Below are 72,089 nucleotides of genomic sequence, written 5' to 3'. Positions count from 1 at the left end.
GCCGTGAATCCTAGTTTGCGGCCGTGAACTCCTTGTGAAGGTGTTTCCGGCTCAATTGCATCTCAATGATCTCAATTTAATACTTCCTAACACGCAATCCTTAAGTGTATTGGGCTTAGAACTCTCAAACAGACCCTTAACAAAGCTAAAAGTTAACAGAAACAAGTCTAACTTTTGATTGATTTGATTGGCTCTACAAGATAGAAATTTCGGGTTGTCACAGATCAATGATAATTTACGAGACACCCATTACCAACAATATTAGTCTCATACTAGTGTACCGGTTAACCACACACGCTCCATTAACGACCAATAAGATGCAGTGTGCAATTTCATGGGTTAGCATCAAATTCACATTTTCCTAAAGTAACTAAGAATGGTATTTTAGAAAAGGTTTAGTTACTTTATGTCATTATACTTTTAGTGAGATTTTAGTGTCCTATCCTACCCGTTCAGCTAAAGACCCTCCGCTAGTCAAGGGTGTTGTGGGTAAGAATGGATACCCAATGGCGGTCAATTTACAGGACGCTTACTTAAACACCCCTTATAGACCAGCTTTGTGAATTAGGCCTACTAACAGTAAGACTGACTTTTCATATATATATATATATATATATATATATATATATATATATATATATATATATATATATATATATATATACATACATATATATATACATATATATATATATATATATATGTGTGTGTGTGTGTGTGTGTGTTAAAATTATACAATTTAATTAAATTTTAAATTATAAAACCAAAGGGTGTATTTTTAAAACTTTTCAAAATACTTGGTTAAATTGTAAATTAACAAAATAATTTTTATATTTATCCAAAATTTAACCAAATCATTTATTTTGATAAGGATATACCATTACCTTTTTAGAAAATTCAATTTTAAGCACTAAAAGCGAATTAAGGTAATTATCCTAATCAAATCAAGATATCAAAATCGAAAAATCAGGGATCTGGCAAGTCAACTCATCGAGTTCAGGGCAGTGAACTCGTCGAGTTGGACCAACTCGTCGAGTCCCATGAGTAACTAGTCGAGTTCAATGAACAGATTGAAGAATCTGTTCCCTCCTCCTTTGTACAATTCACATATGCATCAAATTCAACTGAAAAACATCCTAGGCTCTGATATCACTGATGGGTTTTGAGCATAACTACAACCTATGTGTTCATGCAACCCTAATTGCTTTGGATCTAAGTTTTTTACTAGTTGAACATGCAAGTTGAATACCAAAGCAAAACCCTAGATCTAGCATATAAAAGTCGAAATCTACATATAATTAGTGTTTAGAAGTTTACCTCACTTGTTATGTAGTAATAACAAGAACACCTTGAAGATCCTTGACTCTTGAAAGCTTAGTGCCTCAAATTTGACACCTCTAATGGCTTACAAACACCACTAGCAAAAGGATGAGAGGAGAGAGAAGGGAATAGCACCAAATTTCAGTTAGGGTTTTCCAAAAGCAAGCATTGTCCGGAAATTATAGGTAGTGGGGTTCTTTATATAGTTGTGGGCTGCTAGGGTTTACTGGATGAAACCCTAATTTCCTGTTTAAGGCTTAAGCACCCCATGGACTCCTCATCTAGAGGCCCTCGACAAAACCTATAGGGCCTCCCTACAGTTTTCGTCCACTCCCATCTAAGGAGTCCAATGGCCTAGTTTCACAACTATCAATGATTTGCAAAACAACACATGTTCCTTTAATCAGTTCCTTTAATCCCAAAATTAATTCCAAATTAATTTCTGATTAAATACTAATTAAATAACATGATTTCTAATTAATATATTATTTTCATAATACATTAATAAATCAATTTATAATTCCAAATAATAAATTAAACCTCTCTCTCTCTAAAAGTCATCCTATCAAGTTGTTAGAGTGAAGGCAACCCAAAAGGACCATGCTACTATCAAATCAAGTACATACCAATTATAGTTATGGGCTTAGACACCTAATCCAACAAAATCTTGATAAGGTGCCATCTTAATGCTCGAATGGTAACTATTGTTGTAGGAAAACTCTACCAGGGGTAAATGCTCATCCCAATTACCTTGAAATTCTAGGTTACATGCTCTTAACATAGCTTTAAATGTCTGAATTGTTCTTTCGCTCTGACCATCAGTCTGCGGATGGTAGGATGTACTTGAACACAACTTCGTACGCATTTCCTCTTGTAGACTCTTCCAAAATCTCGATGTAAAACGACTGTCACGATCTGATACAATCGTTAATGGTACGCCGTGAAGTCTTAATATCTCCTTCACATAAGCATTTACACGCTTATCCATAGACCACCTCTCATTGGAGGCTATGAAGTGTGCACTCTTTGTGAACCAATCCTCGACAACCCAAATCATGTCATGACCGTTCTTTGTCTTGGGTTGTTTAGTCACAAAATCCATGGTGATGTCTTCCCATTTACCCATGGGTACAGGTAAAGGTTCTAAACTCCCATACAGTTTCTGATGTTGTGCTTTAACTCTCGCATATGTTACATAATTGGCCACATACTTTGCAACATCGAGCTTCATCGTTGGCCACCAGTAGTAAGGTTTCAGATCCCTATACATTTTAGTGATGCCGAGATGAATCGAGTACATGGTCTTGTGAGCTTCTTCCATTAGAAGATTTCTCATTCCTCACATCTTAGGTACCCAAATCCTATCTTGGAATACCTTCAATCCTTGATTATTTGTACCAAATACCAACGTTTTGCCTAAACGTTCTTCCTTTCGGTCGTTTTTCTACAACCCTCTTCTTGTGCTTTCTTAATGCTTTCCATAATTGTTGAGACAACTTCTATTCTTAACGCCCTTGGCCTTTTTCTTTCCAAGTTTACTTTTTTACTTAGAGCATCAACTACGACATTGTCTTTACCAGGGTGGTAAAGTATCTCATAGTCATAATCCTTGAGTAACTCTAGCTAGCATCATTGCCTCATATTCAATTCTTTTTTATCAAAGAGATACTGGAGACTTTTATGATCAGTGAAGAGCTTCCACTTTGTGCCATAAAGATAATGCCTCCATATCTTTAATGTGAATACTACCGCTGCCAACTCCAGATCATGAGTGGGTTAGTTCTTCTCGTGCTCTTTCAACTGTCGAGATGCATATGCTATCACTTTATATTTATGGGTCAGAACACAACCTAACCCAACTCACATGCATCGTTATAGACTGCGACGTCTTCAACTCCATCAGGTAAAGAAAGAATCGGTGCTTCACACAACTTCTTTAATTTCTCAAATGCTTCTTTATGTTTCTCACTCCATGTGTGCATAGCTCCTTTATGGGTCAAAGCTGTCAATGGAGTAGCTATCGAAGAAAAGCCTTGGATAAACCATCTGTAATATCCAACTAATCTAAAAAAGCTTCAAATGTCATTGGGACTTTTTGGTTGTTCCCATTTCATCACAGCTTCAATCTTTGCTGGGTCAACCATTATTCCTTCCTGGTTAACCACATGACCCAAGAATTGGACTTCTCGAATCCAGAAATCACATTTGGAGAACTTTGCATACAGCTTCTCTTTCTTGAAAACTTCCAATACTTCTCACAAGTTCTTGCCATGATCCTGCTGACTCCTTGAGTAAATCAGAATGTCATCAATGAATACTATCACAGATTTATCGAGGAATGGTTTACAAACCCTGTTCATCAAATCCTTAAATGCTGTTGGAGCATTGGTTAGTCCAAATGACATAACCAAGAACTCATAGTGTCGGTATCTTGTATTGAATGTGGTCTTCTCAATATCTTGCTCTCTCACCTTCAGCTGATGATATCCCGACCTAAGATCAATCTTTGTGAAATAGCTCGAACGTTGCAGTTGACCGAACATGTTGTCAATCCTTGGCAATGGATACTTGTTCTTTATCGTTGCCTTGTTCAACTCTCTGTAGTCTATGCACACCCTCATGCTCCCATCCTTCTTCTTCACGAATAACACCAGAGCTCCCCAGGGTGATGACTTGGTCTAATGAAACCGTTGTCCAACAACTCCTAAAGTTGCATCATAAGCTCCTTCATCTACGTCGGTGCTAATTGGTATGGTGCTTTTGCTATTGGTGTCGATCCTGGCAACAAGTCTATTTGAAACTCCACTTGTCTATCAGGGGTTAATCCAGGAAGATCTTTGGGAAATATTTCCGGATAGTCACACACCACTGGTATTCTTTGTATCTCTTTCTTCTCCTTCTTTGCATCGATTACAATTGCCAAGTATGATTTGCATCCTTTAGACAAACATTTTCTGGCTTTCATCAGGGAAATGATTCAAGAATTCACTCTACGTTTGTCCTTGTACACCATAAATGACTCTCTTCCGGGTGGGTTTACTCTCACCATTTTCTTCTTGAATAGTATCCCGACATCGTTTGCACTAAGCCAATCCATTCCCAGTATGATGTCGAAACCATTTAACTCAATGGGCAACAATTCCTTATGGAATTTATTCTTGTTCAAGTCGATGACGATGTTTTTAATGCAATCGCTAACAGGTATGAATTTGCCACTGGAAACTTCTACAAATAGAGCATTATCAAGTTTATTTACAGGCAATGCTAGTCTTCCACCAAATTTATGCGATATAAAAGAGTAATTTGCTCCAGATTCAAACAATATATTAGTAGGCAATCCATTTACAAGAAAGGTACATGAAGCGACATCTGCAAACTTCTTAGAACCAGACTTTGAGAATTTGCTTTTCTTTTTGGACCTTGAAGATCCATAAAACTTCCTTTTCTCGCCAACCTCGGCTCTCTCCAGACCCTTTTCCCTTATCTGCGTCTCAACATTCTTAGCTGCCCAAACGGCGGCTTTCAAAGCGTTTGCTTGCTTGAGCATCATACTAAAGTCTGTTGGTAATCCATTGGCAAACTTGTTGACCTTGGAGAGTTCATTCGGAACTAAGTAAGGAACAAACTTCATCTTCTCCGTAAAACTTGCAGCATACTCGGTGACGCTTATTCTTCCCTTCTTTAGGTTCTGAAACTCATTGTTGATCTCCAGTACATCCTACTCAGAGCAGTACTGCATTTTCAGTTTCTCCAAAAACTGTTCCCAAGATTGATGGGTTTTGAGCACTATAACAACCTTAAGGTGCACATACTACCCTAAATGCTTTGGATCTATGTTTTCTCTAATTATACATGCAATTTGATTTTCCAAAGCATTATCCTAACTAGCATGCAAAACATGGGTACTTGTATAACAAAACTAGTTAGATGACATACCTTTTCTTGTAGCTTGTTTCCTTGGACCTTTAAGAGCCTAGCACCCCAAATTTGATGCCTTAAATGCTTCACATAACACCACCAACAATGGAGTACTTGAGAGAGGATTACTTGCACAAAAAATCGGCTATGCTCTTGCAAAGATCACTAGTGGCCGATTTCATGTGCTAAGGGGCTTCTTATATAGTGTGTCAAGGATTAGGGTTACATCCATGTAAACCCTAATGTGCATGACCTTTCATCTTACTTAGGCTCCATGGGTTAAACCTCCATGGACTATCCATGGACTACCATGTTGGTTTAGCCCAACCCAAATAACCATTGGCCCACACTATAAGAATCATTGATTTACCAAATCCACCCCTTACATTGAATTAGTCTCTTTTGATCACTAAATTAATTCCAAATTAATTCTTGACCAATACTAATTAAATAATATGATTTCATATTAATATATTAGAACTTATAATATATTAATAAATCATAAATAACCTCTTCTCAAAAGTCCATCCTTACAAATTGTTCTGGTGAAATGAAACCTAAATGGACCATGCTACATTCGGGTCAAGTACATACCAAATATAGTTATGGACTTAGACACCTTATCCAACAGTATCCTACTTGGATAAGTCTAATAACTATAGCTGCAAGTACGACCTTAGGAACCGACTAGCAATCGTAGCTCTTAAAAGCCTTTGTCGAACTGTGACACGCCATTTTAGACAAGGGATCATATAATCCTTTGTTCTCAAGATATCAGTCGGAAAAATACATGGAACATAGTCATACTTATTGTCCAGTGGTTTGTTTCCCGATTTCGGATTTGTTTGACATAGAACTTAATCTAACACATCAATTGAGTTCTGACCGGGCCCGACACATAAGTCAAAGCAAAATCATTGAGGGGCCCAAGATATCGCTTTTAGTCCTCCAAGCACTAAACGGAACAGATAAAATTAGACTCATATGTTTGTACTAACTACTCGTTAAATTGTACACAACAACACGTTTTATAGCATCAAGTTACTATTGTGGTTTCGTACTATCCATGTACAACCAACTCATAGTCAACAACTCATATCTCTTGGTTTAAAGACTTATATGATATTATCATCTCATGATCACTCGAGATAAATTCCATGAAGTGATACAAGTGAGCATGGGTTTAATCCAATACTCAGACCTTATGAGCACTCATGAATGTTGTAGCAATTCTTTGCTATGTTTAATACACTTCGGACAATCCACAAGCCAAATTCATGACAGTCTTGCCTCAATACCTACTTCCAAAGTATGATCGACTGTGGACAGTTTGAATAATATAACTATTCTGGAAGTCAAAACATGCAAAGTGAAATAATAGTAAATGATTGACACAATATAGTAACATTACTTATAAATAAAAAAAACACCTTTTATTTAATCATCAAATGTCAATTACATTTCAAATATTACAAGTTTCAAAACAACTATCTAATCATTAAAACTAATATCGTCCTTCAGCCAGATGTTCCTCGCATGATGTAAGTGCTTAACCCTACTCAGTCCCTTCGTGAGGGGGTCTGCTGGGTTATCCTCTGACGATACCCTCTTTGCTACGAGGAGTCCTTCTTCTATCCGATGTCTTATGAAGTGATATTTTCTGTCGATGTGCCTGGATCTGCCATGATCCCTTGGTTCCTTGGCTAAGGCAACTGCACTCTCACTGTCACAGAAAATCTCCATAGGCTCCTTTATAGCTGGTACAACTCCAAGGTCTCCGATGAAGTTCTTCAGCCATATTGCCTCCTTCTCCACCTCGCTTGCTGCTATGTACTCTGATTCGCACGTTGAATCAGCTACTGTCTCCTGCTTGGAATTTTTCCAAGTTATTGCTCCTCCATTAAGGGTAAATACCCAGCCCCACTGAGAGGGGAAATTATCTTTGTCAGTCTGAAAGTTGGCGTCACTATACCCCACCACTCTCAAGTCATCACTCCAACCGAGGGTAAGGACCCATTCCTTAGTCCTTCGCAGGTACTTGAGAATGTTCTTTACCGAAGTCCAGTGAGCCTTGCCAGGATTCCCTTGATATCTGCTAACCATGCTCAAAGCAAAGGCCACATCAGGGCGAGTACAAGTCATAGCATACATGATTGAGCCAACAGCGGGAGCATATGGTACTCGACTCATCCAACTATCTCAGCCTCTGTACTCGGACTCTGAGTTTTACTCAGTGTGGCATTGCTCTGGATCGGTATGTCACCTTTCTTGGAATCCATCATGTTGAATCTTTTCAACACCTTTTGTAAATAGGTACTTTGACTAAGTCCAATTAGACTCTTACTCCTCTCTCTCAATATCCTTATGTAACATCCCGTTATTTTCTGTTTCTAAAGTCAACTCTAGTCAACCAAAGTCAACTAAAGTCCTTTTTATTGTTTGGGTTTTTATTTAGGTTATGATAATAACCTTCATTTGCTAAAATCCTTATAATATGCATAGTTGAATTTAGAAGTAAAATGTTTGAAAACCGAGAAACTTCGCATATTATTCATTGCCTCGGACCGCAAACACTTCGGGCCGCAAAGAGTTTACGGCCGTACACTCTTCAGACCGTAAACTCCTCGCAGCCGTAAACGAGGCTTCGGTCGTAAACGACTCGCCGACTTCAGACCGTAAACACCTCGGCCGTAAACCCTCACACATATATATAGAATTCCTTCATTTTTCACCATTTCTCACACTTTCAACCCAAGAAACTCGATTTTTCTCTCAACTATCATCAAGATTTATACCTTGATCTTCAAATAAGTAAGTGTTTCTTCCATTCATTTGTTGATACCTTGCTTAATCTAGTAAAACCCTATCATTTCATCCATGAAATTATCTCTTTTGGCTAGATTTTCAAGAACACCAAGAACACACACTAGTTCTTTAGACCGTGAATATCCAATTCAAGCCTAAAAACGTAAGTAACTTTTCGTATACTAGTTATTCTATAGAAATTCATAACTTACAACCTTAAAAACAATCAATTTCAAGAACAATGAGAGTTTATGGCCATGAGCATCTCCCTTGGCCGTAAACTCCTATGAAGAACACCATTGGCCGTAAACTCCCCTTGGCCGTAAACATCAAAGGTGTGGCCGTAAACTCCAATGAGTGGTCGTAAACTCCATTTGAATCAATCACATGTGATTGTAACATTTCAATCTAAGTGATTCCTAGTCCCTAAGAGGGTTTCTTAGCATAATTAGTTGTTTAAACACTAATTATATTCATATATGTGTGTCATTATATGCTATTAGGATCTGTTTGTGCTCAAGACTTCACTTTACACTTAGCATCCTACACCGATCTCACACTTGAATAACTTACTACAGGTGAGTTCATACCCCCGTATTTTAATAGTTTTAACTGTTTTAGGGGGGGGGGGGGGAATACAAGTCTAACACAAAGTTTTTGTGTTATAAACAAGTGATTTCAAATATCTTATCAAAATGAATTTCAGTTATCATCAAATCAAATGGTTTTCAATGTTTGTTTCAAAACGACATCAAGTCACCAAAATGGATTTCAAAATATCAAACTTCTTTTAAATGTTTTTATAAACTTTTATTTCTTCCAAAAATCATACTAGTATATATATATATATATATATATATATATATATATATATATATATATATATATATATATATATATATATATATATATATATATATATATATAAGATTTAAAAGGCTTAGGACTGATAACCCACTTTGGTTCCTTTTCCTTGTTTGGATGTGGGATTATAAGTATCAGTTATTTGTCCGAGTGTCATTTAAATTTTACTTATATATAATTGTATATGTATACAAGTATAAAAGTTAGTTCATTAAGTTCAATTACCCTTTGTAACATGTTGAGCAAGGGGTTACATTCATGAATACTCGTTATCAAATCAGAAAGTACATATAAATTATAATAGGTATAATTTATGACTCCCAGAACATTAAATCACGATCCAAGTATACTAAAGTACATTGTTTTACAAGAACAAAGGTTTGATTCAAAACTATTCAAGGGTATACATCTTTCAGATACATGTTAAGCATACTAATTCAAGAACATACAGTCAGTCATTTATTTCAGAATGATTGGGTTTTTCATAACTATTATACATGTAACGTTTATATGCTTTTATGAGTTAAGTAGTACAGGTTGTTTAATTTATTTAAACAATATAGTTAAAGTCCTAACATTAAAACCAGAATCTCCAGTCGGGGATCGAAACAATGTGTGTATAGATCTATATTGGGATTGACAACCCCACACTCGGACTGCTAGCTACAGTCAAGCATACACGCCTGTGAGTGACAAATTGTTATCAACATGTTTACAGCGCATTCATAGCGTTGGTTCAGGCCATCTAGTCAGTATGGTTATAATAACTCATATAAAGATATTAACAATACGTTAGTGTATTATTAACTAAACTTAAGTACATTTTCAAAGTACTAGCTTACAAGATACAGTTTACAGTATTACATTGGTTTATAAATAGAACAGTTTTATGTATCAAAAACTATTTTTCATATACAGCAGAAAATATAGGATTTTCTGGAACAGTTTACATATTCAAGAAACAGAAAACATTCTTTCAAACATAAATACTTATGCACTCACTCAACTTTATGTTGATACTCTCTTTTCAAATTACTTGTATTCCCAGAGAACCAGTAGACAGGTACTCCCCGAGATTTTGAGAAGATGGAGCTATTTATGTCTTGCCCTTTTCTTTTGTATAACTATTTGGTTTCAGTATACTATAATGACACACATGTATATACTTATACTTTTTAAATACAGTGGTTGTTTGTACTCTGATTACTTCAATGCATGTGTTGTGATACTACAAATTAAGTCCTCCACCCCCGGACGTTTCCGCCGTCTGGTTTGAGGGTGTGACAGATTGGTATCAGAGAATTGTTTATAGTGAACTCAGTATATCAATCCATAAAAGATATACAAACTATAAATACATTTGGGGCTAAGATCTCTGACTACAAGTATGCTTTTTAAAAATTTAAGTATTTTTACAAGAAGTATACTAACACTCATACCTACAAGTATAGTATCACAGTCATAAAAACTTACAAGTATTTGGATGTTGGACATTACAGTCAAACCTGGGCAGTTATGTAATCATATTCGGGATTAATATAGCCTGATCAACTATATTGATTTGAGATATGACCAACATGTGTTTGGGAGTGATAGTGGTGTTGCGATATGTCTAAAACTTACCAATTATACATATTCAGAAGAACTCTAGAACAGAACATAAAGATTAAAATACTATAGGGGTATTTTAGGCACTATATACTAATAACAAACATATGAAAACAATAGAACAATTAAGGGTAGAACTATAAATATTAAGGGTATATTACAATTATATATAATTAAAGTTATATAGACTTAGAATATGTGATTTAGCTTCATTTCATGTTCCTTGTTTGGTTGTGGATTTAGAGCCGCGTCATTTAATCAAAGGTCGAATATACCCAAGTTATATATAATTAGTGTACACTTTATAGTTATAGTAATATCTAGAACAAGTCATAATTACTTGTTAACTGTAGGTCTCTCTCGTAGAAACTTGTATCCTTCGTTACTAACAAAATTCTATATCTCTTATCCCTATTCTTGCTTAGATAACAATGGATGGATTTCACTTACCCGGAGACCCGTACTTCCCCGATCAAGAACAAGATGTAGAGCCAGAAGAAAATTACAAAATTCCCTTAAATGATGATTTTGTAGAAAACTTTCCTGAAGACAATGATTCCGAATCAGAAGCCTATAATCCACCACCAGTTGCCCAAAATCCTAACCCTCGTCCGACTTTTCAAGGCCCGACGCCTCTGTGGGTGGAAAGCTTGGAAACATGGAGTCAAGAGCAGGGTCAACCCATTCCATACAACGGAGACCGAAGCTTCTACAACTTTAGCGAAGGAGGCTCAGCAGACAGAATTCTATCAATTCTGGTCCGCAGGGTTGCTCGAAATGAAATACAGGGTAGGACAGCCATCAACTGAATTATGGAAGTTGATGCCAATGCAGGAGTTAATACAGTCTGCATTCGTCATCTTGAAGATGCTCGCGACAGAGCTGTGAGAGAGAATGAGTCTCTGCTGCAAGATTTAGCCGTAACTCGAGCTGAAGTCATAGAGCTTCGAACACGTCTGACAGTATGTGAAAGACATCTTCTTGCTGTGGAGCGTCAACTGGCTGAGTTGAGGTTTCGTCCAAGTGGTACCCATCTCCATTAAAAGATGCTCTACTCATTTCATGTTCACTCTTTTGGTTATAGTTTAAGTCTGCGGATAGGTTCTAGCGTTATTTTTCATGTTTTTCAGTAAGACCACGACAATTTTATTTCGGTAGGTCTGTATGATGTCGATGTTTTTCCCGGAATTTGGTATATTGTAGACCTGTTTAGGGTCAAATTTTCCATACTCTATGTATTCAATATACCAATTTAATCGACATGCATTTGCTTGCTCTTTGAAAAATAATCATTCAATTTCATATCATTATGTTACAAGTTGTACTTGTCATAGACTTCTATTTCCAATTCTTTACAAGATTCATGTTGAACTATATATTTTTTTGTTCAGAGATATCAAAATTCATATTCACTCTTGATATCTTACCATCCTTGTATCTTTTGACTTTTATAGAAAAAGATGCCTCCTCGTAGAAATCCAAAACATAACACTGTTAATGAAGTGCCGGTGCCACCTCCGCCACCACCTCCTCAGTTTGACGCCGCTATGTTCCAAGCGGCAGTCACGGCGGCTGTAGCTGCTGCCATGTCACATATCAATACTCCTTGTGCTAGTGGGTTGGGAGTTGGTGCACATCCTTCAAACCATGGCGAGAGTCATGGGCATTCGCGAGAGTGCACTTACAAAGATTTTTCCAATGCCAAACCCAGTACCTTTAACGGTACTGGGGGAGTTACGGTATTAAAACAGTGGATAGAGAAGACAGAAGCAATTTTTGAAATCTGCTCCTGTCCAGAGAGCAGCAAAGTCAAATTCGCTGCTTGTACCTTTTCAGATAGAGCTTTAACGTGGTGGAATGGCCACGTTAAGTCACTTACTCTGGTAGTGGCTAACTCGATCAGCTGGGAGAACTTAAAAGCCATGCTTATGCGGGAATACTGTCCGCGAGGGGAAATTCAGAAGCTCGAGCAGGAGCTCTGGGGTCTTACGATGGTTGGTTCTGACATATCAACCTATACTAGTAGATTCTGTGATCTGGAAATTCTTTGTCCGGATATGGTTCCTCTTGAGAGCAAAAAGATTGTGAGATATATTTGGGGTATGTCGCCCCAAATTCAGTCAAGTATTTTAGCTTTGAAGTCTGTTACTTTTGACAGTGCAAAGAGCTGGCACAATCTCGTATCAACCAAGGAGCCCGTCAAAACTCAATGGTTACTGTACCAGAACAATCGAAGGGAAACAACAACAACAACACATGACCTTGAACTAGGAGCAGTAATATTTGCTCTGAAGATCTGGAGACATTACTTATATGGCACGAAATGCACAGTATTTACGGACTATAAAAGTCTCCAGCATATCTTCAATCAGAAAGAGTTGAACATGAGACAACAACGATAGGTGGAGCTACTGAATGACTACGACTGTGAGATTCTTTATCACCCGGGTAAAGCTAAGGTAGTAGTTGATGCCCTTAGTAGAAAAGAATACTCGGGATGCCGAGTAAAGTCGTTAACCATGACAATCCATTCACATCTTTCCATACAGATCAGAGAGGCTCAACTCGAGGCCTTAAAACCTGAAAACGTGGCGGGTGAAACCTTGAGAGGAATGGATAAAAACTTTAAAGTCGGGGATGATGGAGTCTATTGTTTCATGAACCGGATCTGGACACCAAAGTTTGCTGGTTACAGAGACGTGGTTATGAATGAAGCACACAAAACCCGATACTCCATTCATCTGGGTTCAGACAAGATGTACCTGGACCTCAAGAAACTATACTGGTGGCCTAACATGAAGGCTGAAATTGCTACCTTTATGGGCAAGTGCCTTACGTGTGCCAAGGTCAAGGTAGAATACCAGAAACCTTCAGGTTTATTACAACAACCTGAAATCCCTGAATGGAAGTGGGAACGGATTACAATGGATTTCATAACCAAGCTACCCAAAACATCGGGTGGTTATGATACTATTTGGGTAATCGTCGATAGATTAACCAAATACGCGAACTTCTTACCAATCAAAGAGACCGACAAGATGGAGAAGCTAACAAGAACTTACCTCAAAGAAATCGTTAGACTGCATGGTGTGCCAATATCTATTATTTCTGACCGAGATAGTAGATTCACTTCTCGTTTCTGGTAGTCGTTACAAAAATCTTTGGGAACTAGGCTGGACATGAGTACAACCTACCATCCACAAACTGACGGACAAAGTGAGAGGACTATTCAAACTTTAGAAGATATGTTGCGAGCTTGCGTGATAGACTTTGGAAAGGCATGGGATACTCATTTACTCCTTGTTGATCTCCTATAATAACAGTTATCACACTAGCATAAAGGCTGGTCCTTTCGAAGCTCTCTATGGCTGCAAGTGCAGATCCCCTCTGTGCTGGGCCGAAGTGGGTGACACGCAGCTGGCTAGAAGTCAAGTTCCTGACAGTACTCTCACTGGTATGGAAATCATTCGCAAAACCACGCAGAAAATCGTACAAATCCGAGAGCGACTTAAAGCTTCCAGAGATAGACAGAAAAGCTACGCTGACAAAAGAAGAAAACCTTTGGAATTTCAGGTTGGAGATCGCGTCATGTTGAAAGTCTCACCCTGGAAAGGCATGATACGCTTTGGAAAGCGTGACAAGCTGAATCCAAGATACATAGGACCATTCGAGATTTTTTCTAGAATCGGTCCAGTAGCTTACAAACTCCGACTACCTCAAGAACTAAGTAACATACATCCTGTTTTCCACGTATCGAACTTGAAAAAGTGTCTGTCCGACGAGACTCTTGTTATCCCACACGACGAAATCGAGATTGATGAGAGCCTCAACTTCGTGGAAGAGCTAGTATAGATCATGGACCGAGAGGTCAAACAAACAAAGCAAAGTCGTAGTCCTATAGTGAAGGATCGTTGGAATGCCAAACGGGGACCTGAATTCACTTGGGAGCGCGAGGATCAAATGAAACTGAAATATCCTCATCTTTTCGCTTAGTTAGTTGAAATTGCTTAATTGCTTAAAGTCTAATTTCGGGACGAAATTCTCTCTAACGGGGGGATAATGTAACATCCCGTTATTTTCTGTTTGTAAAGTCAACTCTAGTCAACCAAAGTCAAACAAAAATCAACTAAAGTCCTTTTTATTGTTTGGGTTTTTATTTAGGTTATGATAATAACATACATTTGCTAAAATCCTTATAATATGCATAGTTGAATTTAGAAGGAAAATGTTTGAAAACCGAGAAACTTCGCATACTATTCATTGCCTCGGACCACAAACACTTCGGGCCGCAAAGAGTTTACGGCTGTACACTCTTCGGACCGTAAACTCCTTGCAGCCGTAAACGAGGCTTCGGCTGTAAACAACTCGCCAACTTCGGACCATAAACACCTCGGCCGTAAACCCTCGCACATATATATAGAATTCCTTCATTTTTCACCATTTCTCACACTTTCAACCCAAGAAACTCAATTTTTCTATCAACTATCATCAAGATTTATACCTTGATCTTCAAATAAGTAAGTGTTTCTTCCATTCATTTGTTGATACCTTGCTTAATATAGTAAAACCCTATCATTTCATCCATGAAATCATCTCTTTTGTCTAGATTTTCAAGAACACCAAGAACACACACTAGTTCTTTAGACCGTGAATACCCAATTCAAGCCTAAAAACGTAAGTATCTTTTCGTATACTAGTTATTCTATAGAAATTCATAACTTACAACCTTAAAAACAATCAATTCCAAGAACAAAGAGAGTTTATGGCCATGAGCATCTCCCTTGGCCGTAAACTCCTATGAAGAACACCATTGGCCGTAAACTCCCCTTGGCCGTAAACATCAAAGGTGTGGCTGTAAAATCCACTTGACTCAATCACATGTGATTGTAACATTTCAATCTAATTGATTCCTAGTCCCTAAGAGGGTTTCTTAGCATAATTAGTTGTTTACACACTAATTATATTCATATATGTGTGTCATTATATGCTATTAGGATCTGTTTGTGCTCAAGACTTCACTTGACACTTAGCATCCTACACCGATCTCACACTTGAATAACTTACTACAGGTGAGTTCATACCCCTGTATTTTAATAGTTTTTACTGTTTTAAGGGGGGGGGGGGGGGATACAAGTCTAACACAAAGTTTTTGTGTTATAAACAAGTGATTTCAAATATCTTATCAAAATGAATTTCAGTTATCATCAAATCAAATGGTTTTCAATGTTTGTTTCAAACGACATCAAGTCGCCAAAATGGATCTCAAAATATCAAACTTCTTTTAAATGTTTTCATAAACTTTTATTTCTCCCAAAAATCATACTAGTATATATATATATATATATATATATATATATATATATATATATATATATATATATATATATATATATATATATATATATATATATAAGATTTCAAAGTCTTAAGACTGATAACCCACTTTGGTTCCTTTTCCTTGTTTGGATGTAGTATTATAAGTATCGGTTATTTGTCCGAGTGTCATTTAAATTTTACTTATATAGAATTTTATATGTATACAAGTATAAAAGTTAGTTCAATAAGTTCAATTACCCTTTGTAACATGTTGAGCAAGGGGTTACATTCATCAATACTCGTTATCAAATCATAAAGTACATATAAATTATAATTGGTATAATTTATGACTCCCAGGACATTAAATCACGATCCAAGTATACTAAAGTAGATTGTTTTACAAGAACAAAGGTTTTATTCAAAACTATTCAAGGGTATACATCTTTCAGATACATGTTAAGCATACTAATTCAAGAACATACAGTCAGTCATTTATTTCAGAATGATTGGGTTTTTCATAACTATTATACATGTAACGTTTATATGCTTTTATGAGTCACGTAGTACAGGTTGTTTAATTCATTTAAACAATACAGTTAAAGTCCTGACATTATAACTAGAATCTCCAGCCGGGGATTGAAACAATGTGTGTATAGATCTATATTGGGATTGACAACCCCGCACTCGGACTGCTAGCTACAGTCAGGCATACACGCCTGTGAGTGAAAAATTGTTATCAACATGTTTACAACGCATTCATAGCGTTGGTTCAGGCCATCTAGTCAGTATGGTTATAATAACTCATATAAAGATATTAACAATACGTTAGTGTATAATTAACTAAACTTAAGTACATTTTCAAAGTACTAGCTTACAAGATACAGTTTACAGTATTACATTGGTTTATAAATAGAACAGTTTTATGTATCAAAAACTACTTGTCATATACAGCAGAAAATATAGGATTTTCTGGAATAGTTTACATATTCAAGAAACAGAAAACATTCTTTCAAACATAAATACTTATGCACTCACTCAACTTTATGTTGATACTCTCTTTTGAAATTACTTGTATTCTCAGGGAACCAGTAGACAGGTACTCCCCGAGCTTTTGAGAAGATGGAGCTATTTATGTCTTGTCTTTTTCTTTTGTATAACTATTTGGTTTAAGTATACTATAATGAAAGACATGTAAATACTTATACTTTTTTAAATACAGTGGTTGTTTGTACTCTGATTACTATAATCCATGTGTTATCATACTACAAATGAAGTCCTCCACCCCCGGACGTTTCCGCCGTCTGGTTTGGGGGTGTGACACCTTATCCCAAGAATATAGGTAGCTTCTTCGAGGTCCTTCATAGTGAAACACCTCCCAAGCCAGGACTTAACTGTTGGATAAGGTGTCTAAGTCCATAACTATATTTTGTATGTACTTGACCCGATTTAGCATGGTCCATTTGGGTTGCATGGCATCGGAACAATTTGGATAGACTTTTGTGAGAAGAGGATATTTATGATTTATTAATATATTATAATTTATAATATATTAATATGAATTCATATTATTTAATTAGTATTGATCAAAAATTAGTTTGGAATTAATTTTTTGAACAAAAGAGACTAATTAAATAAATGGGGATTGATTTGGTAAATCATTCATTCTTATATAGTGGGCTTATGATCCATAGTTCTTCATGTTGGGCTAAACCTATCTGGTAACCCATGGATACTCCATGGAGGTTAAAACCCATGGATCATGAGGAAAGTGGAAAGTCATGAGTTACATAGTGTAACCCTAATGTGTACACTATATAAAGAAGCCTCATACTAGCAAAATCGACACTTAAGACACACAAGTGAGGGCTAGCCGATTTTGGTGCAATATAATCTTCTCTCAAGTTATTCCAATTGTTGGTGGCGTTGGGTGAAGCATTTGAGGCATCACATTTGGGGTGCTAGGCTCACAAAGTCTTAAGGAATCAAAGCTACAAGAAAGGTATGTCCTTCTACTAGAATTTTGTATTACATATACCCCATGATATGCTAGTGAGGATGAAACCTTGGAAATATTAAAGTTTGCATGTATAATAGAGAAAACATAGATCCATGGTTTCTAGGGTTGCATGCACACCATAGGAGTGTTAGAATGCTCAAAACCCAACAGTGGTATCAGAGCCTAAGCTTATTTTTCAATTATACTTGATGCTACTTGCTGAAAAAGTCGATTTTCTGCTCATTGTTCAGTGAACTAGCCGAGTCCATTGGGGGGACTCGACGAGTCCATGTTGAAATTCATCCAACTCGTCAAGTTGGTTCATGCACTCAACGAGTTGGAAGCCCTGAGAGTAGATTTTCGAGTTTCAATGCTGGAATTAGACTAGGATCATTACCCTAAACTGTTTTTAGATTGTTAAACCTGTTTTTGATGTGGTATTGATTGTGCTTATCCAATTTCAAAGATAATTTTCAAAGTTTCAAGTTTTATATTAAGTTCATATGATTCTTGAAAATTGTTGATATGAATTATCCATGCTTATGAGTTTTGTTAGATCATAGAAATTACTTGACATGCTTGTTAGTTTAATTGCTGATCTAAATGCTTTTTAGTGGACTCCATAACTTGTCCTCAAGTTATGGAATTCCAAGAGTCTTTTTCATTAAAATCATTAAAACTCATAAGTTATAGAAATGAAAGGTTTTGAATAGTTTCAAAACTTGCCCTCGAGTTTTGGAATTTGTAAAGACACTTTAGAATACTTTAATTCCAAACCCTAGAATTTTAAAAGTTTAAAATTCAACCCTTATACTATTATAGTATTAAAAGTCTAATAATTATATATATATATATATATATATATATATATATATATATATGTATAAGATCAAGTCAGTCTTACCATTAGTAGGCCTCATTCACGAAGTCGGTCTATAAGGGGGGTATAAGGTTGTTGCCTATAAAATGGTAGTTTAATGGGTGTCCACTCTCACCCACCGCTTCCTTGACTGGTGGAGGGTCGTTAGCCGAACGGGTAGGACAAAGACTATAATTCTCATTAAATGTATAATGATAAATATAGAGTAACTAAACCTTTTATAAATTCCCAATCTTAGTTACTTTAGGAAAATGTGAAATTGATGCTAACCCATGAAATTACACTTTGCACCTTGCTAAGTCGTTAGTGGAGCGTGTGTGGTTAACCGACACATCGATTAGGTGATAAAATTAAGAGTACCAAGTTAATTTGCATGGTTATTCACACCTTGTTTGTGATCCTCGGTATCCGAGTCACAAACATGAAGGGCATAATCGAGATTTAAACATGCCATTGAATTGTTCAATGAATCTCAAAAGATCTAGGAATTTCAATCCAATTAAAACCTAATAATCAGTTTCGTTTTTCATGGTGGAAATTGGTAAATCGTCATTTACCTACCTTCAAATATTTTGTAGCTTGGATTACGGCATCCCTCTTCCAAGTTATAAAATATTGTGTTGGGTCCTAGCCTTGATATTTCATTTGGGTGTCTTATTAAGAACTCTTTATCTAATCTAAACTTGTCCTTCTTCCTTTTTAGATGTCTTCCAACAATACTTCTGGCTCAAACCCTATTGGCTCCTTTTCTCTCATGAATGTTTGTGGAAGAGTCATATTTGATGGGACTAATTTCAATGATTGGATTAGGAACATAAGGATGGTTACTCGCTATGAGGACAAGGAGTATGTCCTTGATAAGGAGCTAAAGGTTATTGATGAGTCTTCTGCTACTCCAGAGGAGATTGCTGAGTACACTAGCCATGAGAAGGATGCCACTAAGGTGTCTTGTATCATGTTGGCTACCATGACAGCAGAACTCCAGAAATCCTATGAAGATTTCTACCCTTATGAGATGCACCAGGACCTGATGGAAAGATACCATCAGAGTGCTCGTCAGGAAAGGTATGAAATCATCACCTCCATGGTAACAACAAAAATGAAGGATGGAGAGTCCATCATGGGCACCTGTAGAAAATGCAACGATTCGTGGACCGTTTGCTAAAGTTAAAGGTGAACTTTGATGAGGAGTTAGCAATAGATTTCATTCTACACTCCTTACCCTCCTGTTATGATCAGTTCCACATGACCTATTATATGAACAAGGAGGAGGTCACAATTAGCAAACTTCAAGGACTTTCGAGGACTGCTGAAAGTAGTCTCAAAGGTAAGAATGTTGTTACCACTCCTACCACCGCCCCTGTTCTGGCAATTGGGCAAGGTAAATGGAAAAAGAGGAACACCCCTTCGAAGGGTACCAAGGGAAAGTCTCTTGATGGCTCCTCTTCGAGTGGAACCAAAAGGGGTTCTGCCACTCCCTCTTCCAACCCGAAGGATGCACAATGCTTCTATTGTCAGGAAAAAGGGCACTGGAAGCGAAGCTGCCCCAAGTACTTGCAGGATGTTAAGGATGTGAAAGTGAAACCCACCCATGCAGGTATTTACACTATATTGTCTAATAACTCACCACATACTAATTCTTGGTTCCTTGATACAGGGTGTGGAATTCACATTTGTTCTAATTTGCAGGGCCTAAAAAGAAGTGAGGATGTGGATGTGACAACCCGAAATTTCTATCTTGTACAAACCATTCACTTCAATCTAAGTCAGACTCGTTTCTGCTAACTTTTAGCATTGTTTAGAGTCTGTTTGAGCTTTCTGAGCCTAGTGCATCAAAGGAATCAGTGTTTGGATGTATCAGTTAATGTTCCAAACCATCTAGCAAACTGTAAAACTCCTCAAAAGGATTTTACGGTCAGAAGCTTAGAGCTTACGGTCATGGTGACCTTAAACTCCCTATATATATGACACTTAGTCATTTTTCAATCACTTTTACAATTTCAAAGCCTAGAACTCGATTTCTCTCCCAAGGATCTTGAGGTTTTTCTTCCAAACTTCATTAATGTAAGTGATTCCTTCCCTACTTCGAGTTATTACATCTCTTTCTCTTGATTCACTCTTGAATTCATCCACAAATCTCATATTTTGAGTCTAGATCCTCAAGAACATCAAGAACACTTTGGTGTTTTGTGCCGAAAACACCCTTCTTTGCTTCCAAATTGTAAGTATCTATCTTCTATACTTGTTATCTGATTAGGATTCTTGTTTAAGGCCTTGAAATCATCATTTATCCTAGAACAAAAGGTGTTTACGGTCTATGCATCTCCTTAGACCGTAAACCCTTATAAATGATGCATTATGACCATTAAACCCTCCTAAAGCCTAGAATGGAACTTAGAAACCTTCGAAATGCTTGGAAATCATCTATGCACAAAAGGATGTCAGTTTACGGTTGGATCTCCTTAGACCATCAACTCCATGACCGTAAGGTCATAAGACCTGTGAACCACTTGAACCGTGAACCACTTGGACCGTAAACCACTTGGACCGTAAACACCCTAGTTCATGCCATTTGCACCGTAAACTCTATAGGGTGGCCATATACCCTAGTTATACAATCATATGTGATTGTATCCCTTCAAACTAAGAGTTTCCTAGTCTATTAGGGTGTTATCCCTTATAATTAGTTGCATATACACTAATCAAATACACATACATGTCATTATATGTTTATTAGGATCTTTGTGTGCTCAAGGTTTCACCTGACACTCTACCTCCTATTTCCAAATATACTTCCGTATCACTCACTACAGGTGAGTTCATACCCCTTAATCTATCTTTTAAATGATTTTAAATGCTTTTATGGGGGGATACAAGTTGAAACATTATAGTTATTATATCAATCACATGTGATTAATAACTACCAAACAAATGGATTTGCTATACTTTTAGCTGTTTTATCAAACAAACTACTTCAAAATGTTTATCAAACTATTTTACATGTTAAACTCTTTATCAAACTTGTTCTTACATGAAAAACCTTTTCCTTTAACTCTTTTAAACTTATATATTGTCAAAACCATGTCTAATGCATATATAGTTATATAAGAAGGTTGGAATCCTCGTTTGGTTGTGGACTTAGAGTGCCCTGTTATTTGTCCGAGTGTCGTTTGATCCTTAGTTATATATTATGTATATATGTATAAGACACAAAAGCTTTTATATCAGTTCAATACGCGCAGTCATACAAACAACTCTACTAGTAAACTATAATAGGTATTAGGAAGATGCTACTCATTACTTCTAGTACAATGAAACATACAAAGAGTCAGTTCATACATGAGTCAATACATACTATTATGAGAAACTAAGAGAACATACTATTATGAGACACTAAGAGAACATACTATTATGAGAAACTAAGAGAACATACTATTATGAGAAACTAAGAGAACATACTATTACGAGAAACTAAGAGAACATACTATTATGAGAAACTAAAAGAACATACTATGATGAGAAACAAAGAGAACATACTACATACTAGACAGAGAGAACATACATCACACTAGTACATACAATGCATATACAAGAATACTATAACATAAATGTGAGCCACGATTTCGGGGCATGGCATCACCTGTCATGGCTCGTTTTGTATCCATAATCTCCTAGAGGGAGAGCGTGAATTTGTGTATAGATCTATACTGGATTGACTATCCTACACCTTGTTGTTCGCAACAGTGGGACTTGCAAGTCTACGGGTGCCAAATGTCATTTCTTCCGACGTCTTTCATCGTTGTGTTTTTAGTCGATAGTATGGTGCAATCATATCACATTATACCTTAAATAACAATTGGTTTAAGGTAGTTAGTACAGCAGTAGTTACTATAATACAACACTACAATACTTTATTATTTCCCCATTGCATTCACATTGTGATCTTCTCACATAAACGGTAACGTAGAAACTATATTTTTGGTTAATGATAGTCACACTTGGGAAAATACACGCTCTTACAAGAAACAAACATACAGAACATTTGATGCCTTAGTAGAAGGATACGTTTAGTAGAAAATATAGGATTTTCTAGGATATACAAACATTTACTACAAACACCTACAAACTTATACATCAAGCACTTACAAACATTTTCATACAAACAATGACACTAAAATGCTTATGAACTCACCAGCTTTAAAGCTGATAAACTCTTTCAAAATAACTTGTATTCTCAGGTCATCAGTAGACAGGTACCGATGCCAGGTTTTGAGAAGATGGATCTCGATCAAGACTCATCTCTTATTTTGATTTACAATTTTTGGTGTCTTATAAACTTCACAGAACACACTTGTATTAAATTATATTATTAATGCAATGGATGATGTTGTTGCTTGTTTACTACTATGCTTTGTTGTGATACTGTACATGACGTCCTCCACCCCCGAACGTTTACTAATATAGTTTAATTTAATACAAGTGTGTTCTGTGAATTTAATACAATGGATGATGTTGTTGCTTGTTTACTACTATGCTTTGTTGCTTCCTTGAAGTTGTTTACTACTATGCTTTGTACTAACAACGAGATTCAGTCCATGATGAGTCCGTACACTGATAAATTTGGTCGAACCTAACAACTTCAAGGAAGCCATGGCAGGCCCTGAGTCTGCCAAATGGAAGGAGGCTATGGACAACGAGATTCAGTCCATGTATGACAATCAAGTTTGGAACTTGGTTGACAATGTACCGGGTCGTAAGACAGTCAGGTACAAATGGATTTTTCAAGAAGTAGATCGGCATGGACGGGAAGGTACACACTTATAAGGCGCGACTGGTTGCGAAGGGCTTTACTCAAACTCCGGGAGTTGACTATGATGAGACCTTCTCACCAGTAGCGAAGATTAAGTCTATTAGGGTTATGCTAGCCATTGCTGCATTTCATGATTATGAAATATGGAAAATCGATGTCAAAACCGCTTTCCTTAATGAAAAGTTGGCTGAGGATGTTTACATGGGTCAGCCAGAGGGTTTTGTCGATGCAAAGTACCCTAATAGAGTGTGTAAGCTTGAGAAATCCATCTATAGATTAAAAAAAGCATCCCGCAGATGGAATCTTTGTTTCGATGAGAAAGTCAAAGAGTTTGGCTTTTCGAGGAGCGAGGATGAGTGTTGTGTGTATGTTAAGGCTAGTGGGAGTATAGTTAGCTTTTTGGTATTGTATGTGGATGACATACTACTCATAGGAAATGACATCCCAACCTTGCAGGAGGTTAAGTCCTGGCTTGGGAAGTGTTTCGCTATGAAGGAACTTGGAGAAGTTGCCTATATACTAGGGATAAGGATATTTAGAGACAGGAGTAAGAGACTAATTGGACTTAGTCAAAATACCTACTTGGATAAGGTGCTGAAAAGATTCAGCATGCAGGCTTCCAAGAAAGGTGACTTACCGATCCAGAGTAAGGCCAAACTGAGTAAGACTCAGAGCCCAAGTACAGAGGCTGAGATAGTTAAGATGACTCGAGTATCATATCCTTTCGCTGTAGGCTCGATCATGTATGGTATGACTTGTACTCTCCCTGATGTGGCCTTTGCTTTGAGCATGGTCAGCAGATATCAAGGGAATCCTGGCAAGGCTCACTGGACTGCGGTGAAGAACATTCTCAAGTACATACGGAGGACTAAGGACTAGGTCATCACCCTTGGTGGGAGTGATGACTTGAGAGTAGTGGGGTATAGTGATGCCCGCTTTCAGACAGACAGGGATAATTTCCGCTCTCAGTTGGGCTGGGTCTTTACCCTAAATGGAGGAGCAATTACTTGGAAAAGTTCCAAGCAGGAGACGGTAGCTGATTCAACTTGCAAATCAGAGTACATAGCAGCAAGCGAGGCGGCGAAGGAGGCAATATGACTGAAGAACTTCATTGGAGACCTTGGAGTTGTACCAGCTATTAAGGAGCCTATGGATATTTTCTATGATAACGAGAGTGCAGTTGCCTTAGCCAACGAACCAAGGGATCACGTCAGATCCAAGCACATCGACACAAAATACCATTTCATTAGACATCGAATAGAAGAAGGACTCCTCGTGGCAAAGAGGGTATCATCGGATGAGAACCCAGCAGATCCCCTCACGAAGGGACTGTGTAGGGTTAAGCATTTACAACATGCGAGGCACATTGGGCTGAAGGATGATATTAGTTTTAGTAATTAGATAGCTTTCGAAACTTGTAATAGTTGAAATGTAATTGACATTTGATGTTTAAATAAAAGGTGTTTTTATTTACTAGTATGGTACTATCTTGTGTCAATCATTTACTATTGTTTCATTTTGCATGTTTTGACTTCCAGAATAATTATATTATTCAAACTATCCATAATCGATCATACTTTCGAAGTAGGTATTAAAATAAGACTGTCAAGAATTGGGTTTGTAGATTTGTCTGAATTGTATTAGACATAGCAATTGTTGCTGCAACATTCATGAGTGCTCATAAGTTCTGAGTATTGGATTCAACCCACGCTCACTTCATGGAATTTATCTCGAGTGATCGTGAGACGGTAATATCATATAAGTCTTCAAACCAAGAGATATGAGTTGTTGACTATGATTTGGTTGTACATTGATAATACGAAAACGCATCAGTAACTTGATGTTATAAAACGTGTTGTTGTATACAATTTGATGATTAGTTAGTACAAGCATATGAATCAAAGTTTATCTGTTCCTTTTAGTCCTTGGAGGATTAAAAGCGATATCTTTGGCCCCTCAATGATTTTGTTTTGACTTATATGCCGGGCACGGTCAGAACTGAATTGATGTGTTCGATTAAGTTCTATGTCGAACAAATCTTAAATTGGGAAACAAACTACTGGAAAATAAGTACGACGTTGTTCCATGTATTTGTCCGGCTGATATCTTGAGAACAGATGATTATATTATCACTTATCTAAAATGGCACAACATAGTTCCACGAGACTTTTAAGAGCTACGATTGGTGGTCGGATCCTGAAGTCGTACTTGCAGCTACAGTTATTAGACTTATCCAAGTGGGAGACTGTTGGATAAGGTGTCTAAGTCCATAACTATATTTGGTATGTACTTGACCCGATTTAGCATGGTCCATTTGGGTTGCATGGCATCGGAACAATTTGGATAGACTTTTGTGAGAAGAGGATATTTATGATTTATTATGTAACACCTGTTTCGAGTATCAGTTAGAAAGTACCATTTGGGGGAAAAGTTATGCATGGACTCGGCGAGTTGGGAGTCCAACTCGTCGAGTAGGGTTGAGGCATTTTGGACATGGGTCGGAAGAGACTCGGCGAGTCGGAAGGCCGACTCGGCGAGTCAGCGTTGTTTAAGGAAAACCCCAATTTTAGGGTTTGCCCCCTATATAAACATCATTAACAGTCTTCGTAGCCTCCCTTAGAACCATAGAAGAACGTTTACGGCCGCACACCCTCTTGTGTGTGAAGTAAGATCAATTGGGAGCTTATCCTTTTGATTTTGGGGAGGATTCCAAGTTTGAAGAGGAAGTATCAAGGGAGAAGTGTTAGATCAAGCATCTATTTCGTCTTAGGCATTGAATTGAGGTATGAATCTGTTACCTTGAGCCTAGATTCTATTTGAGGGCTGTGACCAACTTTGAGGAAATAGAAGCAACCTTGGATCTGGACCTATCACAAGGATATGGTTCCAGATCTGGACCTTCTTAGGTCCCAAATATCATAAAGTTGCACCTTTTATTAAGCCCATTCCCTCTCCATGCATGAAAACCTTGTTTGAAGGTTAGTTTTGTGAGTATGGCCATGTGAGGCCTTGCATGCACGTAAAGTTTGCAACTTTACGTGTTATCCACACTAGTAGAGTATAGATCTGAAGTTTGGGACCTTGAGTCTCACTGGAAGAGGCCGTAAACATAATGGACTAATAGGGACTCGGCGAGTCATGCAAGAGACTCGGCGAGTCGAGAGGCTTCCTCGTTCACGGCCAAGGGTTTACGGTCAAGGGTGTACGGTTGGTGGTTTGCGGCCGTAAACATCAAGGAACTCGACGAGTCCCTCGGGTGACTCGGCGAGTCGATGAGTTAAGCAGGGATCCCGACGAGTGAATGATTGTACTCGACGAGTCAAGGTCAATATGGACTGTTGACCTTGACTATAGAGTTTTACTTTGACCAGGGTTGACCCAGGGGGTATTTATAGGATTATGATGAGTTATTTACTCATTGGCTATAGGCAGTTAGGAAGAGCATCATAGGACATACCTGAATTTAGTTGCCGATTCAGCCTTGTGAGGTGACTCTTCTCACCACACCAATGGGTCTAAGGCACCAAGGCCGGCCCATTTTATGATAGTTGGTATACTTGCTATGTAGAGATGTGTGATATGTATGTATGCATGATATGTGGTAGAGATAGCCTTCTGGCTAACGGTAGAGACAGCCTTTATGGTTGATGGTAGGGATAGCCTTGTGGCTAATGGTAGAGACAGCCTTTATGGCTGACGGTAGAGATAGCCTTGTAGCTAATGGTAGAGATAGCCTTTGTGGCTAACGGTAGAGATAGCTTGTAAAGCTAATTGATATGTGCCAGTGGTGGAGATAGCTTTTATAGTTCTTTGATATGTGATATGTGGCAGAAGTAGCTTATATAGCTAATCGATATGTGCTAATGGTAGAGAGAGCTTTTATAGCTATTTGATATGTGATACGTGGTAGAGTAGCTTTTATAGCTGATTGATATGTGATAACGGTAGAGATAGCTATTACAGCTAGTACGATATGTGTTATGTGGATTGTGTGTGGGGTATGCTCTGGGGGACTCACTAAGCTTCGTGCTTACGGTTTACAGTTTTGTTTTTAGGTATCTTCGATTTGGAAATGAAGGGCTCGGATTGATCGCAGTGCACACACCTATGAATTCCGCAATGAATGATTTTGGGATGAAATCTGATAAATGTTTTACTTAATGATGATTTGAGGTGTTTGAAATAAATGGTATCAATGTGTTAGCTATATTAAAAAAAATTTACCCTTGATTTTTGGGTCGTTACATATTAATATATTATAAGTTCTAATATATTAATATGAAATCATATTATTTAATTAGTATTGATCAAGAACTAGTTTGGAATTAATTTTGTGATCAAAAGAGACTAATTAAATAAATGGGGATTGATTTGGTAAATCATTCATTCTTATATAGTGGGCTTATGATCCAGAGTTCTTCATGTTGGGCTAAACCCATGTGGTGACCCATGGATACTCCATGGAGGTTAAAACCCATGGATCATGAGGAAAGTGGAAAGTCATGAGTTACATAGTGTAATCCTAATGTGTACACTATATAAAGAAGCCTCATACTAGCAAAATCGACACTTAAGACACACAAGTGAGGGCTAGCCGATTTTGGTGCAATATAATCTTCTCTCAAGTTATTCCAATTGTTGGTGGCGTTGGGTGAAGCATTTGAGGCATCACATTTGGGGTGCTAGGCTCACAAAGTCTTAAGGAATCAAAGCTACAAGAAAGGTATGTCATTATACTAGAATTTTGTATTAAATATACCCCATGATATGCTAGTTAGGATGAAACCTTGGAAATATCAAAGTTTGCATGTATAATAGAGAAAACATTGATTCAATGTTTCTAGGGTTGCATGCACACCATAGGAGTGTTAGAATGCTCAAAACCCAACATTAACCTCCTGCAAGGTTAGGATGTCATTTCCTATGAGAAGTATGCCATCCACACACAACACCAGAAATCTAACTATGCTCCCACTAGCCTTGACATATACAAAGGACTCATCCTCGCTTCTCGAAAAGCCAAACTCTTTGACTTTCTCATCGAAACAAAGATTCCATCTGTGAGATGCTTGTTTCAATCATAAATGGATTTCTCAAGCTTACACACTCTATTAGGGTACTTTGCATTGACAAAACCCTCTGGCTGACTCATGTAAACATCCTCAGCCAACTTTCCATTAAGGAAAGCGGTTTTGACATCCATTTGCCATATTTCATAATCATGAAATGCAGCTATGGCTAGCATAACCCTAATAGACTTAATCTTCGCTACTGGTGAGAAGGTCTCATCATAGTCAACTCCCGGAGTTTGAGTAAAGCCCTTCGTAACCAATCGCGCCTTATATGTGTGTACTTTCCCATCCATGTCAGTCTTCTTCTTGAAGATCCATTTGCACCCGACTATCTTACGACCCGATACATTATCAACCAAGTTCCAAACTTGATTGTCATACATGGACTGAATCTCGCTGTCCATCGCCTCTTTCTAATTAGTATACTCGGGGCCTACCATGACTTCCTTGTAGTTGTTAGGTTCTTCCAATTTTATCAGTGTGTTATCACTGATAAATGTATCACCCTCAGATGTTATATGAAAACCATATAACAAAGGTGGAACACTAACTCTACTGGAACGCCTCAGAGGTACGGACTCGTCAATCAGCTCAACAGGAGTTTCCTCCTCAGGTTGACCGCTAGTATTTGAGGTTACTTCACCGCTTGACTCTTGAACCTCTTCAAGGTCAATTTGCTTCCCACTGTCTCCTTGGCCTATGAGCTCTCTCTCTCGCGAAAGACTCCTCTCCTCGCCACGAAGACAACATTGTCACTCGGTATGTAGAAGAGATAACCAAAGGATTTATGTGGGTAGCCGATGAAAATACACCGCTCACTTCGAGGTTCGAGCTTGTCGTGAGTCTTGCGTCTAACGAAAGCCTCACAACCCCAAACCTTGATGTGTGCTAACGAGGGAACCTTCCCTGTCCATATCTCGTGAGGTGTTTTGGCATCCTTCTTATTTGGGAATATATTAAGGATATGGGTGGCAGTCTCTAAGGCATACCCCCAGAATGAGACAGGTAACGAAGCTCGAATCATCATGGAACGAACCATGTCCAACAAGGTTCGATTGCGCCTCTCATCCACACCATTAAGTTGTGGTGTCCTAGGTGGCAGCAGTTGTGAAACAATTCCACATTCCTTAAGATAGTCAAGGAACTCGATACTAAGATACTCACCATCCTGATCGGATCGGGGCATCTTTATCTTCGTGCCCAGCTGATTCTCCAGTTCTTGTTTAAACTCTTTGAATTTCTCAAAGGTTTCTGGCTTATGTTTGATTAAGTAGACATAGCCATATTAATTGTAATCATCAGTAAAAGTCACATAAAAGCGGTTAGCATCCCTTGTGGCGGTTCTGAAGGGCCCACACACATCGGTGTGTATGAGATCCAACAAACCTTCACCCTTTCACAAGTACCAGTGAAGGGTGACTTGGTCATCTTTCCAAGTAAGAAAGATTCACAAGTGTCATCCGACCTTAAGTCGAATGACTCCAAAACTCAAGCCTTTTGGAGTTGGTCTATGCACTTCTTGCTGACATGTCCAAGACGACAATGCCACAAGCATGCCTTATCCAATTCATTGGAAGAATCAATGTGAAACATATTATTTCCTAATTTGTCTACAACCATCATAGTTTCATATACACCATTACAAGGTAATGCTTTAAAATAAAAAACACCATTATAAAAAGCATTAATAGCACCAATTTCATTATCAAATGAAAAACTAAAACCTTGTTTGTACAAACCATGAAAGAAAATAATATTTCTTGCCATTTCAGACGAGTAGCAACAATTATTCAAATCTTCTTCTAACCCACTACTAAGCAATAAATAGTAAACTCCAATCTTGGTGACAGGTGAAACCTTCCTATTCCCCATGATCAAGTTTATCATCTCGTGCTCCACGTCCTTAGTTCTTTTTAGGCCCTGCACATCAGAACAAATGTGAAATCCACAACCTGTATCAAGGACCCAAGAACAAGAATGTGATGAGTTATTAGATAGAATAGTATAAATACCTGCATGGGTGGCCTTAACCTTCCCATCTTTGACATCCTGCAAGTATTTGGGGCAGCTTCGCTTCCAGTGCCCTTTCTCATGCCAATAGAAACACTCTGCTTCCTTAGGAATGGTAGAAGGAGCAGCATAACCACCCTTGGTCCCACTTGAAGAGGATCCATCAAGAGACTTTCCCTTGTGACTCTTAGAGTGAGCCTTCCTCTTCTTCCCCTTCCCTTGTCCAATTGATAGAACAGGGGTGGTGGTAGGAGTAGTAACAACCGATTTACCTTTGAGACTACTTTCAGAAGTCCTCAAAAGCCCTTGAAGTTTGCTAAGTGTGACCTCCTCCTTGTTTATATGATAGGTCATGCGGAACTGATCATAACATGGAGGTAAGGAGTGTACAATGATATCTATAGCCAGCTCCTCATCGAAGTTCACATTCAATTTTAGCAAACGGTCCACAAACCTTTTCATTTTCGACAAGTGGGCCGTGATGGGTTTACCATCCTTCATCTTAGTTGTTATCATGGAAGATATTATTGCATACCTCTCTTGACGAGCACTCTGATGGTATCTTTCCATCAGGTCTTGGTGCATCTCAAAAGGGTAGAAGTCCTCATAGGACTTTTGGAGTTCAGCTGTCATGGTGGCCAACATGATACAAGACACCTTGGTGGCATCCTTCTCATGAGTCCTAAACTCAGCAATCTCCTCAGGAGTAGCAGAAGACTCATCAATTTCCTTAAGCTCCTTGTCTACGACATATTCCGTGTCTTCATAGCGAGTGACCATACTGATGTTCCTAATCCATTCATTGAAGTTGGAACCATCAAATATGACTCTCACACACAAGTTCATGAGAGAGAAGGAGCTAGTAGGGTTTGAGCCAGAAGCAGTGTTGGAAGACATATAAAAAGAAAGAAAGACAAAGTTTAGATTAGATAAGAGTCCTTAATATAACACCCAAATGAAATATTAAGGCTAGGACCCAACACAATATTTTACAATTTGGAAGAGAGATGCCGTAATCCAAGTTGCAAAATATTTGAAGGTAGGTAAATGACGATTTACCAATTTCCACCATGAAAAACGAAATAGATTATTAAGTTTTAATTGGATTGAAATTCCTTGATTCCTTCGAGATTCATTGAACTTTTCAATGGCATGTTTAAATCTCGATTATGACCTTCAAGTTTGTGACTGGGATACTGAGGATCACAAACAAGGTGTGAATAACAATGCAAAATAACTTGGTACACTTGATGTCATTTATCACCTAATCGATGTGTCGGTTAACCACACACGCTCCACCGATCTATGACAAACATCAAGCTACCCTTTGCCATCCTTACTAGTCCAAGTTAATGTGTCGGTTAACCACACACGTTCCATTAACGACTTGGCAAGGTGCAAAGTGCAATTCCATGGATTAGTATCAATTTCAAATTTTCCTAAAGTAACTAAGATTAGGAATTTAATAAAACATTTAGTTACTTTATAATTTTCATTATACTTTTAACGAGAATTAGTGTCCTATCCTACCCGTTCGGCTAACGACCCTCCACCAGTCAAGGAAGCGGTGGGTGAGAGTGGACACCCATTAAACCACCATTTTATAGGCAGTAACCTTATACCCCCTTATAGATCGGCTTCGTGAATGAGGCCTACTAACGGTAAGACTGACGTTTCTTATACATATATATAATTATTAAACTTATAATATTATAATAGTATAAGGGTTGAATTTTAAACTTTTAAAATTCTAGGGTTTAGAATTAAAGTATCCATAAGTGTGACTTTACAAATTCCAAAACTCGATGGCAAGTTTTGACACTATTCAGAACTTTTCATTTCCATAACTTATGAGTTTAATGACTTTTAAAGAAAAGACTTTTGGTTTTCCATAACTTGAGAACAAGTTATTGAGTCCATTAAAAACATTTAGATCGTTATTTTAATTAACACAATAATCAAATAATACATACACGATCTAATTAAACTCATAAGAACAAGATAATTCATATCATCAATCTTCAAGAAATTAGCCTAATCATATAAACTAATACAAATCTTGAACTTATGACAATTATCTTTTAATTGGACAAGCATGATCATTACCGTATGAAAAAACAGATTTCATGGTTCAAAAAATAGTTTGGGGTAATGATCCTAATCCAATTTCTAGCCAGAACTTGAAATTTTGCACACTGGAGCACCAACTCGGCGAGTACATGAACTGGACTCGTCGAGTTGGTCTGTTTCTGAGTGGACTCGGCGAGTCACCTAGTGGACTCGGCGAGTTCACCAGTCAGAATGCAGAAAAATGAAATTTTCAACTTTGAAAACCAATAAACATCAAGTATAATATAAAACAATCTTAGGCTCTGATACCACTGATGGGTTTTGAGCACTCTAACAACCTTAAGGTGAACATACAACCCTAAATTCTTTGGATCTATGTCTTCTCTAATTATACATGCAATTTGATTTTCCAAAGCATTATCCTAACTAATATGCAAAACATGGGTACTTGTATAACAAAACTAGTTAGATTACATACCTTTTCTTGTAGCTTGTTTCCTTGGACCTTTAAGAGCCTAGCACCCCAAATGTGATGCCTCAAATGCTTCACACAACACCACCAACAATGGAGGACTTGAGAGAGGATTACTTGCACACAAAATCGGCTATGCTCTTCCAAAGATCACTAGTGGCCGATTACATGTGCTAAGGGGCTTCTTATATAGTGTGTCAAGGATTAGGGTTAAATCCATGTAAACCCTAATGTGCATGACCTTTCATCTTACTTAGGCTCCATGGGTTAAACCTCAATGGACTATCCATGGACTACCATGTTGGTTTAGTCCAACTCAAATAATCATTGGCCCACACTATAAGAATCATTGATTTACCAAATCCACCCCTTACATTTAATTAGTCTCTTTTGATCACTAAATTAATTCTTGACCAATACTAATTAAATAATATGATTTCATATTAATATATTAGAACTTATAATATATTAATAAATCATAAATAACCTCTTCTCAAAAGTCCATCCTTACAAATTGTTCTAGTGAAATGCAACCCAAATGGACCATGCTACTTTCGAGTCAAGTACATACCAAAGATAGTTATGGACTTAGACACCTTATCCAACAAAGACATCTTTCTAGCTTCTCCCTTGGGCATGGTATCAGCTAGTAGCTTCCACCAACTTAGTACTCCTACTTTAACAGTGTAACCGAGAGGGCGGTTTTCTGTTTGTTGCTGTAGTCGCAACTTTCAAACATCGTCTCTATCTCGGAGATCCAATCCATGACTTCTATCGGTGTTGGGCTTCCAAAAAGACTCGGTGGTTTGGATGCCATGAAATCCTTGTAGTTGCACCCACGTCCATCATTTCCTCCATTGGGATGGTTTCTTCTACCCACTCGTGGCTCAGCTTGACTGACATTCTAACTATAGTTTCCTTCATCTGACAGTTCATGTTGTATGATGGGTACAGTAGGTTCATCCCTATTATCCTGCAACATTTGTCTCATCTCCTCTCTTTGTTCGGCCATCATAGCCCGAATCATTGCTTGGACTCCTGTCATCGTGATTAGCTCGGGTGCAGCTGCTACTTCCGGTGCACGCTCAATCACAGGTCACTGATTAGCATTAGCATTTCCAGTAGCGTTTCCCAATTTGCTTCGGGTTCTCGCCATGTCGATCTATACACCAAAGTAGGCGAATTTAGATCTTTATTTACGATAGATGTTTAAATCCTCCTGAATCTCCGAAAAGTTACATGACAGTTCTAATATTCTAGTCGAACGTTTAGAAATCTGAACACATAAAGTTTCCAGATCCGGTCAGCAATAGACCATAGATCCGATCAAATAATAGCATGTAAGGCATCTTTATAGCTATAACATAAATCATTTAGCACATAAAAGCAATTTAGGCGTCTTTCCTAAAATAAGCTAGTGCTCGTATCTAAAATATAGCAGACACTCATCTCACAATCATCGCTTAACATTCTAAGTTTAAGACTAGAAATCCTACAAATTCCTAGTTCGCTTAAACTAATGCTCTGATACCAACTATGACATCCCCAATTTCACGGCCAGAAAAGACCGATTTGTTTATGCTTTATTTGAAAATCAGAGTATACTTTTGAAGAAATATGTTGCGCAATTTGTTCCCAAAAATATGATAACTAAATTATCAAATCATTACCGAAGGAATGGGTTTTCATTATATTAAAAACACTGGGATGACATTGTCAATACAGTACATAAGCATAAATAGAAATAGTACAGGCCTTACAACATCTATTATTCTAATGACCTATAATCCATAGATCTCTCATCAGATCGACACTCCTGTGCTCTTTTGCCACTACCTATAATGCAAGAAGCTGAGTGGTTCAGGCTTGGGAACCCGGTGAGTACATAGGGTTTTCAACCCACAATAATTAAGTTTATTAATTTCATCAATCAATCAACCCGGTTACCCGTTCCGGTTATCCTCACTTTCTGTCCCTAAAGCATCTAAATTAAGGAACCTAGCCTAAGGATTTTTCATCGGGGTGACAACACTGCATAGGGGATTCCTAAGAAATATATGTCAAAAAGGCAACCATGAGAGGGATGGAGTACACTTGGTGAACACTTAGTTCAAAAACACCTACAGGTTGCGAGCATGCCAGCGTTCCACTAGATTGACTAGATTAGTCTGTGGTCGTCATCTATACTCCGCTAGATGACTGAATCATCTTAAACATCGAGGCCTCTCATCATTTATTTCATCATCTATATCATCTACCCATCTTCACCCATCATAATTATATGTACAAAATACATATACAGTTTAAATCAAATAAAACATGTATATTTTGTTCATCTAGCATAGATATCAAGAACACAGATAATATGCACACATAGCACATAATTTATATTAAATACTCCATATATATGTGTAAGATGAAAGTAACTATGCACTCACTTGTTAAAGTGATGATTCCAAACTCGGGCAGCGCTTCGCTTCTAACAATTTTATTTTCTTTCGACGAAACCTAGTATCATTACCACTAGATCTTAGTCTAATATTTATTGCGACAAATTATTAGCTCAAGGTCTACGAGCTATATTGTTTTATAAGTGTTAAACAATACTTTTCAACAACTATGTACAGACAGGGGCCATACATGAAACACCGGAGGGCATGACCATTTTGGCATTTAAGCTGTTCTGAAATCCAACAACCCTATGGGGCCCTTCAAACCAGATTTCCCATACCGTGAGCAGTTAAAATGTATTATAATAACACTTTATATTTTATAATACTTAGCACATATATTTTTTATAGGTTCATAATATTACGATAATGAACTTAAACATAAGCTATACTTAAAGTATGGTAAGCATAACTTACTTAAAAGGGGGTTTAGCTAGGAGTCGGGCTCTGTGGGGGCAGAATTTCTAAGCCGAAAGCTCGTCTTCTAGAAGCTTTCTGGTGCTCCGGGACTCGCCTCTAGCACTTGGGAAGTACTAGGGAATGGGAGGGGTTAAGAGGAGTAATTGATAGAGAAAGAATGGGAGAGGTGTGAAGAAAATGGGAGAACTTCACATCTATTTATAGGTTGGACCCTTCAGACTACGCTGGGTGTAGCCTCGGAGTACGCTGTGCGTATGAGGGCCAGATGTCAACATCGCATGCGAGGCCGTGGGTAGAAAATGAAGGCTGAGATTTAGCCACGTGTCAGTCCTCGGATTAGCCTATTCTCAACTTTTAAATTCCATAACTTTCGCATACGAGCTCCGTTTTTTACGTTCTTTATATCCACGTGTAGGTGGCGACGTTATCTACAACTTTCGTTTAGACTCTGTCGGCTAATTTTTACTTTATTTTTAAAGTTATATTTTAACAGACTTAGGCAGATAAAGTCCGTTAAAAATTCATAACTTTGTCATCCGACGTCCGTTTTCGTCTGTCTTTTTATCGTTGAGTTTCTATTAATGAGATATTCAATTCTCATTTAGGTTGTGTCGGCTAGAAATCGATCGATCTAAAATTCGAATTTCGGGCTGCATACTGCTATGTCAAATCTTAGAAAAATCATAACTTCCTCATACAAAGTCAGATTTGGACGTTCTTTTTATGCACGCTCTCGGTTTAACGTATACTACGACTTTCGTTTAGATCGCTAAGGCTAAAAGGTATTTTATCAAAAATTCACTTTTTATGATTCCCGGTGTCGTGTCGGTTTAGTCGCGAAACTTCAATTGGTCATAACTTTTTCGTATCGGATTTTAGCATTCCTTATATCCCCGAAATCGTTGTTGCGGCCACTTCAACTTTCTTCATAGATATTGGGTCTATCTATTTTTTTATTTTTGGCGCATATTTTTATTATTATTTTATTACATCGTTATAAGCACGTATATTGCACATAAATCACATAAATCACATAATACTCAAATAATTCTTCTTCATTACTTCAAAATAGGTTACAATTTTTTACCCTAACTATTACATCATCATAATAATGTTTAGCCTAGAAACACGGGCGTTACAGATTCCTTTGATTTGTTTCCAAAGAAACTGATGACGGCCATTCCTAAAATTGAAACCCTATAATTTGTTTACTATAGAAACGACTCTCCTCTTTGAAAGGATAATACCTTTTTATCTCTCATTTTACTTCATACAAACTTAGAATCTTCTAGTAATTTGGCTTACGTTTTCTGTCCCTAGATTCGTAAGTCTCCCCTTGGGATTATCCTAGGTTGAGTGATCATTATAAATAAGATAATAAATTTCTTAGTGTATATTATACGAATGGACCTATAGGAAGATATATATTAAATTGATGGCAGAAAACATAGTTGTAGCTAACCATGGAAATGTGAAAGAAATGCATATATGGTTGACCTTTGTTATCGTACATTATAATTGACCACTTAAATCATAGAAACACATATGCACATGTAGGTGACCTGTCACCTTTCATTCTGTCCCCACATACAATTCATTTTCGTCTCTTTATATCGAATATTTTTATGTATACGTGTATACTCTTTCAAACACAACTTTGTTTTTTTTTTTCGAAGTCGTGCTTATATAAAGGATCATCAAGATCAAAATTCTGAAAATCCCAAAACACTCACTAAATCTCACAATGAAAATCGACTCGAAATCCCCTATCAAATCTTCGACTCCTAAAATAATCCATGACTTGAAAGTTGTTATTCATGACACCATCACTATCTTCCCTTCTCATAAGACAGAAAAACGGTCGATGTTCTTGTCAAATATCGACCAGACTCTCAACTTCAACATTGATATTGTCCATTTTTTTGTGATGGACACTCGATATCTGAAAAAAATTGTTGTAGAAAAACTTAAATCTACATTGAGTAAGGCGTTGGTAGCATATGATTTCTTGGCGGGCAGATTAAGGTTTAATCTTGAGTCACAACGATTTGAGATTGATTGTAATGGTCTCGGCGCCTTATTTGTGGTAGGTTCGAGTGAATTCGAGTTAGGTGAGATTGGTGACTTGGTGTATCCGAACCCCGGGTTTAGACAACTGGTTCAAAAGAGCTATGATGACATGCCTATACATGACCGACCACTTTGCATTTTGCAGGTACACTTAGTTTTCTAATAATACGATGCTAAAATCTAATATCATGATGTGAAAATGGAGATGATAATGCATGTAATATAAGTAGAATAAATGAATAAAGCTAATTGTTAAACTAAATGAAGTAGAGTCATGGATGTCTTGCAACTAGATCTGGCAATTTCAGACACGAAGACATGAATCTGTGAGAGACACGACACGACACGAATACACGATACGAATACATCTTAAAAATTGAGATAAAGCTTATTTCTCATCGTGTAATCGTATCGTGTCAAATTCGTGGCTGACACGTTTTCATGACACGAATACACGAATTGTCAGGTCTACTTGCAGCCTCTTTTTTGCCACGCAACCCTCAGTTTTTTGTCACATCAAGGAAGTGGTTATATATATATATATATATATATATATATATATATATATATATATATATATATATATAGGTTCAAGTATTCTAACTAATTATTGTGCGGATATCGTATGCTATGAGAATTACTAAGAGAATAAGTTGTTTAGCAATGCGAATACGTTCAACCTTACAAAAATATAGTCATTTTCATGCATTCTCGCTAATTATTATTTATTTTTGTTCTCACACATCGTTTTTCACTCATTTTCATTCTGACAGAATACGACCCAAAAAACATTCTGACAGAAATTAGAATAATAATAATAAGTGTATAATAACCTTATAGACGATTTAATTAGTGAGAATGTGTGTTAATGACAATAATTATGTAAGATTGAACGTATTTATATTATCAAACAACATATATTCTTTATCATTCTCATAGCATACGATATCCGTACAATAATTAGTTAGAATAGAATAACCTAAGCTATATATATATATATATATATATATATATATATATATATATATATATATGCAAGTATTGAGTTCGGCGTGCCACAAATCCATGCCACGGTCACGACGCGGTGTTTGCCACGGAAAACACCAACAACATCAGCATTGCCACTCTTCTTGCCACCTTTAAAACTAAATGGTGCATTTGCATCATTTTCCTTCACCTCCTTCACTTTTTAAGATTCTCTATAAACATATTTTATATTAAAATTTCAAATTTGTATAAATAATATATTATTATCATATTATATTTATATGGAATTAAAAACATATATATATATATATATATATATATATATATATATATAATCACACAATCACACCTTAGGGTGTGTTTCACAAATCTAGCGAGAAGCTGAAATTTTGAAATGGATAGTTGAAAACTATAATTTTTATTTGTTATATAAGTATTTAAATAATATAACCAGGAGCTTTTGAAATATATAAAATTAAATAAAAACACAATTAAAATAGATTATGTTCATCTTATTAAGGACAATTCTAGAAAGTATTTAAGAACTTTTGCTAGTTTTTTCTTAAACGTTATATTAATGTAATTTTTAAATTTAAAGTTTTTTTTGTTTAAATTAAAATTAAAATCTTATATTTCAAACAAAATATTTTGTTTAAATCGAATTTTTTATTAAAAGGCAAAAGTAAAAAAAAAATTGCTTGAGATTCCCAAAAGCATGCTCTCAAACATGCCTTAATAATATCATACCACAATAAACTCATATATACATTCGATAAAAAAAATTAACAACCCCTAAAACATGGTAACGCCAACATCAACAAAAGTAAAAATTTAGCCGATGATATTTTAATTTATTAGCATTAACATAATAAATATTTAACATTATATTTATTTTTACTCGTAGGTTTTGTTAGAATGAAATTTTTATATATGCATTTAATTCCGACAACCAAATGGAAACAATAATCAACGGAACCTCATTATTTTATTTATTTATTTATTTTTTGTTCTTGATTATGGATAACACTCCTCTAGAGACGAAAACTAGACCTCGACTTTGATTCAATGTAAGAGATCATATATAGCGTCATAGATCTTAACTCTCCAAAATAGTTATTGTGGAACATATATATATATATATATATATATATATATATATATATATATATATATATATATATATATATATATATATATATATATATAGAAACATATGAAATCATATCCAATAGATATAAAAACATATGAGATCATACCCAACTGATTCATAACAGTATCATAGTTATCAAAATTGAAATAATAGCGTTTGAGTAAGTCTAGCAAACACAACAGATTTACTTAGATAGTTTTATTAATTTGGTTGTAAAATATCATCTAAGTATGAAAACATTTAACAAAGAGCAATCATGTGATGTTTATAAATCCCTTTTAGAATTATAGTGTAGTTTTTTGTAATGGATGTGGATCAAAATGAGTTATCTTGTGTGTGTTGAAATAAATCAGATTTTGATGTGTAATCTAAAATTTTGTACAAATTTTATTATAGATAGTTAGTAACTTAGTATGTATTTCAAAAACTATATTATTAAATGAATTAGTTAAGGTTTCAAAGACAACCACTTATTATTTTATCACCCACGTAAAATTTAGACAAAATTACATAAATAATTTTATGGTTTATCCAAAGGCACAATTATAAGTCCCTACTTTTTTTTGTACGAATATTGTCTTTTAGGTTTCTAAACTTTGCATGTTGATCACATGAAATGACTTCTATGTCTTTTTTAAAAAAAAAATTCTTATTAAATATAGCTTAAAAAGAAGAAAAGAAAAAAATAATAATAAGAGAGGCCACCCACCTCCATTCTCCACCATAACCTTGGGCATCCTCTGATCGGTACTACCACTACGACCACCATCAAAATCATGATTCAACTAGGTTTAAAAGAACCAAAACCACAAATCCATATCAAGAATTTAAGCAATCAGGTCAAATTGGTAATTAATCTTTGTACAAACAGAAGGCAAAAACGTCATGGTTTTTTTTCTTGATCAATCTAATCGCCCTAATCAAGAACACCTATGTAAATTACAATAAAATGGAATTTTGGAAAAGAAGCAATAACAAAATACAACCTCGTTTTCCATTTGCCAATTAAATTGATCACTATTGGTTCGAGTCATTGACTTATTGTCCTACCAGAAACCCACCAACTTCCTTTTGCAAATTGCGCACCTGGTTACGAATTCAAGTCAACATCAATTTACAAGTCAACAAAATCAGTTCAGATTTCTTGAACTAGATCTTCACTTCATCACTAAATAAAATCCTAATTGTTTGTGCTCAGTTCAGATTTCACGACCTAAACACTACAAAAAAAAGTGCCAATTAGTGACGAAAACGAAATGGTCACTAACAATAGAAAGAGTCGTCACAAATTGATTTAGTGACCAAAATTATGGTCGTCGCTTTTCGTCACTATAGGTCCGTCGCAAAACTGATTTAGTGACCAAAATATATAAGTGGTCACTAAATAGTGACTAGAATATACTGGTCACTAATCTGTGACGACCCGTTTTGTCACTAAATGTTGTCACTAATCAATGAAAGTCGTCACTATTTTATCTAATTAGTGACCATAAAAAGTCGTCACTATTTTATCTGATTAGTGACCATAAAAAGTCGTCACTGATTTGTCCAGTTACTTACCATAAACAGTCGTCACTATTTTATCCAAATAGTGACCATAAAAAGTCGTCATTGATTTTGGTTGGTAATTCTTGTATTTAGGAAGAAGAATACAACCGCCACTGAATCTACAAATAATAATACAATAATATAAATTATGTTTATTTTTAGCTTAATATATTCATTGGCTAACAAGTTAATGCTAACAATAGATTCCCTTATGTAAACAAATTTAACTGTTTCTCTACAAAGCTCGGGGGTATCTTACCCTTCATCTTAAATCCAAGAATAATAATAGTTGTATATTCATTTGTAGTTGATTATCTGATTGTTTGATAGATTAGCTGTTCTGTCAACATCTTTGTAGGTTCAGAATCACCTATAAGAAAAAAATGCATCAGATTTCACAAAATATAACCTGATAAGTTTGAAAGAAATATGAATTGTTTGGAAAACAAAGGAAAATTTTCATGGCCTCTTGAGTCTTGCCGTCCATTTTGTTCATTTATTCTAGAGTGGAAGCTTTTCTATAAAAAAAAACAATTTAAAAGCCACATGGCATACCTCTCCATCAATGCAAACTTTTCTTTCATTAGTCATGTCAAAGTCAAAGTCAGAACTCTCTAAAATCAACTTGAGCTCATCCATAACTTCACATCATCAACCATATATCAATGTATGTAAATCTGCATCAAAACATGAAATCATTCTTAGCTAACAACTAACTTAAAAGGGAAAAGTCAAATGATAAATCATAATAGAAATATAATATTTTTCTAAAAATAACATAAGCTAAAGAGGAAGACATAGTAAAGTTACAAAGTCTTCACTCAAGGAAGAGAGAAGCTTATTAGGACATTATATCTTTGAAAATCTATCTTAATATAGCATTGTACTATCAATTTTGTCTTATTAGGACATTATACTTGTAAAAATCTACCAAATTATTGAATTATAGCAATGAGTTTCTTTGTATCTGGATGACATTCCTATAACTGGTAGATTTTTCAAAGTACAATGTTGTAATATAAAAAAACGAAAATAGAATGCTATAACAAACAAATCAAAGCTATTTCTTGAATTTAACCCTAAAAAGGAAGGACAAAAAATGAGTATTAGAGGCAGCTAACCTCAACAAATACAATTTTAGGGAGATGCAGTGTCTGACCTGTAGTATAAAGAGTTGACTTGGTTATAAACATTATAATATAAACAGAAATGAAAGTTTGTTGCTATATAGTATCATATACACCCACATACATTTTGGCCATTGAACAAAGTCGCTCATGGACAACTTAAGCCTCAATAAGATCTCCTTTAATCAGAAAACAATTTAACCATACACAAAATAATCTGTTCAAATCTCAAATTATATATGTATTTTATTGAAAAACAATATAACAATTATCACAATTCATAAAATAAATCATGAACATACGTGAGCTAATTTGATACTATCGCACTGAAAATGACATATTTTCCCCAAAGCAGAAACCGCATCATCATATGCCAACCACATTCTCAGGATGAAGAGCATTATAGTGTCTTATTACAACATTTAGCCTCTGAAAATAAAAAAATGTACAAAAGTTGAAGTAATAATATTAAAAAAACCAAGTAAATATAAAATACAAACGATGATATGTATTATGTACCTCCAACTAGTGGTTTTATGGTTTTATAACAGAACCACCATACTCTTCACAGGGGCGTAGCCACTCACAACTAAGGTGGGTCCTAGGACCCACCTAATTTCTTAAATTTATGTAGTATTTTTATAGAAAAAAAAATTAGGAACCATCTTGAAAAAAAATTAGGATCTATCTAATACTATTCGACAAAACCTATCACACATCGGAGATAAAGAGAGAGTTGAAGTTGTTTGATATCATAAAAATAAATTATGAATGGTTATAAGAAAATTTAAAAAACAATACAACTCATCTCATATTGTTGGTTATATGAAATGGTTGTTGCAAATGAACTCTTTAAAAAGAAAAGAGACTCGGTCGTGCAAAGTAGTTTTTTTTTTTTTTGCACAAATTGGGTTAAGTAGACCAATTTTACTAGTTTTTAGTTGTTCTATCCGGTTGAACTCGAGTTTTTACAACTTGGTCGTTTTTTTATTGGTTCGACCCGACCCGATCTATCACATATAGCGTTGACTCTTTGGTTTTTCCGCCTTCATTTAATTAGGAACCACGTGTTATTCTATTCTAGATTCGCCACTGACTCTTCACACTCCAAGCCCATATACAGCTGCCTGAAAAAATGGTTATATGATTAGTTTATAAGAAAACGCAAAATCTGGATCAGTAATTGATAATCATGCTGACCTGGTGGACATCTGGATTCTCATCGATGCAATCTTGTAGAAGGAAAGGAAGATATGTATCATAATACCTGTTCACATATAAAAGAAGTTATATTAAAAAAAGATAGATTAATAAACATGATCAAGTACAAAAATGGATGATTTTTTATACTTCAGGGTTGGTTCACGACACTGTTCGACCGCATGAAAATAACATCGGGTCCAACCTACAGCCTTCAAGCCCAAGGAGACACAAAAGAGACACAGGGGACAATTGTGGTGTGTTGACCTTATGATTAATGCTTGGGCAGAGAAAATCATTATGATTCTTCTTTGAATGTCTTTGTTTATCCATTTGAATGAAGAGATTTGCTTCTTGGTTACTATTTTCTTGTTGAATCTACTTATCTGTACAAACTAGTATTTTCATTCTTATCACAATCCTTCTTTCTTCAGTTGTTTTGTCCTTGCCCTTATGTTAAGAAAAGTGGGAGTCATGATTATATATTTAAAAATAGAACGTGAATAAGTGAAAAAAAAAAGTTCAGCAAAAAGAACTTACCCATATAGGCATCAAATATGAGGACATCTCATCAAAGAAAGGCAAGAAGGAGGCTTTAAATGCTCTTATCAAAGTTCCCAAATTTTCACCAATCTGTAACAGGGAATTAAGAAGGTTAGCATATGAAGGTTCATATTCAAATAAGCTGACTGCAGTTGCAGCCATTGAGCTCATAATCTTAGCTGCAGAAGTAACAAAACTTTCCTACCAAAATGCCAAACTCAATGCTGACCTGACAGCGACAAAAGAGGCCTTATCTCAAAGATCTACATCAATTCATTCACAAAAAAAATATTGATATGTGTCTGAGAAAACCTGAAGAATGTAATGGTAATGGTATGCTTATGGAGGAGTTGCAACAAGAGGTTAATACAACCCTTGGAATCCACAGTTTTCAGAAAAATGAGATCACCGATTATGAACAAAAGGAGATAGATATACTCAGGTACAACCAATCCTTTAGGACACTTTAGGAAGCAACTTGAAGTGGCGAACTATATGTGCAATAAGTCCAACGAGATGCAAACCTACAGTAGAAATGCACTCCCAGTTCATGTAAGCATTTCATCGAACAACTGTAGTGCAAATTCTATTGGATAGGAGGAGAAGATGAACTGTAATCCCTAGATGCCGAAAAGATAGGTCTAAGGCAGTAGATGAATACGAAACCCGAAAGAGGAAAGAAACACCACATGCAAGATTAAAAAATAGATGTAGAATATTTAAAACTCTTTCAATTTCACAAATAATTCAAATCGGCAGGAGTATTCCAAATAAAGGACGTTTGATGTGTTAGAGCTTCAAATAAAAGGAGTAAGAGATGTTCTTACATGTTCAAAGTTGTTGAAGATCTCTCAGGTTCATCCCATTCTTACGGAGGAGAAGGAGCAGATCGAGAGATTTCTCGTAGTCGATGTACGCTAAGCAATCATGTTTCAGGGGACTTCCGGCGGTATTTGACCATATCGGCAATTCCACGGCGAGAGAATAAGCCATGGCGCTCATTGACTATGTGATGGAGCTTGTAGTGTACTACTTCCGCCATCATTACTGTGTCAGAGAAAGTAAACACTGAACATCAGGTGGCGAAGGGTTTCCGCTCGGTAGGTTATCGACAACGCCGGTATTGGTTTGTTTCCCCCCCCCCCCCCCCCCCCCTTCCCCGCACTTAGGGGTGTTTGTCTTAATTTTTTAGACGCAAAAATCCTTTTTGCAGAAGTTAAAAAAAAGTAAGGTCTAAAAAGTCAGTTTTCTTCTATCTAAAATGCAAAAGTAAGTTTTAAAATGTTTTTATCAAACATCTATCTTTTTCAAAAAAGACTTTTGTCTCTCAAAAAGACAAACCAAACACCCCTTATTATTTTTTATTACTGCACAATTGGCCCAAAAACATTTTATGTTTTGAAGTTTTTCCCCAATGACTTTAGTTTCACCTATTTGACCACACTTTTTAAACTTTATTATATCAATTTGTTCCTTTATATATTTCCATTTCTTAGTCGTGATAGTCGACAATGATTTTATGAAGTTTGACCAATCAGCCCCAATGATTTTGTTATATTTTATGACCATTATGTTATAATTATCATTTTTTCCCAATTCATACATATGTAGTATACTAGTATGTATATATTGACAAGAATAATTGATGTATTTTAGTATATACTTAAAATCATGATCTGTACAAATGTATGTCTGCTTCTTCGGTTTTCATTTTTAACCTAAGTAATTTAATTAAAAACATTTTTAAACTAAGTAATTTTATTAAGTATTTAAGTTGGAAGCTATCGTAATAAAAAAGAATTCAATACGTGAGACAAATTAAAAGTAATAGTTCTTTGTATAACAAAAAAATATATATATATATATTATATATTTTTTTCTTATATTTGTTTAGAAAAATTTTGGTAAAAAACATAAATTCATATTGTTTTCCTAAATAAAAAAGAAATTAAATCAATTAGTTTTTTTACGGTGCCGGTGAAAACTATTTTCTGGTCACTAAACTCTTTCCACACAGTGGCTACTATTATGTCGTCACAATGTGTGGGTTTGAAAATCGAATAGCGCTTAATGACCACTATTTTTGGTCACTAAGGTGTTGTTTGTTTTTTCTGAGGCAAAATGTCTGCAGTCTGCGGACCAAATCTGTAGACCTCTTCAGTAGAAGAGGTGGACCAAACGTCTGCAGTCTGAAAAAAGAAGACTGTTTGTTTTTTTAACATCTGCGGGCTACTAAAATAAACTGAAATCTAAATAAACTGATTTTTTTTAAACTTCAAAGTGATTTTTTAATATTTTTATGACTTTGTTATAAATAATTAACGAATCTAGTCAAGTTTTATGTATTATTGTATAAAAAATAAAAATAAAAATGGTATGAATTAACGTATATATTTGAAAAAACCAACAACTTTGGTTGCAAAGTTATAACTAAACATTATAATTAGTGATCAAAGAATTTGATACATAAATTGATGGAAATAAACTTCAATTTTTTCAATTAAATCCATTAAAACGGTACCATAAAATTTTTTTTCTCGAGAAATTAACGATACTGTATTAAATAATGTTTTACAAAATTTGGCAAAAAAATATAAGAATATATTATGATTTTTTTTCATATTTATATAAACAACTTCAACGACTATTATTGTAATAAATTTTTATTTATAAATTTGTCAAAAATATCATGTTTGTATCGTTGAACGTTTTTTTTAAGTTTTGTAATTTTTTTTCAAATTATTTATCATTAATAAAGGTGGAAAAAATATAAATTAAAAAAAAACTTAAAAAAATAAAGATATATATGTTTTTTTAGGCTAGAAGATGTCTGAAGATGTTAGAAGACACTGGTCCACATCTGCGCCAAGAAGAGGGCGCGCAGACATTTTTAGGTCTGTAGTCTTCAAAAAAACAAACAGTCTGCGAAGGCTAATGTCTGCGCGTGGTCTGTGCGGCGCAGACAGAAGAGGTCACGCAGATCTACAGACAAAAAACAAACACTACCTAAGTCTCCAATATAGTGACAACTATATTTGGTCATTAAAAGTCAAATCAGTGACCACTGATTTTAGTCACTAATACTTGTTATAAAATTAAACAACAATAATGACTTTTAGTGACCACTTAGTGATAACACTCTCAGATTTGGTCACTAAACGTATACCACTACCAAAATTCAGTGAGCACTTAATATTTGCTGACTAAAGAATGTTGCTAGTGACCAGATTTCCGGTTGTCACTAAAAACTTGGTCACTAAAAAGGAATTTTCTTGTAGTAAACCAAACGAAACAAGAGATGGAGAGAGAAAACCATGGTGAAGATGTAAGTGAATTTTTCTATTAATTGAAACCCTAATGGTCGTGGTTCTGTTTTTCCATTGAAGTTCTCCGACGGGGTGAAGTCAAGTGTATGAGAAAATCAATGGAGAGAAAATGGTGGTCACTAAGGCCTCTACTTACACCGGTGGAGGCTGTGAGAACGATAGAGGTGAAGTAGGTTTAGGTTGGAAGGAGTAGGGGTGGTTTGGGGTTTCATCATGAATGGCTAAGGAACTAAACGTAGGGGTAGGTTGGAAGGGGTTTCATCAAAAGAGAGTTGGCGGGTGGTAGCGGTGAAGATGTAGGGCAACGGAGATGGTCAGATGGAGATGTAGTGGTGGAGATGGAAATGACTGCAGATGTCGAAAATGAAGAAGAGGTGTGTCGATGAAAATGAGAGGAGGAGTTGGAATTTAAATTACACAAATGGTCCATGTGGTTTGGGGTAATTTGTGTGGTTGGTCCCTAGAAAGAATTTTTAACTCGGATCATCCCTACAATTTGTTTTTGTTTCGTATTTAGTCCCTTGTTAACTTGAAATGACCACATTACCCTTCCTTATATCTTTAATAAAATTTTATTATTAAATTAAATTTGAAAAACATTAATAAAAGAGAAATTAAATATCCTCCGACTTTTTATTCCTACAAATCATCCTACCCAATTAAATAGTGACATGTGTAATATTTAATGTTCATTTAATGATACTTTAATATACTAATATGACACATGTTATCATTTAATTTGGTAGGATGTAGGAACAAAATTAGGAAGATATTTAATTTCGCTTAATAAAATGAGAACATGGTCCCACCGTCTCAATAGTCACCCTACATGGTTATCGCCGACACCTGCAACACTACCACCGCCGTCAGTATCCTCCCCTACCATCACCGCAGGTCTCCTCCACCACCACTACACAACTTATAGCGACCCTCTCTGAAAAAATTGAAACCATAAATTTATGTTTTTCTTTCATTGAGATCGAAAGTTTTTGCCCTTGCACCTTGTAATCACTCCAGCAAACACCCACAAGCTCCTATTTAACAATCATACATGAGTTCCCGCTAAAAAAATTAAACAACAAAACAAAATTCAGATACCATATAAAGCTACACAGTGGTTTTGATTCCTGATTCATATACAACCCCTTTCCGATTTCTAGTTCCCACACACAAAACCCAAATTTGCAACCCTATAAAACATATTATCATCTACCAGATTTCTGATTCAACAGTATTTGCTCCACCCACCACCAAATTCTAATTTGCAGAAATCCACCTAGAAATTCATTACATTTACCCCAAATTCGCCATATTGCATACTTGTTGAGGTCGTTTTTGGCAGCCAAGAATATGTGATCTTTGAAAACCAGATACCACACCAAAGCTTCATTTTTAACGAAGATAAAACATAGGCAAAGCTGATTTTGCAACTAAAGGGAACTTATCCGAAGAACCTAAAACCAGATTAGCACACAAACATTGACAATCGATTTGTAAATAGCAAGATCATCGAACAACTAGTAATCAATACTCGTATATTGCAAATTAACCATCAATGTTTGTTCACTGGCGAAATAGAGAGGGGCAAAGTACACCGATGGAGTAGAGAGAGGTCGGCGGACGATCGTTGGACTATAGTGGTTGGTGGACGCTGCTTGACGTTGACGATGGGGCAGGCGACAACATCATCGTGGTGAATCGCAAGCTTGCACTGATATTTAGGTCACAAAGGGGTTATTTTAGGGTTTCATCACTGATGCAGTGAGAGGTGCAGAGGGATAGGAATCATATGCAACTCGCCATTGAAGATATGGGAGGGAGGAGTTCAAGTCGTCGGTGAGGAGGGTCAGGAAAGCAGACTCGATAGTGAGGAGGTGAAGATATGGGATGCAAGGTGCAGATTACCAATATGAAATGTTTTAATAAATATCTTTTCTAAATAAAAACTAAAAAATAAAAAACTGAATGTTAAATTGAAAGGGTAAGATTGTCTTTTTATGTTTAATAGGGACGAAACGCATGATAAAAACATATAATAGGGATGGTCTCAGTTAAAAATTCTTTCTAGGGACCAATCACGCAGATTACCCCAAACGATAGGGACCATTCGTGTAATTTACCCTTTTCTCTATTTTAAAATAAGATTAATTAAAAAAAACATAAACTAAATTAAAAACATAAAAAGTCATTTTATTTGGGTTATGGACAGATCATACAAATTTTAAAAACATGATGATGTTAGAAAACATTTAGAACTTATAACCTCTGGTAAACCATAAACATTTATTAGATTTTGTCTAAAATTTATAACTTAATTATATATTTACTTGCTTCCCCTAATCTCTTACTTTTTAAATTTTATAACTTTATTGTTTTTTTACAATTTATTCTAAGTTATTAACTTTGCAAATGGAAACTATAACATTTTTACTATTTTTTTATTTTCTAAATATTTAATTTGATAAAATAATATGGATATGAAATATGACGTGTGTTTAGAAAACAAAAAATTATAGCATAAAGTTTTATAAAACATTTCAAATGAAAAAAAAAATTGTTTAACTATTAATTTTTCCCCGAAAAAGCTTATACATTAGAAAATATCTAAACTTAACATCTTTTTATTGATTTACTATAATAAATAAATTTGAAATTATAGATGTTCTGTCGTTACTGAATCAATACATTTATAAATAAATTAATTAAAACTAGAAAGCTTCCCCCCGCGTTGCGGGGGCGGAAGGTGTTGCTTTTGTATCATAGTAAAGTACATTGCCTAAGTTGTTAGCCACAATAAAGTACGTTGCTATTGTATGAGATTTGCCCATTTATAAACAGTGTAAATGTTATAATAAGAAAATTTTGAAAATACAATCCAATAATTGGATAGAATTTTCATAGGACAATGTGTTAATAAGAAAAGATATCAAAGTGTTGTAGTATGCTATAAAAAAATGTACATTGCTAAATTGAAAGAGATTATACAGCAGGTCTCAACAGCCCCATCGATCTTCCCATCCAGTTCAACTTTCCACAATGAAGTTATATCACATCATTATCTAAGACTAAGACCGACATACCATCCAGCTATCAATTTCTCCAACGTAAAAAATTCATACGAAACTGAATTCTCCACTTGTAAGATTCATTCCACGCATTTTTTTTTACTGCCAATATCAGTCAACTTTTTAAAAATATTGCAATTACTTTGAACAAAAAAAAAATGCATACATTGTCCCATTTTACTGTACTGTGGCATATTTGGGTACAGGGGCAAATTAATTTGAACAAAAAAAATTGTATACACTGTCCCATTTTACTATACTGTGGCATATTTGGGTACAGGGGCAAATTGGTCTTTCAACAAAATTGACAGTCCAGTCACAAAATATTAATGATAAAAAAGTTATTTTTTACTGATAACATCTGTCGATTTTATTTAAAAAAAATTGCATTGTATTTGAATTGGCTGATATAATCAGTTGTATAAAATCAGTTGAATTGACTGATAGCATCAGTACAGTATATGCAGTTTAATTAGCCAAGTGCAAAAAGGAAAATTAGCATCAGTACAGTATCGACAGGTAGTAGACTTTGCTGCTTTTCTGATGATAACTATAAACATATATGCAAACAGTTGGTGGGCAAACCCCTAAAAGGGAGAATTTTAAGAAGGAAGAAGAAAGAGATATACCTGAAACGGAAGGGAAACCAAGTGCAAAAAGGAACCGCTACAGTTACAGTCGATTCAGGTGGGATCAACGGTGGAGACTGTAATGCAGTTGTTCATTAGTCATGATTTTCTTGAGCTCTATACCACTAAACATACCATTTCCAAACTCTAACCTAAACATTTCTGAATTTGGATAAAAAGAATAAAGTGGTGATAATTTACCGATTTGCCCTCCGGAAGAAGGCAACAACTTAACTGAAGCTCATATTTTCCTGTACCCATTGCTGATCTACCTGTTGTTGTCACAAAATAAATGAGATATTAATTCTCAAACATATGTATATAATATGAAAGAAAAATGCATCAACCAATTTTAGGTGACAATGTATGTATTATGCTCTTAACTACTCCTAGTTGCATTCATCATACTATCAGATGCTCAAAAAACACAAACAGGTCTTTTGTGATCATCAGAGAAAAATGACCTGAATAATACAATAATTTCATGTGATTTATCAGGATGATTAATGTTTCTCAGGTAGAATCCAAAAAAAGTTTATAGGTATGCACATGCATGTCGACATATAATCTAATTAGAATCCTTGACCCCTAAAGAGCAATGATAGTAACAGCGACAACATTAGTGTAGAGGGTATATCATGATGTTATGAAGCTTTAATAATTGTTAAGAGTAATAATCCCAAGCGTATTTGAGTAATAATTATTGTACATTGACTATTCTGATTACTATTAAAACAATTATTAGGTATGTTTATCCATATGCTTAGTATTATGTAACAAATTCACGGTCCTTCAGGAGATGATTAACATTATCTTATGTGCAATGCAATAATTATTGTTTCTTTATCCATATCCTTAGTATTATGAAACAAATTTGAAGTTTGTTGATGTGCTACAGGGCACATTTCTTTATATATTGAATTTACCTATCTCCAGTTCCAAATTAAAAGAATAATCCTCAGATCATCCATTTTTTATGAAGAAAATATTGTTAGTAAGTGAAAACATACCTTAAAATAGGATATTGAGAAGCAAGTCTGAAAAGCAAGAAAGGGAAAGAAAACAACAAATCAGTGTGAAGAGTAAATAATAAATTGATCATACCTGAAAATATTTGGCCGATAAAAGTTTCACCATCTCTGTCGATGCAGTGTCTTCCCCGATTTAGGTTTGGATCTCTATAGCCCGTATTTGATCTCCACCTGTTGTGACCTATTCTAAATCGATTGAAGCAATCCTAAAAAAAATTAGGAAAACTTAGTTAAACTTGATTTCATGGTTATAAGAGAAAAAGAAAGAGAAACAACCGAGAAGGAGCACCGAAAATCTACGATGTTGTCGACCTCATCGCCGGCAACAACAATTCCGTCGTCGTTAAAATACTTACCTCTCAGAAGCTTTGCAAATCACAACACCGGTGCCTCAGTTGACCTTTTCCGGCCTGCATCATCAATTGGAAGAATCAAGTCGGTAATAAATTACAATTTCCATTGAATAACTTCGTCCATAGCATAAATCGAAAACCGTACCTTCAACAAAAAATAGGAAGAACGCCAAGGTTGACCGAGACGGAAAAGTGTGAGCCAGCGACGAAGTTGAAGCAGATGTGGAAGAGATCGTGTATGGCAGCGATTGATGTTTTTGTGGGTGTTTCACGGGCCGTTCGGTCGAGAAGACCGATATCAGCTTGAGGCGGTAGCAGCAGAGGTTGTGGTCGACCCTGGTGGATTGGTATTCGTCTCTCTCCCAATTGATCTGTCATCCACTTCATATTTCGCCATCGCTTCCACCTCCTGTTCCGCCACCAGAGCTCCGTCTCCAAGATATCCGACCTCATTCATTGTTATTATCCCCTTCCCTGGTGTAGCCGTTGGTGAACCGGGTATATGATCAGGCGAGAGATGTAAATCTTCTTCTGGGGGAGATAATGGAGTTTGCCCACAAATTGTTATGATATTCGACCGAGAGAAGGCGATGGAAACAACTGTGTAAGCATCCGATTGGAGAACAAAGGCGGTGGAATCAGAGGAAACACATTAAGACAACACGTATAAAGCAAAAATATAAACAATAACAAAAACAACAAAAAATACCCAAAGCATAGAATGAACGTTTTTTTAACATATATACATAAATAAGTGACTCATTAAATTAAAAGATTGCAATACAAACAAAAATACAGGGATCTGGAATGTAATTTAAGGGACCAAAATAGACAAAAATCATGGTAGATTTACTGTTTCTTTTCTTCACATTTTTAATATATATATAATAATTAAAATTTTGGAAACCTATATAACATTTTGCTTGACCCATATCTAGGATTAATGTTGTAATTAAAGGATGGATAAAATGATTTGGTACATGCATATGAAGGAATCAAAATTAGGACAATAAAACTAAGTTTATCCCTACTTGACTATTTTAATCTGTATCGTATGAACTATGACATCTCTAATTCAAATGCATTTACGACTATCGATACCTCGAACAACATGTCTACTAATACCTATATTGACGTTAAACTTTTAACCGTTATCATATATAAAGTCATTATTGTGGTTATTATTAAGTTATTAAAAATAGAATTTGTCTAAAAATGGAAATTTTTCATGTGTTTCACAGGAAACCTTCTTTAAATGCGGTGGTTTTGCTATTGGTATGACAGTAAATCATGTTACTCTTGACGCAATAAGCTTGAAAACCTTCCTAGAAAACCTAGCTTCTTTGGCTGCTGATAAACCCCTCGCCACCACACCTTTTAATGATCGCCACCTCCTGGCAGCAAGATCGCCACCGCAGATCAAATTCGACCATCCTGAACTTCTCAAGATCCCAACCGAAATGGACCTCCCAAGCGCTACAATTTTCGATTACGCAAAAGATCAACTAGACTGCAAGATCTTCAATCTGACCTCAAATGACATAGCCCACCTCAAACAGAAGGCCAAAGACGGACATGTTTCGGCCAATGTGAAATTCAGCAAGTTCAATTTGGTTGCAGCGCATGTGTGGCGGTGTAAAGCATTGTCATACGGCACAAATTATGACCCACAGAGGGTTTCCACGGTCCTATATGCTGTAGATGTTCGGTTCAGGTTGAACTTGCCTCAATCCTATACAGGCAACGCAATTCTGAGTGCCTATGCATCTGCGCGATGCAAAGATATTGAAGAAGGGCCGTTGTCGAAGTTGGTGGAGATGATGGTGGAAGGTAATAATAGGATGACAGGGGAGTATGCAAGGTCTGTAATTGATTGGGGAGAAGTGAACAAAGGGTTTCCAAATGGTGATTGTTTGATTTCATCTGCATGGCGATTAGGATCTACAGACTTGGAGGAGTATTCATTATGGAAACCACAGTAGAGTTGTCCGGTGGTGCATTATCGGAAAGATATAATACTACTCTTTCCAGGAGAAAGCAACAATGAAGTCAATGTCATGGTGGCTTTGCCTAGCAAAGAATTGGAAAATTTTGACGCCTTATTTCATAAGTTCTTGGCAAGATCAAAATTATAAACAAATATATATATATATATATATATATATATATATATATATATATATATATATATATATAAAAGAGACGCTTCACTTGAGATTAAAAAAAATAGAGATCTTGAGATTCAACCTCAGCCACATATTTCTCATTTGTCTTTCTAACGGTCCGGCAGCAACGGAATATGTCTAATCATAAATGATTATACATATATATGTGTTCAGAGTAATCATATATGATTATGACAGTTGGTGGCAGAAGATGTGGTGATGATAGAGGTAACAGTGGTATAAGTAATGGTGGTGACAGTGATGGGATCGGCTGGTATCAGAGGTGGTGGTAGTGGCGGTGGCAGTCATGGCCTGATTTTTTTTACAAATAGCCATTATACTTTAATTTTATACATATTAGACCCAAAAATATAAAATTTTGGTTGTGGCCCCCTGCTCACCGATTTTTATACATATTATATTCCCCCCCCCCCCCAAAAAAAAAATCATATGTTGAAGTTCCGCCCGTGGTGGCAGTGGCGGTTGTGGTGGTGGGGATGGTGACGGAGAAGAAAGGAACCGGCGGCGCTATATAATAATTTATGATTAAAACAAGTTTGTCGTGTCGGTACGCCTAAGAGTTAGAATGGCAGATTTGAAATATGTAGCTGATGTTGAATCTCAAGATCTCTATTTTATTTTTAATCTCAACGAAACATATATATATATATATATATATATATATATATATATATATATATATATATATATATTTTTGTCAAATAATCCTACAGAAAAATTTGGATAACAATTAAAATAAATTGGTCCATTTGCGATATTTGTTTCTGCCATAGCTAAAATAGAATTTTGAAAATCTGTATGTCTTTTATCTCTTAATATTAAGAGAACAGGAGCATCGACACCAATTCTAAAAAGAGGTTTGATAGCAATTTGAACAAGACCTAAATGAAGAAATTTATATTTTTGTCTATGTTCAAAAATAGATCTTGATGATAACAAATTTATATTTTGTTGGTCTTGACTAATAGATAGGGTTTGTTCAGTCATTTTAATTGAGTAACTTTGAAAATAATCAAAAGTCCCTATTCTATAAATTGTATTTATATTTGTTTTAGGTATAGTCCAATCATTTAAATTTTGTTCTATATTATCAATAGTTTCTTCAATAGAGTTTATATGGTTATCATCATAATCTTGTTCTTTATTCATGATATTTTTACCAGTATCATATTTTTTAGATAATATGCGTGAAAATCTACTCATATTTGATTAATTTTAGTTTAAAGATTTTATAAGAAAACTTACTTGTTCTATTTAGGATGAACAGAGAGGGCATCGGCCCAACGATGATTGTGGTCCGGCTCCGCGACTTACCATACTCGCACGTCTTACGCTAATCCAACCAATCACTGGTCTGGTCTCTGTATCATTCTTAACAAAACTCATAATTTTCTTAAAATTCTTCAAACAAAAATTAACCAAATAACAAACAGAAATATCATACATAACTATCAAAAATAGAACCAGCTCTGATACCATTAGTTGCGGAACAAATTAACAAGTAGTTTCAGATATTTTTTGATGATAAAAATCATACATTAGTTTATAAAACTGTTTTCTATCTTTGCTTATAAACTTATGATTACTGATTAGAACTTGTAAAGCTTTTAATTGATTACAATAATAATGACGATTAGCTTGTATCTTTGAATCAGACATGATGAATAATAAAAGAACAAAAGTTATCTAAATATTTCAAGCATGAATTTGATTAACTTGATTATTATTAAATGCGAGTATTATTTTAACAAAAATTTCAAACTTTGTAGAATTAATAGTTAGAATAACTCGAAATGAGATTGCCATAGAGATAATACAACAATTGAATAAAATTCTTTATATATTACCTTCTTTGAAATTACAATTAGAGCATCCGTCTGGAGCAAGTATGATTTGAAAATCTAAAGATTTTGAACATCTAGAAGTAGATAGGAGAACACTTTTCTTAGACATGAACTAAACATTAGAGAGAAATTTAATGAGAGAAATTTTTAGAGAACCTAGAGATGATTCTAATTAAAACATATCTCCTCAATATATAGGAGTCTTGGAGTCTTGAAATATCTTGAAACGGGAAACCGAAGGATTACCGGATCAATCTTGAGAATTATTGAATCAACTTGCCTTTGTCGGAGTGTAGATGTGGCAGACAAAACTGTAAAGCTTTTGACAAATTGGCATCATATTTTGTCATTTTTTGATAATGGAAAATCTTCTTTTGCGATAATGGAGCATCTTCTTTCATCTTTGTAAAAGTTGTTTGTTTTCTTGTAATAATTTAACATCTTATCTCTGCAGAGGATTTGATAATATTTTTGATAATAGATGTACTCACACAGTGTATAAATTTGATAACAGTTGAATAAATACTAACACAATTTGATAACACGTAGTACTACCCCCCCTTGAATAACAAACACTTTTGCAAAATACCTAAAAAGGTATGACACCAAGGGTGGAGGGTGAAATACGAAATGAAAGAATACCTTACATTGAAGGTATAACACCAAAATTAAAAATTTAATTAATCTGCAAATGGATCATCAAAAGGATCTTGAGCATCTTGAAAATTATTTTTGACAGATGTGGGAGAATTTTCTGAATTAGTTGGAGAATTGCGAATTTCTTGAAGTAATTGTTGTAGATCTTCAGGGGAAGAATTTGCAGCGGCACGAATTTTGCTAATAAGATTAGCGTCTGGAGAAGATGGACTCTTGATAAGATTCGCTTCAATTTCTGGCTTTTGATTATACATTGATTGATAATGATTGAAAACAGCCTGCTCGTTTGCTTGAGAAATTGTGACTTTATCCCACCATTTTAGACGAAATTGTCTATTGAGCCAAGGGGGATTTAAGTCTGTTGCTTCTTGATAAGAGAATGTCCAGGACATGATCCATGGAACTTTGAATAACATGGTGAACTGTAACAAATATTCAAATTCTGGGATTTGTTGAATAAATAGTTCTTTGAATTTAGAAAATCCTTTGAGAATTTCAGTGGGTAAACAAATAGGAACAAGTCCCATATAACGATACCAATTGACAAACCATCTGGGGTATTCACAGTTGAAATTTTTATCAAAGAAAATGAACCATGAATGAGAATAGTTTCGAAGAAAAAATGCTTTAGTCCAAGCTTCTTGGTAATCATAATATGAATATCTTGGATAAGCAGGGAATTGATAAAGGGGTTTTTCGAAGGAAAGATTGGATGACCAATTTTCTGGAGAAATGATTTTAAGAATTCGGGCTTTGCTAAAATCAATAGATCCTTCCTTATTATTAGAACGGTGATCAATCTGAACAGATCCAGATTCTTGTAGAATGGTTTGATAATATTCTCGAGATTTGTAAGAGTTTTCATGAAAGGTTTTTCCTCGACCAAAGAGGTGTTCAGTAAGAACATGAAAACCTTGATTAAGCTTAAGAATTTGAGAATCTTCAAGTATTTGGATTTTCAAGAGATTTGGATTGAGAACATAAGGGGCTTTATTTGTAGGTTTAGGATTTGTTGAAATTTGTGTTTCAGAAGGAATAGGTTTTGAAAAAGGGCTAATTGATTGAACTGGAAAAATGTTTGGAGTAGCTAGTTTTGATTGTAGCATGTTTGAATAAAGTTGAGAATTTTTTGCAATTGGAGTTAATGGGGAAAAACGATTTTGACTTGAGAAAGGAACAAGCTTTTGATTAACTGAATCTTGGAGGAAGACGATGAACTCATTTTCTCTGCAAAAATTCACGAGAAAGAAAATCTGGTAATGAATTGCTTTCTCCTTTTATAAATTCAATATCGAAATCAAAATTGCCCAACAATGCTTGCCATCTAGCAAAAATTTGTTTAGAAATAATATTTTTAACATCTTTTTCTAAAATTGATTTTGCAGATTGACAATCAATTCTTAATAAAAACTTTTTCATAAATAAATCATCTTCAAATTTAGTAATACATAAAACAATGCTTAAAATCTCCTTTTTAACAGTTGAATAATTCTTTTGAGTATTATTCCAAGCACCTGAATAAAAACGAACCAATTGTTCTTCAGAGGAATTTGATAATTTTTGTTTTAAAATACCTCCAAATCCAATATCACTAGCATCAGTTTCGACTATGATATTAGCATGAGGATGTGGTAAATTTAAACAAGGTAAAGAAGGAATTTTTTGTTTTATAAGTTTAACAATATTAGTATGTTCTTGAGTCCAAGGTTCTGGATTATTTTTTAATCTATTATAAAGAGGTTTGCAAAGAGTTCCTAAATCTTTGAAAAAATCATGAATATAATTTAAACATCCTAGAAACCGTTGAAGTTGTTTTTTATCTATAATTTCATCAGGAAATTTATTAGAAAATTCTAAACTTCTTATAATAGGTTTAATAGTATTATTAACAATGTTATGTCCTAAAAATCTAATTTCATTTTGAAATAAATGCATTTTCTTAGCTGAAACAGCTAAGCCATTTTTATAAATTAAATCATAAAACTGATTTAAATGTTTGAAATGTTGATCAATAGATTTTGAAAAAATAAGAACATCATCAATATAAACAATTGAAAAACTATTTATAGGAATGATAATATCATTCATAACGTTTTGAAATTCAGAAGGAGCATTCTTTAAACCAAAGGGCATAACGTTCCACTCATAATGTCCAAAAGGAACATTAAAACCTGTTTTGTATTTATCTTCTTCATGAATTTGAATTTGCCAAAAACCAGATTTCATATCGAATTTTGAAAATATTTTTGAATCATAAAGTTTTTTCAATAAATCTCTTTTATTAGGAATAGGATATCTAATCCAATCTAAAACTTTATTTAAAGGTTTATAATTGATAACTAATCTTGGTGATCCTCTTTCTAATTCAGCAGCATTCATAACATAGAAAGCTGAACAAGACCAAGGAGATTTAGAAGGTCTAATTAATTTTTTGTCCAATAAATCTTGAATTTCTTTTTTACAATGAGATTCTAATTCATTATTCATATGAATAGCTCTTGATTTTGAAGGAATATCTTTTTCATTAAAAGTTTTAATATAAGGTAATTTGATAATATGTTGTTTTCTGTTCCAAAAGGCGTTTGGAATATTTGAGCAAACATTATTTTCAAACTTTTGTTTTAAAGCTATAATTTTGTCTTGAATATACTTATCTTGTAATTGATTATGTATACGAAAATCATTAATTTCATTGATAAGGTAATTTGCTTGTTTTGTTTTATAATTAAGAATATTAATAGTTGAATAAGACGGAGGTTCACAAAATTTAAACATAATTTCTTTTCCAAAAACTTTAGTAATAATTCCATCATCTTGAACCATAAAAGGATATAATTTAGTAATAAAAGGTGTTCCTAAAATTAAAGGAGAAGTAAGATTTTTTACTAAAATTAAATGAGTTTTATAACAATAATCTTGATTGTTACAAATATGAACATCGGAAACTTTATAATTTATTTTTAAACTGGTTCCTTCAGCTCCAGTAAGCCTAGAAGAAGTTTTTTCATAAAATTAAGTGGGAAATATATCTTCTTGTATACAGTTCATATCAGCACCACTATCAATTAGAGCAGTAATGTCCATTTTAAAATTATCCTTTACTAAAGTTATTTGAGTATTCCATTTTTGAGAAATTTGATCATTTATAATTCTATGTGTCCTTTTCAATATTAGATAATTTAATTTCTTCGTCTTCTTTAAGTTGTTTAATTCTATTTATTTCTTTAGAAACGCTTGCAATAATTTGCCATCTAGTCTTTAATAAATTATTCCAAAAAGTATTATTATTACAACAACTAATCTGTCTTTTAGAACTCATTAACACGTATATTTAGATAAATTTGTTAAATAATTATCAAGATGTATATTAAAGGTTTTTAATACTGCTTTTATGTTATTAATTTCTTGTTCTAATTCTAATAGTTCCTTATCATTAATTATTAAATTTATATTTTTTTAATTCTAATACCTTTTCTTGTAAGAGTTTTTTAAATATTTTTATTGAATTTCTTAATCTTTTAATAGCAGTAACTCTATTTCTGTTTAAAGAATTACAATTTATTTGAACTTTATTACTCATAATTGTTGTCAATAATTTTGAAGTACATTAATAAAATCAGATTTAGTAGGACTTGGTAAACTTGTATCACTAGTTTGATCTTCTTGATAAAGAGGTTTAGGAATAGAACTAGAATAGTCAACAGTTTTTAAATTTAAAGACTTTGATTTTGAAAACGAAGATTTAGAAGTACTAATTTCAGGAATAGAATTAGTAGAAAATCTAGATGATGAAAAATTTATAGAAGAAAAATTTATATCAACTGAGCCATCATTATGCTCAATTATATTTGAAATTTGTTTTGAAGAATCTAAAGATTTTGGTTCAATAACATTTTGTAAATTCTAATTACATGATTGAGTAATTTCTGACCATTTAAGTCGTTTAGGCATATGAACTTTTGTATGATTAGTATTTGCTTCGTAAATAATTGTTTCATTTCTTGGACTTGACAAACGGGTTTTTGGTTCTAAAGTAGTTGTCATGGTTTTATAACAAACACGATAAATGATTGCTAAAGGTTTAGAGTTATTTTTAAATTCTAAATTCTTTGTTTCAACAGTTAAAACCAAAGTGTCTAAAATATTTTTGTCAAATAATCCTACAGAAAAATTTGGATAACAATTAAAATAAATTGGTCCATTTGTTAATTTGTTCCGCAACTAATGGTATCAGAGCTGGTTCTATTTTTGATAGTTATGTATGATATTTCTGTTTGTTATTTGGTTAATTTTTGTTTGAAGAATTTTAAGAAAATTATGAGTTTTGTTAAGAATGATACAGAGACCAGACCAGTGATTGGTTGGATTAGCGTAAGACGTGCAAGTATGGTAAGTCGCGGAGCCGGACCACAATCATCGTTGGGCCGATGCCATCTCTGTTCATCCTAAATAGAACAAGTAAGTTTTCTTATAAAATCTTTAAACTAAAATTAATCAAATATGAGTAGATTTTCACGCATATTATCTAAAAAATATGATACTGGTAAAAATATCATGAATAAAGAACAAGATTATGATGATAACCATATAAACTCTATTGAAGAAACTATTGATAATATAGAACAAAATTTAAATGATTGGACTATACCTAAAACAAATATAAATACAATTTATAGAATAGGGACTTTTGATTATTTTCAAAGTTACTCAATTAAAATGACTGAACAAACCCTATCTATTGGTCAAGACCAACAAAATATAAATTTGTTATCATCAAGATCTATTTTTGAACATAGACAAAAATATAAATTTCTTCATTTAGGTCTTGTTCAAATTGCTATCAAACCTCTTTTTAGAATTGGTGTCGATGCTCCTGTTCTCTTAATATTAAGAGATAAAAGACATACAGATTTTCAAAATTCTATTTTAGCTATGGCAGAAACAAATATCGCAAATGGACCAATTTATTTTAATTGTTATCCAAATTTTTCTGTATTATCTGAAACATAATTTTCATTCTTATTAAGCATTTGTTTTATTAACAGTTCTTGGATATTTTTATCTTTAATGGAATCTAAATTTTTTAAAAGATCTTTGTCATTGTTTGTAAGGACATTAAGTGAATAATTACAATTACATTTTCCAACACATTCGCATGTATCAGATTCTTCCGAACTTGAACTATTTTGCTCTAAAATGTTTAAATCATTTTCTTGAAAATCGGAAAAACTAGAATCAGAATTGGAATCAGAATTTAACATAATTTTTCTAATTTGTTCTTTTAATTCTTCCGAAATATTTAATTCATTAATTTTTGTTTTTGCATAACAATTATTAGCATTATGACCATTACGACCACATTTATGGCAAATAATAATGTCTTTTGATTTTCTTTTAGATTTTTTATTAGATTGTTTATAAGGGTTTTTTGATGTTGAAAATTTATTTTTCTTATAATTCTTATAAATTTCTGTTTTATTATATTTCTTTTTCTTGAAATATTTTGAAGACCTTTTATTATATTTTTTGGTTTTTGAAGTAGACGGACCTGTTAATGGTTGATAACCATATTGTTGACAAAAATTTCCTAATTCATTTTTACTATTAATTCTATCCTTTTTAAGTTTTTCTTTAAATCTAAGGTCAGCACAAATAGCTAATCCTTCTTTATTAATATAATTAATTAAATCTCCATAAGTTAGGTTTTGATAAGGAATTGTATTATTAAAATTTTCTCTTAATTTTTGTCTAATTCTTTCGGCAAAAAGTTTTGGAAGTCCAGCAATAAAACGTTCTTTCCAATAAGATTCTTTGCAATCAGGTCTTGAAAAAACTTTAACGAGATAATTATCTTTGTACCATCTGAAATCAGTTAATTTTCTACAATGTAAGTTCATTAGAATTTCAGAAGTTCTTTCTTGAAAAGTAGTAGGATCTCCTACAAAGTTTTTGATTATAGCAAAAATTAAAGTATTAACCATATCATCTTCTTGAGTTTGAATAGGTAAATTATTTTCTTGTTTTATAACGGTTTTCTTGGCAGTCATTATAAAATTCTTTTCTTCTGGTGTAATATAGAAATCCCACCAACCTTTAAGAGTACCAGTAAACCCAGAAATAATAATATTAACAATTTGAAGTTGAGTATTATTGTGAGACTTGTAAGCATTAGCTGCCATGGTCATTTCTTGAACAATATTAAGAATTTGATGTTCAGAGTTACCATCGATATTCCATTCGTAAACAGAGGTACCATCGTAAGCTGAACGATCATATTGAAAAGCTCTTTCTTCAATTTGAACATCAGGAAGAGAAGGTCTATTCCAATAATTTTTAATAGTTGGTTTTGGATTATTACCAAAAGAATTAATCTTATTTAATCTTGAAAAATCATTTGTAAGCTGATTTATATCATCATTATCATTTATGAATTGTTGAGTAAGATTGTCTAAATTTAATTCACTTTCATTATTACTTTCGTCAGATTCGTCAAAAGAGTCATTATTTGTTTTTAACATATTTATAGATACGTTTTTTGAAATACGAAAATTAGTAAGTCTTTTTTCTAATTCATCAATTAAATCTTTATTTCCAAGATTAAAATTTCCATTTATTTGATGAGGAATAAAGCTGACATTACTAGGGCTTGCTATATTATTATAAAAAAATTTTATTTCAATTTTATTTTCTTTTGATAACTGTAAATTTATAGTATTTTCTTCAATCCTATTTAGTTGATCTGAAATAGTTAAAAGAGTTTCATTCGAATAATTATTTTGATAAATAATATTTTGAAAACATTTTTCATTTGTTATCTGACTCGGAACTTTAACTAAAGGAGTTGCAATAAAATTATTATCAATAATGATTTCCTTTTTTGGCGGATATTCAGAAATAATTTCTTGATTAGTAATAACATCCTTGTATGTTTTTGAAGAAACAGGAAAAACAGTTTGCATTTTAAAAGGATAATCTATATTATGTTTAGGAACATAAATCAATTCGAACCATTGAAAAAACGGAGAGTGAATTTGATTTGATAAAACATAATCTTCCCAAAGACCAAAATGTAAAATCTTATATAATATGAAAAGTTTTCTTCATGCCAAATTCTTTTTGTATTATTATAATCTTTATAATATTCTTCTTCTTTTAAATAATCAAAATTAACATATGAAGGTATTTTAGAAATATCTATATTAATATTCATTTTAACAAGTTGATTGATTTATTCTGAAAGATATATTTTTAATAATACTAAGTTGAGCACTAATAACAATATATTTATTTTTAATCATTTTTGATAAACAATATATTATTTCCTTTTGAATATTATAATTATATGTGTCCTTTTCAATATTAGATAATTTAATTTCTTCGTCTTCTTTAAGTTGTTTAATTCTATTTATTTCTTTAGAAACGCTTGCAATAATTTGTCATCTAGTCTTTAATAAATTATTCCAAAAAGTATTATTATTACAACAACTAATCTGTCTTTTAGAACTCATTAACACGTATATTTAGATAAATTTGTTAAATAATTATCAAGATGTATATTAAAGGTTTTTAATACTGCTTTTATGTTATTAATTTCTTGTTCTAATTCTAATAGTTCCTTATCATTAATTATTAAATTTATATTTTTTTAATTCTAATACCTTTTCTTGTAAGAGTTTTTTAAATATTTTTATTGAATTTCTTAATCTTTTAATAGCAGTAACTCTATTTCTGTTTAAAGAATTACAATTTATTTGAACTTTATTACTCATAATTGTTGTCAATAATTTTGAAGTACATTAATAAAATCAGATTTAGTAGGACTTGGTAAACTTGTATCACTAGTTTGATCTTCTTGATAAAGAGGTTTAGGAATAGAACTAGAATAGTCAACAGTTTTTAAATTTAAAGACTTTGATTTTGAAAACGAAGATTTAGAAGTACCAATTTCAGGAATAGAATTAGTAGAAAATCTAGATGATGAAAAATTTATAGAAGAAAATTTTATATCAACTGAGCCATCATTATGCTCAATTATATTTGAAATTTGTTTTGAAGAATCTAAAGATTTTGGTTCAATAACATTTTGTAAATTCCAATTACATGATTGAGTAATTTCTGACCATTTAAGTCGTTTAGGCATATGAACTTTTGTATGATTAGTATTTGCTTCGTAAATAATTGTTTCATTTCTTGGACTTGACAAACGGGTTTTTGGTTCTAAAGTAGTTGTCATGGTTTTATAACAAACACGATAAATGATTGCTAAAGGTTTAGAGTTATTTTTAAATTCTAAATTCTTTGTTTCAACAGTTAAAACCAAAGTGTCTAAAATATTTTTGTCAAATAATCCTACAGAAAAATTTGGATAACAATTAAAATAAATTGGTCCATTTGCGATATTTGTTTCTGCCATAGCTAAAATAGAATTTTGAAAATCTGTATGTCTTTTATCTCTTAATATTAAGAGAACAGGAGCATCGACACCAATTCTAAAAAGAGGTTTGATAGCAATTTGAACAAGACCTAAATGAAGAAATTTATATTTTTGTCTATGTTCAAAAATAGATCTTGATGATAACAAATTTATATTTTGTTGGTCTTGACCAATAGATAGGGTTTGTTCAGTCATTTTAATTGAGTAACTTTGAAAATAATCAAAAGTCCCTATTCTATAAATTGTATTTATATTTGTTTTAGGTATATTTAAATTTTGTTTTATATTATCAATAGTTTCTTCAATAGAGTTTATATGGTTATCATCATAATCTTGTTCTTTATTCATGATATTTTTACCAGTATCATATTTTTTAGATAATATGCGTGAAAATCTACTCATATTTGATTAATTTTAGTTTAAAGATTTTATAAGAAAACTTACTTGTTCTATTTAGGATGAACAGAGAGGGCATCGGCCCAACGATGATTGTGGTCCGGCTCCGCGACTTACCATACTTGCACGTCTTACGCTAATCCAACCAATCACTGGTCTGGTCTCTGTATCATTCTTAACAAAACTCATAATTTTCTTAAAATTCTTCAAACAAAAATTAACCAAATAACAAACAGAAATATCATACATAACTATCAAAAATAGAACCAGCTCTGATACCATTAGTTGCGGAACAAATTAACAAGTAGTTTCAGATATTTTTTGATGATAAAAATCATACATTAGTTTATAAAACTGTTTTCTATCTTTGCTTATAAACTTATGATTACTGATTAGAACTTGTAAAGCTTTTAATTGATTACAATAATAATGACGATTAGCTTGTATCTTTGAATCAGACATGATGAATAATAAAAGAACAAAAGTTATCTAAATATTTCAAGCATGAATTTGATTAACTTGATTATTATTAAATGCGAGTATTATTTTAACAAAAATTTCAAACTTTGTAGAATTAATAGTTAGAATAACTCGAAATGAGATTGCCATAGAGATAATACAACAATTGAATAAAATTCTTTATATATTACCTTCTTTGAAATTACAATCAGAGCATCCGTCTGGAGCAAGTATGATTTGAAAATCTAAAGATTTTGAACATCTAGAAGTAGATAGGAGAACACTTTTCTTAGACATGAACTAAACATTAGAGAGAAATTTAATGAGAGAAATTTTTAGAGAACCTAGAGATGATTCTAATTAAAACATATCTCCTCAATATATAGGAGTCTTGGAGTCTTGAAATATCTTGAAACGGGAAACCGAAGGATTACCGGATCAATCTTGAGAATTATTGAATCAACTTGCCTTTGTCGGAGTGTAGATGTGGCAGACAAAACTGTAAAGCTTTTGACAAATTGGCATCATATTTTGTCATTTTTTGATAATGGAAAATCTTCTTTTGCGATAATGGAGCATCTTCTTTCATCTTTGTAAAAGTTGTTTGTTTTCTTGTAATAATTTAACATCTTATCTCTGCAGAGGATTTGATAATATTTTTGATAATAGATGTACTCACACAGTGTATAAATTTGATAACAGTTGAATAAATACTAACACAATTTGATAACACGTAGTACTACCCCCCCTTGAATAACAAACACTTTTGCAAAATACCTAAAAAGGTATGACACCAAGGGTGGAGGGTGAAATACGAAATGAAAGAATACCTTACATTGAAGGTATAACACCAAAATTAAAAATTTAATTAATCTGCAAATGGATCATCAAAAGGATCTTGAGCATCTTGAAAATTATTTTTGACAGATGTGGGAGAATTTTCTGAATTAGTTGGAGAATTGCGAGTTTCTTGAAGTAATTGTTGTAGATCTTCAGGGGAAGAATTTGCAGCGGCACGAATTTTGCTAATAAGATTAGCATCTGGAGAAGATAGACTCTTGATAAGATTCGCTTCAATTTCTGGCTTTTGATTATACATTGATTGATAATGATTGAAAACAGCCTGCTCGTTTGCTTGAGAAATTGTGACTTTATCCCACCATTTTAGACGAAATTGTCTATTGAGCCAAGGGGGATTTAAGTCTGTTGCTTCTTGATAAGAGAATGTCCAGGACATGATCCATGAAACTTTGAATAACATGGTGAACTGTAACAAATATTCAAATTCTGGGATTTGTTGAATAAATAGTTCTTTGAATTTAGAAAATCCTTTGAGAATTTCAGTGGGTAAACAAATAGGAACAAGTCCCATATAACGATACCAATTGACAAACCATCTGGGGTATTCACAGTTGAAATTTTTATCAAAGAAAATGAACCATGAATGAGAATAGTTTCGAAGAAAAAATGCTTTAGTCCAAGCTTCTTGGTAATCATAATATGAATATCTTGGATAAGCAGGGAATTGATAAAGGGGTTTTTCGAAGGAAAGATTGGATGACCAATTTTCTGGAGAAATGATTTTAAGAATTCGGGCTTTGCTAAAATCAATAGATCCTTCCTTATTATTAGAACGGTGATCAATCTGAACAGATCCAGATTCTTGTAGAATGGTTTGATAATATTCTCGAGATTTGTAAGAGTTTTCATGAAAGGTTTTTCCTCGACCAAAGAGGTGTTCAGTAAGAACATGAAAACCTTGATTAAGCTTAAGAATTTGAGAATCTTCAAGTATTTGGATTTTCAAGAGATTTGGATTGAGAACATAAGGGGCTTTATTTGTAGGTTTAGGATTTGTTGAAATTTGTGTTTCAGAAGGAATAGGTTTTGAAAAAGGGCTAATTGATTGAACTGGAAAAATGTTTGGAGTAGCTAGTTTTGATTGTAGCATGTTTGAATAAAGTTGAGAATTTTTTGCAATTGGAGTTAATGGGGAAAAACGATTTTGACTTGAGAAAGGAACAAGCTTTTGATTAACTGGTTTCTTGTCTTCAATCTTGGAGGAAGACGATGAACTCATTTTCCCTGCAAAAATTCACGACAACTACTTTAGAACCAAAAACCCGTTTGTCAAGTCCAAGAAATGAAACAATTATTTACGAAGCAAATACTAATCATACAAAAGTTCATATGCCTAAACGACTTAAATGGTCAGAAATTACTCAATCATGTAATTGGAATTTACAAAATGTTATTGAACCAAAATCTTTAGATTCTTCAAAACAAATTTCAAATATAATTGAGCATAATGATGGCTCAGTTGATATAAATTTTTCTTCTATAAAATTTTCATCATCTAGATTTTCTACTAATTCTATTCCTGAAATTGGTACTTCTAAATCTTCGTTTTCAAAATCAAAGTCTTTAAATTTAAAAACTCTTGACTATTCTAGTTCTATTCCTAAACCTCTTTATCAAGAAGATCAAACTAGTGATACAAGTTTACCAAGTCCTACTAAATCTGATTTTATTAATGAACTTCAAAATTATAGACAACAATTATGAGTAATAAAGTTCAAATAAATTGTAATTCTTTAAACAGAAATAGAGTTACTGCTATTAAAAGATTAAGAAATTCAATAAAAATATTTGTATTATCTGAAACATAATTTTCATTCTTATTAAGCATTTGTTTTATTAACAGTTCTTGGATATTTTTATCTTTAATGGAATCTAAATTTTTTAAAAGATCTTTGTCATTGTTTGTAAGGACATTAATTGAATAATTACAATTACATTTTCCAACACATTCGCATGTATCAGATTCTTCCGAACTTGAACTATTTTGCTCTAAAATGTTTAAATCATTTTCTTGAAAATCGGAAAAACTAGAATCAGAATTGGAATCAGAATTTAACATAATTTTTTCTAATTTGTTCTTTTAATTCTTCCGAAATATTTAATTCATTAATTTTTGTTTTTGCATAACAATTATTAGCATTATGACCATTACGACCACATTTATGGCAAATAATAATGTCTTTTGATTTTCTTTTAGATTTTTTATTAGATTGTTTATAAGGGTTTTTTGATGTTGAAAATTTATTTTTCTTATAATTCTTATAATTTTCTGTTTTATTATATTTCTTTTTCTTGAAATATTTTGAAGACCTTTTATTATATTTTTTGGTTTTTGAAGTAGACGGACCTGTTAATGGTTGATAACCATATTGTTGACAAAAATTTCCTAATTCATTTTTACTATTAATTCTATCCTTTTTAAGTTTTTCTTTAAATCTAAGGTCAGCACAAATAGCTAATCCTTCTTTATTAATATAATTAATTAAATCTCCATAAGTTAGGTTTTGATAAGGAATTGTATTATTAAAATTTTCTCTTAATTTTTGTCTAATTCTTTCGGCAAAAAGTTTTGGAAGTCCAGCAATAAAACGTTCTTTCCAATAAGATTTTTTGCAATCAGGTCTTGAAAAAACTTTAACGAGATAATTATCTTTGTACCATCTGAAATCAGTTAATTTTCTACAATGTAAGTTCATTAGAATTTCAGAAGGTCTATCTTGAAAAGTAGTAGGATCTCCTACAAAGTTTTTGATTATAGCAAAAATTAAAGTATTAACCATATCATCTTCTTGAGTTTGAATAGGTAAATTATTTTCTTGTTTTATAACGGTTTTCTTGGCAGTCATTATAAAATTCTTTTCTTCTGGTGTAATATAGAAATCCCACCAACCTTTAAGAGTACCAGTAAACCCAGAAATAATAATATTAACAATTTGAAGTTGAGTATTATTGTGAGACTTGTAAGCATTAGCTGCCATGGTCATTTCTTGAACAATATTAAGAATTTGATGTTCAGAGTTACCATCGATATTCCATTCGTAAACAGAGGTACCATCGTAAGCTGAACGATCATATTGAAAAGCTCTTTCTTCAATTTGAACATCAGGAAGAGAAGGTCTATTCCAATAATTTTTAATAGTTGGTTTTGGATTATTACCAAAAGAATTAATCTTATTTAATCTTGAAAAATCATTTGTAAGCTGATTTATATCATCATTATCATTTATGAATTGTTGAGTAAGATTGTCTAAATTTAATTCACTTTCATTATTACTTTCGTCAGATTCGTCAAAAGAGTCATTATTTGTTTTTAACATATTTATAGATACGTTTTTTGAAATACGAAAATTAGTAAGTCTTTTTTCTAATTCATCAATTAAATCTTTATTTCCAAGATTAAAATTTCCATTTATTTGATGAGGAATAAAGCTGACATTACTAGAGCTTGCTATATTATTATAAAATTTTTTTGTTTCAATTTTATTTTCTTTTGATAACTGTAAATTTATAGTATTTTCTTCAATCCTATTTAGTTGATCTGAAATAGTTAAAAGAGTTTCATTCGAATAATTATTTTGATAAATAATATTTTGAAAACATTTTTCATTTGTTATCTGACTCGGAACTTTAACTAAAGGAGTTGCAATAAAATTATTATCAATAATGATTTCCTTTTTTGGCGGATATTCAGAAATAATTTCTTGATTAGTAATAACATCCTTGTATGTTTTTGAAGAAACAGGAAAAACAGTTTGCATTTTAAAAGGATAATCTATATTATGTTTAGGAACATAAATCAATTCGAACCATTGAAAAAACGGAGAGTGAATTTGATTTGATAAAATATAATCTTCCCAAAGACCAAAATGTAAAAATCTTATAGAATATGAAAAGTTTTCTTCATGCCAAATTCTTTTTGTATTATTATAATCTTTATAATATTCTTCTTCTTTTAAATAATCAAAATTAACATATGAAGGTATTTTAGAAATATCTATATTAATATTCATTTTAACAAGTTGATTGATTTATTCTGAAAGATATATTTTTAATAATACTAAGTTGAGCACTAATAACAATATATTTATTTTTAATCATTTTTGATAAACAATATATTATTTCCTTTTGAATATTATAATTATATGTGTCCTTTTCAATATTAGATAATTTAATTTCTTCGTCTTCTTTAAGTTGTTTACTTCTATTTATTTC

At 33.8% G+C, this 72,089-nt stretch overlaps 1 protein-coding gene and 1 long non-coding RNA gene across 6 annotated transcripts; one reads left to right on the top strand and one right to left on the bottom strand.

Moving 5' to 3' along the window:
- Positions 1 to 37,682: 37,682 nt before the first annotated feature.
- Positions 37,683 to 55,163, top strand: LOC145138536 (acyltransferase GLAUCE-like). Its single transcript, XM_079072611.1, has 2 exons — positions 37,683 to 38,226; positions 54,282 to 55,163. The coding sequence occupies exons 1-2, from the start codon at positions 37,756 to 37,758 to the stop codon at positions 55,020 to 55,022; spliced, it is 1,212 nt and encodes a 403-aa protein (XP_078928737.1). The 5' UTR covers positions 37,683 to 37,755; the 3' UTR covers positions 55,023 to 55,163.
- On the bottom strand, positions 41,036 to 45,789 carry LOC145138537 (uncharacterized). 5 transcript variants are annotated; one of them, XR_013721579.1, is made up of 12 exons: positions 45,464 to 45,789; positions 44,634 to 44,726; positions 44,244 to 44,543; positions 44,094 to 44,160; positions 43,413 to 44,020; positions 43,196 to 43,322; positions 43,018 to 43,072; positions 42,888 to 42,925; positions 42,322 to 42,443; positions 42,026 to 42,136; positions 41,779 to 41,885; positions 41,036 to 41,438 (listed from the first exon to the last, which is right to left on the bottom strand). It is a non-coding gene; the product is annotated as an uncharacterized LOC145138537 (long non-coding RNA). The 5 variants fall into 5 exon arrangements; XR_013721578.1 differs by having other exon boundaries at positions 41,036 to 41,304; XR_013721580.1 differs by lacking the exon at positions 41,779 to 41,885 and having other exon boundaries at positions 41,036 to 41,304.
- Positions 55,164 to 72,089: the final 16,926 nt, after the last annotated feature.

The sequence above is a fragment of the Lactuca virosa genome, chromosome 9 (genome assembly GCF_052849685.1).
Source record: "Lactuca virosa cultivar CGN04683 chromosome 9, Lactuca_virosa_CGN04683_v6, whole genome shotgun sequence".
Lineage (NCBI taxonomy): Eukaryota > Viridiplantae > Streptophyta > Magnoliopsida > Asterales > Asteraceae > Lactuca > Lactuca virosa.
This window is presented reverse-complemented; position numbering and strand designations above follow the sequence as displayed.

Coding starts and splice junctions, on each gene's coding strand:
- LOC145138536 (XM_079072611.1), top strand. CDS start 37,756: ATGAAAATCGACTCGAAATCCCCTATCAAATCTTCGACTCCTAAAATA. Junction 38,227..54,281: donor GACCACTTTGCATTTTGCAG/GTACACTTAGTT, acceptor TGTGTTTCACAG/GAAACCTTCTTTAAATGCGG.